General features: G+C 38.6%; 8 protein-coding genes across 8 annotated transcripts in view; 5 read left to right on the plus strand and 3 right to left on the minus strand.

The window, feature by feature from the left end:
* The first annotated feature begins 4,787 nt into the window (after positions 1-4,787).
* On the plus strand, positions 4,788-7,054 carry LOC140923616 (uncharacterized). Its single transcript, XM_073373689.1, has 2 exons — positions 4,788-4,844; positions 5,696-7,054. Exons 1-2 carry the CDS (start codon positions 4,788-4,790, stop codon positions 6,566-6,568), a joined length of 930 nt encoding a protein of 309 aa, XP_073229790.1. The 3' UTR covers positions 6,569-7,054.
* An 871-nt stretch (positions 7,055-7,925) lies between these two features.
* Positions 7,926-11,411, plus strand: LOC140922867 (uncharacterized). Its single transcript, XM_073372900.1, has 3 exons — positions 7,926-8,160; positions 9,429-9,854; positions 10,630-11,411. Exons 1-3 carry the CDS (start codon positions 7,941-7,943, stop codon positions 10,731-10,733), a joined length of 750 nt encoding a protein of 249 aa, XP_073229001.1. The 5' UTR covers positions 7,926-7,940; the 3' UTR covers positions 10,734-11,411.
* Positions 11,412-19,103: 7,692 nt separating this feature from the next.
* Positions 19,104-29,060, plus strand: LOC140923617 (uncharacterized). Its single transcript, XM_073373690.1, has 14 exons — positions 19,104-19,164; positions 19,962-20,045; positions 21,669-21,977; positions 22,588-22,758; positions 23,515-23,681; positions 23,786-23,956; positions 24,057-24,227; positions 24,328-24,498; positions 24,599-24,769; positions 25,328-25,498; positions 25,856-26,003; positions 26,414-26,635; positions 27,559-28,248; positions 28,834-29,060. Exons 2-14 carry the CDS (start codon positions 19,976-19,978, stop codon positions 28,983-28,985), a joined length of 2,784 nt encoding a protein of 927 aa, XP_073229791.1. The 5' UTR covers positions 19,104-19,164; positions 19,962-19,975; the 3' UTR covers positions 28,986-29,060.
* Positions 29,061-33,188: 4,128 nt separating this feature from the next.
* On the plus strand, positions 33,189-36,537 carry LOC140923175 (hepatic lectin-like). The gene is made up of 3 exons (XM_073373255.1): positions 33,189-33,559; positions 34,842-34,908; positions 35,856-36,537. Exons 2-3 carry the CDS (start codon positions 34,854-34,856, stop codon positions 36,356-36,358), a joined length of 558 nt encoding a protein of 185 aa, XP_073229356.1. The 5' UTR covers positions 33,189-33,559; positions 34,842-34,853; the 3' UTR covers positions 36,359-36,537.
* Positions 36,538-39,099: 2,562 nt separating this feature from the next.
* Positions 39,100-49,832, plus strand: LOC140923618 (uncharacterized). The gene is made up of 11 exons (XM_073373691.1): positions 39,100-39,491; positions 40,732-40,751; positions 43,141-43,449; positions 44,452-44,628; positions 44,838-45,023; positions 45,509-45,679; positions 46,144-46,314; positions 46,935-47,297; positions 47,645-47,926; positions 48,743-49,006; positions 49,657-49,832. The coding sequence occupies exons 1-11, from the start codon at positions 39,100-39,102 to the stop codon at positions 49,830-49,832; spliced, it is 2,511 nt and encodes an 836-aa protein (XP_073229792.1).
* A 1,771-nt stretch (positions 49,833-51,603) lies between these two features.
* On the minus strand, positions 51,604-56,947 carry LOC140923619 (acid-sensing ion channel 1-like). Its single transcript, XM_073373692.1, has 7 exons — positions 56,402-56,947; positions 55,358-55,612; positions 54,871-55,024; positions 54,503-54,568; positions 54,019-54,205; positions 52,274-52,365; positions 51,604-51,902 (listed from the first exon to the last, which is right to left on the minus strand). The coding sequence occupies exons 1-7, from the start codon at positions 56,945-56,947 to the stop codon at positions 51,772-51,774; spliced, it is 1,431 nt and encodes a 476-aa protein (XP_073229793.1). The 3' UTR covers positions 51,604-51,771.
* A 2,513-nt stretch (positions 56,948-59,460) lies between these two features.
* On the minus strand, positions 59,461-62,625 carry LOC140923620 (uncharacterized). The gene is made up of 2 exons (XM_073373693.1): positions 61,957-62,625; positions 59,461-59,989 (listed from the first exon to the last, which is right to left on the minus strand). Exons 1-2 carry the CDS (start codon positions 62,100-62,102, stop codon positions 59,461-59,463), a joined length of 675 nt encoding a protein of 224 aa, XP_073229794.1. The 5' UTR covers positions 62,103-62,625.
* Positions 62,626-63,464: 839 nt separating this feature from the next.
* The window catches only part of LOC140923213 (uncharacterized), a 29,717-nt gene continuing 23,124 nt past the window's right edge, over positions 63,465-70,057 (minus strand). Inside the window, exons 29-35 of the mRNA XM_073373291.1 lie at positions 69,535-69,747; positions 68,993-69,054; positions 67,772-67,818; positions 66,830-66,907; positions 66,632-66,753; positions 64,502-64,799; positions 63,465-63,848 (exon numbers count right to left, since the gene is read on the minus strand). Of these exons, the coding sequence (XP_073229392.1) occupies positions 63,665-63,848; positions 64,502-64,799; positions 66,632-66,753; positions 66,830-66,907; positions 67,772-67,818; positions 68,993-69,054; positions 69,535-69,747 (1,004 nt within the window). The 3' untranslated portion in view covers positions 63,465-63,664. The remainder of the gene's footprint in view (positions 63,849-64,501; positions 64,800-66,631; positions 66,754-66,829; positions 66,908-67,771; positions 67,819-68,992; positions 69,055-69,534; positions 69,748-70,057) is intronic.

Below are 70,057 nucleotides of genomic sequence, written 5' to 3' on the forward strand. Positions count from 1 at the left end.
TTGTTTTCAGTTCCCTTTGTCGAGTCATGATGCACCATCATGCGTCCATAACACGACGATTATGTATATGTTTTGGTCATTATTCTTGCAACGTATTTCTTTGACTGAATTCATACTTTGTTTTAATTTATAATTATCCCAGTGGTGAGCTGGAATTGGCCATTCGAAAAATGATCGTGACTCTTATCTTTTCACTTTGTTTGATCAGTCAGTGCAGTACAAACGGCTTTTTGACATTCATTTACTTTTATTGATCAGAAACCCCAATACGGTATGGTTTTCGTGCCGCAAAAGTTTGACGACTCACGACTTCTGCCCACAGTCGTCATTGCGTGGCAAGTTAGAAATAACAAAATTAATTAATTGGTTAAAAACAAAGCAATAACAATTAATCAAGTATTCCCACATCAAACTGCCCCCGCTACAGAAATTAGATTACAACGATGATGATGTTTAGAGAGAAAGATTCGTGACTGCATTTTATACATGATAAATTATACCCATTAATCACCAAATCTTAATCCATTTTGCGTTCAGTCGCCTTTTGAATCTAATGAATTTTCTCTCGTTGATCACATAGCCGTGGAAGGTCATTTTCACATATTTTTCCCTCCAGGTTTTTAGAAGTAGTTTCAATAGCTTCAAGCTGTGAGCCAAGTATCTGCAAAGCTCACTGCCTAATACTGGAATACGGGCAAACAGTCAATTGAACATTGTATGCCTGGTAAAGCACGGTATTGACTGGAAAGTGTTGCTTGCAAAGGGGCATTAAAAAGCCGCACATTTTACCAAAGTGGAATGCAGAGATTCAAAAGGTGTTGAGGTGTTTGAAAGAAAGACCGAGGTTGGGCGCATTTTAAGCGGCTTCCTCGAAATCGTCTTGTGGGCTGTTGAAGTTAATACTCCGGCGGTCATGCACCTGTAGTTTTTTGGTTTTAGCCAGTTCTCCCTTTTTTACACCCAGGCTATAAATTTAAACCAGTAAATAAAAAAGACCCACAGAAAATCTAGGGCTCACTACTGTGTTATAGCATGAGCCAGCTATGACCACGGTAACTGTTTTTTTTTTTTTTTTTTTTAAGTTTTATATTGCTGGTCTCGCATTATTTCATTTTCTTCTTTACCGTCACTTAAATGCATCAGCCGAGCCTGCAGGAAACTGACCGCAGCATAGCCGGATTAGCGTGCTAAATGAAATCAAGTCTATACTGAAAAGATTAAATAAGATCGAGAAATCTACCGCGCATTCGATTCATGAAATACCCCAGTTGTGGTCGCAGAGGTTTGTTCTTTGAAACCACGAGTAGCTTGATCTATTTTGAAATCAGTACTACAGTTCCTAATTATAAAGGGGTCGTGTTGTAATCAGCTTTTTCTGTAACAAAAGATCGTTGTATTCAAAGATCAAAATCTCCATCCAACATCATCTAACGCTTCGGGTTGTCGAGCATTAAGCTCCAGATTATACCAAGTGCTGGCTGTACGGGGAAATCATTTTGGGAGCGGACGATAGCGACATAAATCTTGTTAACTTCGTCGACAGCGTACATTCCTTTACGCCATCAGTTTGTAAGCTCAGAAATATCAGCTAATCAGCTAAGAAAAAATCCTCTTACTTGCGGGTTATCTATCATGCCATTTTGGTTTTTAATTATTCAAAAACCCGGAGTTTAGGTATCGAGTGGCTCTCTGTTCACTAAAGGTTAAAAGCCCCCGAAGCTTCAACCGTAAAATCTACTTTGAATGTTGATTAAACGTTTTTATTGCATTTTGCTTCCTCACCCAACCGTCACAGTCCCTCAGTGTCGGCTTAAAACTGACCCCCTACCTTCCAAAGAAAACGGTTTTCTTAAACATATTCGTGACCACCCCGGATATGCTGATGAAATCGGCTAAGAACAGATCGTGTTCTGAAACACGCGATGGCGTGACCTTTACAAAAGTGAAGGAAACCCCGTGACGTTTTGAAGTTAAAATATTTCCATAACCTGTTGTCATAAACCGTCGAGAGGTTTAATTGAAACTACATAATCTTCAAGTTCGCCGGCTGGCTGTTAAAAAGTTAAACAAGAGCTATTTTCAAAGGTCGCGTGTTTTCAGCGGACTTTAAAGCATCAACTGGGCTTATGATGAAAGAGCCGCTGTTTTCAAATTTATTCTCATGGTTATGTTTGTTTTGGGTGACAGTTCTTTGTACAAGTAAGTGAAGTCTTTAATTCATAACGCACGTTCTTCGCTCTTTTAAGGAATTCTACGGTTTGTGAACAGATTGTAGCTGTTTATGTTTTGATACTGATTTAGTCATGACAGAATATTCTATGCAGCCGACCAAGTTGTACATCGTCTGAATTCTTAATCATATAAAGCCGGCATTCAATTTAAGTGAAAAAATATTTCCGACGTGGGTACATATAAAAATGAAAACTGAATCTCTTAGTCCAATGTGTTTTTAAAAGACAACAAAATGTGGGATCTCGCAAGATTCAGCAATCCGCCAATGTTCAGTATACAGTATGCTAATTTCTACGACCTCTTCTAATCGGTATAATTGAGTAATTGTTCAATATTATTCCGTTCCGCCTGTTAACGCACTTCTGATAAGATGTTTCTTCCTTTATTGTTCTCTTTCTTTTTAGAACTTACGCAATCGCTTCAGTTTTACACGGTTTTGTACTATTTACTTCGTTGGCACGTGCTGTCCATCTTAATTTGCTTCAGTTTTGGACATCAAGCGTGTTATTCCAAAGAGGATTACTGCAATTGCTATGCTAGATATAACGTATGGTGCACGAGTTGTGCAACAGTATTTTTTGCCAAGTCTGCCAACAATTGTAGGTACAGCTTTATGATTATATGTACAAGTTCTCCTTAAATTCTGAGCAACATTGGACCGTTTTTCTCTCACCTTATTTATTGTTAGAATTGGGCTCACGCCAAAATTAATTAGTTTTTTTTTCCTAGTCATGTTCTAGAGCATGGCACAATTGAAATTGCCTTTTGTTGTCCCGGAAGTCGTTTGCATTGGAGCACAAAAGATTTGCCTTCTAAAATGTAAACAAGGCGGGGCGTTTGTTATGTAGTTCAAGTATTTGTCGTTTTGTTTCTTAGTGTTTCATTTTCCGACTGACCTTCTTTGCATGCTAATGTCATAAGAGACAATAAAACAAAAGTGCAGTAAGCGCCTTACGAAAAAAAAAAAAAAGAAAGAAAAGAAAAGAAAAGAAAAGAAAAAAAAAACAAGGAAAAAAAAGAACCTTTGGTTGAACAACCTCTGGGCTAAAGGTATAGTTAAGGCATCAGTATGACCCTCAGGAAGCGGGTTCACATACACCGTATAAAACTAATCGAAAAACAACGATCCTTCGAGAAAAAATTATGTTAACGGATCGCAGTTTTTAACCCAACTGGTTAACAGCTGCATTTCAAAAAAAATAACAGTTAGAAGCGAAATAAGTTCATTTCACGTTATGTTCGGAGATTCAACCGAAATATCCCACAACAAATTCATTGCGTTCTCAGTCTATAATTCATTTCTACGTAATGTATATGTTGTAGTTAATCTTTTATGTCCGGTAATTTTTGTTTTTCTTTTGTTTTTGGGTGTGGTCATCGTGCTGATGAAGTTAAAACAAAAGAAAATAAAAATTACCTGAGATAAAGAATTAACCACAACATATATATTATCATTCTTTTCGTTAATTTATTAGGATTGTGTTGGGAAATGGTTCCGGCAATAACACTTGCTTGGTTTTCAAACACCTCAAACTTTTAAGTAAAGTGAAGTAAATTAACAACTTATTGCTAATCTTTGAACAGTGAAAAGCAATAACTTCAGCTTTTAAGTACTTTTGCTTAGCTTTTGCAATTTTTTCCACTAATTTGACCGCGACGAAGGATTTGATGGCCTCCGAATAAGAGAAGTTGTGCCCCAGTTGCGCAGAAGCGTCGCGTTGGCCACGTGCATATACTTCTCATTGCACGTGACGTCCAGCTCGTGCTTTCTAGGTTGATTCCGACGGTACTGGCTTCGTGTTACTTGACGATCCAAAATGACGTTGAAATGCCAAATACAGACCATCCACTATAAAAAGTCGTTAATTTTATGAACTTAAGTACCATGAAACGTTTGACTGTATCTTGAAACAAGAATGACAAAAAATCAATGAAAAGCCCGGAATTTGAGAAAGCGGATAATTCAGATTACTGATACCCAATCCAAGCGAGAGATAAAACCGATTTTCTTGTTATAAGCTTGCCTTCTGTTAATTAAAATCCATTTTGCAAAAAAGTTTACGGTTTGGTATAATCTCTCTTTGGAATTCCTTTAATTCGATCACGACGTACTAGTTTAGAGGATAATATTTTTTCATTGTTTCATAGGATTCGGACAAATCAGCCTATGTCCGTTTTGGCAACATAACCCCCAGTGTCGTGTGAATTCAATATCCTTAGGAACTCGTAAAACAATTAACTCGCAGTATCCGGTATTCACTTTAGCTTTTGAACTTGAGAGCCTTATCGCTCACGTGGCTAAGAGTTTTGCAAATTATTGAAACAAAAGAAAGTTTTCAAATATAAAGAAAAAAGTTCAGCTCCCATGCACAGGATTAGCTAAAGGGACCAGCATGGCCGTTGTTGCTTTGTTTTGGCACACCAATGTGGTGAACGTGACGTCGTGTGCAAATACACAATAAAAACGTAACGCAACTTACCGTGAAGCGGACAAATGCTACGTGTTCTAGCATGTCTTAGCAAAGCACGTGAGAAAATGCTTGCCAATGTTCTATATGAAACGTGATCTGGGACAGGGAAAAGCCAGAGCGGCTAAGCACTTAACTGCAGAGGTAAATTAAAATCCCTGATTAATAAATTGCCAGTACCTGTGTTCAAATGAGAACACGCTGGCTTCTTATGAAATGATGTCTGAAGCGTTATCTCATTTAGTTTAGATAAAAATAATTTTAAAATGGTCAATCCTAAGTTGATCAGATTCATAGGCTTTTCCCTGCCGGCGCAGTAACCCAATTATTAAATAGCCGAGAATAGATGTTGAAAATATGAACAGGTACCAGTAGAATATTTTGACGGCAAACTTGGCTATTTAAAATAGGCATTGTTGTCGTATCAGATTCCGTTTACATGGCAGACCAAGGCAGTTTTGGCAGAAATAGCGTCAAAGATCTCCTTGCGTGCGCCCGCGAAGAACATTTCTAAGGGACCGGTCATTATTTATCACCTGGGGGGGGTCGGAGGATTTTGGGGGGGATCACTTGATTTTTAGGAGAACAGAGGGGGGGATCAGTCGTAACTGAGAGCCCAAAAGGGGGGGATCACTGAAAATTTTGGAAGGATTCAGAGGGGGGACCACTCAAATCTGCTTGAACAATGCCAGTTTGAAAGCATACAACATAAATGTGCCCATTCTGCTGGGAGATGATAGCATTTGCAATCTCAATTTGTTCTAACACAACTTTATTTAAAAAACGGAAGTCTGTCACACTGGCGAATGTGTGCATATCAATTTATATCGAGAAAGCTTTGTTTTAACGCTTTTATATTTTTCCTTTTATAACGTGCTCATGACTTAGCTAATATTCATCTTTAAACATGACAGGTGAATTCTAAATTGTGAACTATATAAACTTCTGATAACTGAAACATTGTAAAAAGCGTGTTTGTTTGTTTTTTTTCTGAGTTAAATACGTACCGAAATGCTTCAGAAAACAGTAAGGCCGAAATACCCGGTGCGGCATATCTTAGTAAAATAGAGAGTTTTATTGAGGACCACTACGTCCGAGGAGAGCTCTTTTTTGAATTTTGTCGGGATGCCTGCAATAAGCAAAGCGATGCAAGCTCCACACTCTGTTCCTGGTGTACCAACAACAGATGGGTGGGACCAGTAACAGAAAGAATCCCTCAGCCTGTGCCAGACAAGCAAAATCCCGGGCACTTTATGGATGTGTACGAAACGCCGACAACAGGTCGTGCTCCAGACGATTATCAACCGAGGAAATGTCTGAAGGACTTGTACGAACAAAACGCCATCTCTGCGGGCAATCCAAATACCATCGCTGCTTTCTGTGCAACCTATAGTGTCGAGGAAAAGCATGTCATTGAATACCTAGGCCATCTAAATGATATCAACATCAGGAAGGATATTGGAACAAGAGAGGCTAAGGAGAAAAAAAGGTTAGAAGAGGAACTAACATACAAGGACTACCAGTGGGGCATACTTATTGAGAATGGCAAAGTTGAAAAGCTGAAGGTGAGACAGCTCGACCTGTACCTTAAGGAACATGGCCTGACCACTGTTGGTATAAAGCTGGACAAGATAAAGGCAATTCGCTACCATTACTATCGACAGAGAAGTCCAGGCAACGGGAATGAGTTGTCCAGCAGTGAGGAAGAGAGTGAAGAATCAGATACGGAGTTAGATGATGACGAGGATAGAGAAGATGATCTTGTCATTGCTGATCTCGATGAACAGTCAACTGTTCGTAAGCCAGTTTTAACTTTTGTACCAGATGACCAAATAGCTGAAGTTACTGTACAAGCAAACACTGGATGAAAAAAAAAAAAAGGAAAACAAAAAGAAAACAAACAAAAAAACGAACAAAAAAAAATTATAAAAATGTGAGCAAAGCTACAAAGGCTGATCTATTACACTATAGATGAAAGTAAAAAAGGAGACAGGAACAGTGGCCGATCCTAGCCCTTCCAGATGGCCGAATTGTCGCTAAATATGACCTGCTGATAGGGACTTGGCGGACTGCTATTTGGCACTCTAAAAAAAGTAACTTTGCAGTTTCAAGCACTGATTGCAGTTTCAAGCACTTTGCAGTTTTAAGCAAGATTGCTTGTATGTCAACTGAATTCAGATGTCTGGATCCAGACTAGAAAAAGACACGGATCAAGAGACACTTTTAAAAAAAGACTGCGCGATAACGGCTTTATTATGCTGTAAGTACATCATAGTTAGAAATACTACCTGTATATGAACGTTTAAAACACTAAATATACACGTCGAAAGGTGAATATGGGTACAAAGACATGGGGGGGGGGGATCACGAAAGTTATATATAGTTATGAGGGGGGATCACTTCAATAAAATAACATTTAAAGGGGGGATCGGCTAAATTTCATCGTGTTTAGCCCAAAATCCTCCGACCCACCCCAGGCGATAAATAATGACCGGTCCCTAAGTGTAAAGAGTGTTTATCTAAATGTATTTTTTTATTGACTTTGAAAAAGATATTAGACAATCCATATTATTGTTATTACAACCAACTAGAGAGAACTTCTACCTTTTACGATAGCTAATGAAAAGAAAAAAAAGTTAAATAAATAAGATACGTTATATGACAAAGGGATATCTAGGAGCTAAAATAAGCATTAATGTTTTCGTGCTAACTCCTAGCTATAAAATGATACTTTTTTAGCTCATTTTTTTTAACCCAGAGGTGACAGGTGACGGTCAAACCAACTTCGTGTTTCGTTTACTCATTTTCTCTTCTTTTCATTTCTTCAATTTATTCTTGAATTTGCTTTCTACTGAAATCGGTTAAAAATCAAGTAATAGCTAGGTCCTTAAATAACTTTTTTGAGAAAAGAAGGCACTGCATAACGTTTCGTCTACCGCACTGATTCTTCAGTTTTTGTCTCATTATCCCACTCAACCCCTGGCTATTTTGCTCAGTTCTACTTAGGAAAGTTGCCCTAATCGGTTAATTCGGAATTTATATATATTTAATGCGCTGAAAATAGACAATTTTGTTATTTTAATATATAAAAATAAGTTGCGACCGCGGGGAAAACATGTGAAACAGCCCGTGTGCTTAAATTAACTCTTGTGTTAAGTGCGTGAGAGCAAAAAGGTTAATTTAAGTTCAGAGAACGTATATACGATCTGATGAGTGTCAGGAGCTTATTGCAGACACAATATGCCGAACGTTATGAATTATGCGCATGCCCGGATGATGTTTTTGAAAAGTTTATATGTAAACAAGCTTGACAAGGAAAAGCATTCTTTGCATCGCGTCCAACGAAAAGCAATGCAAATAGAAGTACTAAGTTTGTACTTGAGTTTCTTTATGGAGATATGTGGAACGCTGGGCCGGACGTTAATATTTCTTCAAGTGATGCTGTTGTGTGCGAGTTCATGTAAGTCATGTATTAAGTACTGACCGAAATTAATTTTCAGAGTCCTTAATTTATCAAGTTTTAGAGATATGCCAGCGAAACACCCGGCTTTCACACCCTTTCATCAATTTTTGCTGTGTTGATATTTTGCATTAACAAAATTCAATTTATCTAACAAAAATGCGCTTTGCGAGAGAACAAAAGATCTTGGCTTCTGTTTGTCATGGATATGCTGATAACAGGCAAGTGCTACTTCAATAAATAATGACGACCATAAAATATTTTTCAAGCATATATTTTTTTTAATCACCAAACTTGTAATAATAAACCGAAGAAGGTTAGCCTAGTCTGTGTTTAGCCATGGGATTATACAGTCACCCTGTGCTGTGAATGCAACACAATAACTAAAAATAAGCTCTTTTAAATTAGTTTTTGGCACTAATACGTTCAAGGGTTCAAGGTCACTTGATTTCATTTGCTAGTTGAATATTTTTGTCACGTGCGAGGTCTATGTTTTATCAAATATCGTGCACCATGAAGAGCCGCTAAATTGACTGGAACATTGCACAGCGGGTTCGAAATGAACCTGGCGTAATAAAGATACATAATATTAATAGCTACTGCTAACGTAACCAAACCGGTGAGACTGCTTGTAGTCCCTCGGGTTTGCCTCGCTCGCTCGCTCGCATGCCGTTTATCACGTAACATGTTCGCCCGCGCCCCTTAGGGACAACTGCGAGTCATAAACTGGTCCGTTTCTACGAAAATTTAGGAAGCCTTTTCAAGATGTTGTCGTTTTTAAAAAATGGGACTCTTGTCCATCTATTTGTCTATTTTGTGATAGCACTTGATTATAGGAGCAGTAAGTTGCATCTTAACCCTGGGATCTTAACTGAGTAGCCTGAGAAAACAGCCGACGATTGGCGACGCTACCACTGGTTTCCCCGCCAAATGACGCCTAAGAAACGAGCGCAGATATTCCATACTGATAACACGTCACTACCCAGATATGGGTAGTGCTTCTGATTGGTCGTGCCGGGTGGGAAATTTGATTCAACCAATCAGAAGCACTACCCACATCTGGGTAGTGACGCGTCATCTCTGCGATCGTTTCTCAGACGTCATTAGGCAGGGAAACCAGTGGTAGCGTCGCCAAATATCGGCTGTTTTCTTAGGCCTCAGTGATTTGACAATGTTCAGTTTTTATCTTAATTTGAACGTCCCCAAGCGGATTAAATTAAAACTACCACTCATTAATGCTCACTGATATTGTATTTACTTTCTTTTAGCGGGTAATCCTTCCCCGACTTTAATATCAGGAGAAAAGCGCATAAGTTTGCAATGTCTACATAATTATATGCTTCTGGATATGGATTTGCAGGATATACCTGGACTCGAACCAGCCTCACTTCATTTGCGGCACTTCTCGTGTAAACCTTATCAAGTTCTGGACACACGAGCTATATTTCGCGTACCCTTTCAAGGTTGCGGGACAACTCGAGAGAGCAATTCGGACTACATCGTTTATGAAAATGTCGTGGATAACTCCAAGGAATCCAACGCTACACGCTTGTTGATCAGACACGCGCAAGAACTTCGTTATCCTTTCTCTTGCCGTTATCGTCAAAAGTATTTCCTAATATTGCAAGAAGGGCAGTCGGGCAAACGGGAAAATGAAATCAACAAGGGGAACGGAAACAGTACAAAAGAAAAAGGTAAATGTTATAGTTATAAACTGAATTCATGTTCTATATTGAATTAGTTAATAGAATCTTTACTTGCATAGTATCTACCAACCCCATACTGAAGAAAACTTGTTTATTTCACCGCAAAAAAACGAAGACAAGAGTACAGAAATACACAGACGCAATCTGGTGAGGAAGTCCAAAAAGAAACCATAAGGCTTATAGGTCTTTGGTTCCCCCAGAGTATAAGAGTATAAGTTTACAAGCCGGGCTCGCGCCATATATGTAACTTCCTATGTCTCGCGCGATAAATGTAAGTGTATAAACGTTATCGGTTATCTCTCGTATTTAGTGCCATATATCTTGTTCTAACTACCCGCCTGGATTAGCTATTGCTACTTGCTGGTAGATACTTCTTCTTATCTAATTCATGCTAAAATAAAGTTGTTGTTGTTTTTGGTCCCTCACCGAGAATTTGCCTTGCGTTGCCTTGCGTCTAGACTAGCGCAAACAGCAAGTGAATTTATTTTGAAACAATGAGACGCAATCCGTATCAGTAACATTAAAAGTACAGGGAGATTAACAGTCAGTGCGAGCATCAAATGCCTCGAAAACTTTGTCGTATTATGGTGGTGATCTTAGTATGAGGTTAAAAAAGACTGAAAATGAAAAGAAACAAACAAATAACAGCGACCGAGCTGTTTGTCTGTTTTTCACACAATGACTGTTTCCCACAAGTTACTGGGGAAAAACACTTTAGTCTTGTGTGTATAAATATATTAATCCTTTGTATTATATTTCCTAGTTTTCCCCGAAGAGGTTAAGAGGCGAACGAGCAGTGTGTCGCATGTTTTGCTACAAAAATATCTGGGGATTTTTCTCTTTGGAATGCATCTTCTATTTTCTTAATGATGAAGTTTGCAGTGGGTTTGGGACTCATCAGCGGAAGTGGACAATTTGTCTTCGATTTTTCAGATTCGTAGAAAAAGAATAGAAAAGTTGTAATTAAAGTACTGTTTTTTGACGTTAAACGATTCTAGAAGGAAGAAGAATTCAATATCGTCTGCAACGGCTTGCCCGCCTTTTGCTGACGTACAGAAAAGAGCCGTTCTGTAGGCTGACTCGATACCAGCTCGAAAGTTTTCAACAGGAGTTATATTACTTTTAGACAGTTATCATCATCATCATCATCATCATCATCATCATCATCATCATCATCATCATCATCATCATCATCATCACATCATCATCATCATTATCATCATCGTCATCGTCATCGCGCACATTAATATTAATAATAAACAAAAAAAAGCATTCAAAAGAGACAGATTTGCTAGTCATATACGAACTACATTTGTAAATAAGAAAAAGGAGAATATCTCACCGGAACAAGGGCAAGATATGAAAAGCATTCTATTTCACGAGATCGATGGATCCTGCAATCGCCGGAGTACTGTACAAACCAAGAAAAATTAATACAGCAAAGCACTGAACTGATAACTTATTGAAATTTTACTGCTAGCTTTTGAAAATTAAAATAGTAATAATAAATTAAGGGAAATACTGATAAACGCCATTTTACCAAGATGTTGTCGTTGTTGTTTTTTTCTTGAACAGTCAGTGACACTCAGCTGAAATTTGCTGACTGCAGTTTAGCCTGCGAATACGAGGAGGAAAGTCCTGGCGAAACGTCCCTGGTGGCGAGGAGCTAGGAGAAACGGCCGTATTCGCAGGCTAACTACAGTTTGAGCCGGTAACAGTTTAAAATGTAAATGTAGTAAGAATGACCCGAGTTGCCTTTCATATAGAGAAAAGTTTTCCCGCAAAAGAGGGTCACCTTCACAGACGAATCATCTGTAGCCAGCACAAATATAAGAAAAATGTGCCCCCCCCCCACCCCTCCCCCTGTCCCCTTGTCCAAGCCAAGAGATGACATCAGAGCTTGCGTCAGTATGCTCTGACTGTGTGGCCTTGACTAAGTTGACCCAGCATGTCGAACCAAAGTGTTTCAAGAAAGTTGAAACAGTTAGGCGGGTCACCCCTCGAACCGAGCTAATCTTTTAACGGTTCGCCAAGTTTTGTAAGGAATAAAGAAGAAGTTAAACTGGGTACCAGAGGTTTTTTTCTCGCGTGCGACGAAGAGCTTCGTCGCACGCTCAGCAGACCGGCGCCTTCCCAACTAAGCTAACCAGGCGGCTGTAAAACCCTCATATCCCCTTCTTTTTGCGATGAAAAAGTGTTCTTTCTTTTTTCACTCACTGGATTAACTATATTACAATTAATTTGACATTATTTTATCGGATCAATTATAAGTGAAACAAAAAATCCCGGTCTGAATAGGTAAGCGCCCTCATGGAAAGCCAAACAAAAGAGGATCGAGACCAATTTAAAATGCGCAAACGAAAATGAGCTGTCTTAAGTCAGTGTGTTCTGTTTCATTGTAAATCTAAAGATTTTGTTATAAAGTCTGACTGTATTGTTCGCTTGTTCCGCTCTAGAATGGAAAGAAAAAATGAAGAGGACAGAAACAAATTTAAAATGAGCACACTTATACACAGCAAATGAGCTGTCTTAAGTTTAAAAAGATTTTGTCATAAAGCCTGGCTTTGATATGCTCACGCTCGTACTTTGCATAGTTTCCCAGTGGTGAACATTTTAAGACAATAACATGCAGTTTGAGTTATGATAACTCAAACTGCATATTATTGTCTTAAAATGTTCACCACTGGGAAACTATCTTTCCGATTTATGCGTGCTATTTTAGTGACGACTGTCGCTTTGCTTTGTTTTTTATGGAACTTGCAGTGTCACTGAGAATTTCAGGGAAGAAGGGAAGATATAACATCGTCTTATCGATGAGAGTATTTTTTTTGTCCAATAGCGACGTAGTCGAGGGTTGGAGGAAGCCTGGAGTCCATTTTGTTTCTTGTCAGGTTCATAACCAGTACGATTATATGCAGCAGAAATTGTGGGAATTAAAGAAACTTGCCAATTGGATCAAATTTAAATTACTTAAAGCGCAAGAGAACATGACCACCAAGTGCGGCCATGTTGGTCAAGAACAAAAGTATTTATGTCCCTTGGGAACTTCTCATGTAAATTGTTCGAGAAAAAATTCTATTTTATTGACCCCCAACATGGCCGTCTTGTCACTTGGTTAAAAACCAAGAATTTTCCATTTCGACTAGCTTTTCCCTTGATGTTGCGATGCCTTGTTGTCATTCATTTAAACTACTGAGCAGCCTTTCGTACATTTTCTTTCTTTCTTTTTCTTTTTTCTTTCATTTGTTATTTCTTGTATCGTAGGAAGAATCCATGAAAACGCTGACCGGGGCCGAAGAAAGACAAAAGGCCAGAAAAAGGCTTTTGAAAGAATATTGCCTCAAGCACCCATCCAGTAAGAGGTTAACCCCAGCCGATTTATTCCATTTCGCTGTTGTTAAAAAATTGAGAGTGATCTATAGCGTAACACCTAAGGAGGCGTCTAAAACATTGGTTCGCGTGTTGGAGCAAGCTCTCGGTGACCCAGGCCCACATAAAAAGCGCTGGAACCTCTTCAAACGCTTATAAGTAACTATACAGAGGATGATTTATCGGAGCGTTTGAAAAGATTTTTCAAATTGGTTTTTGTTCGTGAACTATTGGACCGTTTGCTCTCTGCGTACAAGGACCGGCTCTTAAAACATACTCCTCGATACTTGGATATTAAAGGTAGTCATTGCCTCTTGTCCTCGTGACACTGAGGAACAAGAAAACAATAGCGTAGCTTTTCCAGAATTTATTCATTATTATACAGACAATGAAACACGTCGAGACCCACATTGGCAACGATATGAAAAGCTGTGCCATCCGTGCTCAATTGATTACGATTTTATTGGTCACTTTGAGACTCTGTAGAAGACGCCGCTCTCCTGCTTAAAATGACAGGACTGGAAAACCGCGCAACATTTCCTCCGATTCGCAACTCAACGGACTCAAATGAATTATTAAAGTACTTCTCCGAAGTTCCTGCTAAGGATATAATTGGCATTGGGAAATTTATCGCAGTGACTTTGAAATATTTGGTTACGATTACCTCGTTCCTGTGAAGGAACTTCTCTAGCCTGAGTATCAGGCGTTTCTGGGGGAACAGGGGAAAGATCTTAGCAAGGCCTGATACTCAGGTTAGAACTTCTAGACCACTATTAGTACATCTTTCCTTGTCCAGTAAAATATATTGGTCTTTTCTGTAGTTTTTTGGTTTTGTGTTGTATTTTTGTATTTTTGTTTGTTTGTTTGTTGTTTGCTTTGTTTTGTTTTCGTTTGTTTTTATAAAATAAATTAGATTGTATAGTGACGGATCCAGGATTTCGTTTACGCGTCTCAGTTTGTGCAAACCATTTGTAAATCATAGTTATGATACCAGAGATATGGTTTTAATAGGCTTCATTGGAATCATGTAGCTGTGATTAACAGAACTGTCATTAAATCACAGTTATGATTCCAGAGATGACTTCATAAGTCCTGTTGGAATCATAGTACTAGTGATGATTGATAATCATGCATTGGAATCATATAATTATGATGTTTTGGGTACACTTGTCAAAACATGTAACGATCTGTTATGATGTATGTAGGACTAATACATCACTAGATGAATCATCACATATGATTCTATGGCTTGAATTCCCGTATCAGTATATAACAGACCCCTTAACCGTTACAGGGGCTGTGTTGAATAGCTTTAAGGATTATTAAGGGAATAATCTAACAGTGCAAGTATTTTCTCAAATCCACACTTTTTTTGTTGAATTCACGAAAAGATTGTTTTGGAGAGGGTTTTAACAAGAAAAGCGGTATTTGATTCACGGAACCATCTCCTTAGGCACCATTAAAATTCAACTGGATTGATGAATTACTAAACAGAAATTGTATTAAATTGATACAAACATCTTCTGAGTTAATTACCTAATTCATTAATTTTTTTTGTTCCAGATCTCTACTCTTTGTTTCATTTTGTTAATACTTATAGATTTTTACGTCCCATCTGTGTGGGCGTTTACAAAGATGATGATCTTCTTTGCATTTATTTGTTCGTTCCGCTGTTCAAATATATAAAATTCGATACATTTTATCAATCTTTCCCCGGTATATTAATTTGTTCATCCTGTAGAATGATCAAATATGTGAAGTTCACATATTCATCATTTTATAATATTTTTGTTTTCAGCTTGAAGCAAGACAAGCCGCTCACTCGAGATTTTTTCTTCAGTGATTTTGAATTGGTCGTAGTAACATTTCCTACCTTATATTACTGGAGGTGAAGCTGGTCGATGCCCTGTCCAATTCATGATATTTACCAGAAGCTTCCATTTAGAGACGTCCGTTCTAGTGATTTAAAAATATGGGGAGGTGCCGTTGAGAACTAATCAGGTTCGATCATTTTGATATAGACGGAATAATAAAGCGTTTTCACTCACGTGGCCAGCGCCTATTCAAATTTATTGGAACAAAAGAGAGCGTTTGCGTAAGAAGAGTTCAACTCCCACAGGATTGGTTTGGGATACCAATATGGCCGCCGTTTCATGGTTTTGGGACCGTCCAATATGGCCGCCGTGACGTCATGTGAAAACACTCTATACGCTTAATATATAGAAGAGAAGAGTGACGTCATGTTACCCTAGTAGCGAAAATTTTGGATCTCAACAGTAAGGAGCTTACGAAACTACGACGGCGAGGGCAACGGGAACGTCAAAAAAGCAGTACGTTTAATGAGCAAAACAGCAACTCTACACGTGCATCACGCTTTTTGTACATTTCTTTGTCGTCCCTGCGAAACTGCAGCGCGAAATGACCAAATTTTGATTTGACTTGAGGACGGAAACGGCAAAGCGATAAATTTTACTCTCTCTCTCTCTCTCTGAACTCGGACGCAGCCCCCTCTCTTCAGTTCCGACCTAACTTCCCTACTTTCAAATAACTGGGTGACTTGGTTTAATGGCAAGAAAGTTTCAAAGAACGCGAAGTCTATTTTTCAGCGACGTTTTCATTGGCGTCACCGTTGTCGGATGGTAAGGTCCCTAATGTTTCTCGACAGAGACGGTCATTTGCATTGTCGAAAGAGGGAAGAAAAGAATGGGCCAACGGTTTCTTCCTGGATGCAATCGTGAACAGGAAAGTTATACATGTCAATTTTGCGTTTATTTCTGCAATATTTGCGGAACCACGCTTTGTTGAGATCCAGAAATAGTGCTACCAAGGCAACAGTACGTGACGTAACGGTGTGCTTCGTTGAGGGTTAATTAAGACGACCCCCTCAAGTTGAAGGGACAATATCACAAAATTTGCGCGAAAATGTGTCTTCCCACCTTTTGAATACCACAAATATATATTCTAGTTTTAAGAGAATATTTAATCCTCATAACTATTGTACGGAGTTTTACGAATAGTCTTTCACGCACTAGTCTTTATTTTAGCCTTAAGACAAGTTTCGTTTATTCAATTTATTATTTATTATTTATTCAGGTTTGAATAAACGAAACTTGTCTTAAGGCTAAAATAAAGACTAGTGCGTGAAAGACTATTCGTAAAACTCCGTACAATAGTTATGAGGATTATTTCCAAGTCTTTCGAGGTTTCAGCAAGAAAAGTTACCCAGAGAGAATATTTAGGCATTGAAAAATTAAGCATATACATGATGGTAGATTTAATAACTATGCCTGCAAAAATCACCACTAAAAAGTAAATTATGGTTAGTGCTCCCTGATGTAATGTTTTTTAATCTTCTTCATAAAGTTAAGTTGGTAAGTAAAGATTTTGGCACAGAATTGACCTTTAAACCGCGTTGTGACAATTAGATGTTTCGAGTAGCCATCGGGCTTGTGACGAGTTGTTGAAGTGGTTACTATGAGATACTTGGCTATTTAGAGGAAGGGAGGATTAAAAAAAAAACCGTTAACACGGTATTTTCGAGTGCATTGACTTAGTCTTAGTAACTTGGCACGTTGCTAAAATTCGGGGTGAACATGTGTGGCATCTTATTTTTTCTCTATTCCTCATTTTTGTTATTTGCGGAACAGTCTAAGCTCTTAGGCGACGATTTCCTTATTTTAGATCAGGATTTCAACTTTTCTCTTCACTGAGAATATTGTTTTCATAACACAGTAGAGCTATGAATATCAGATGACTACTGTATTCTAATAGCGTAGACAGTACAAGACTACTGGCAATTAGAAGTAAAAAAAGTATGGTACGAAACGTCTGTAAAACCTACGCAAAGACATGATGATATGGTTCGGATCACGTTTTTTTCTCTTTCATCCTTAATGTATCATTTTCAATTTCGTTCCCTTCCAATACTTTGTTGAAACATTTCATGATTTTTAGCATTTTAGTCTTTATAATTTTCCTCTAGTCTCACAATATTTAACACCCTCTTCGCTTTTAGCGGGTAAGTTAAATTAAATTTGTTAACTGATTTGAAAACGAAATAAAATAATTACAACGGTGAACACATTGCCTTGAAGTTGCTAATATTTCTGGTGACAACCAACGGAAGTTCCTCTTTCCACACGTTAAAGGACCCTTAAAAAGTCATGTATTTCTATCACGTCTTCAGTCCAAAAAACACTCTGGTAGAGATATTTACATCACCCTTGGTATGTAACTAAATCTTCTTATCTTAAAATCATATATTTGGCAGAAATAAATCTATTTTTCCACATCTCTGTACGTCGGCGTATTATTTACTAACCATTATTTTACAGATGTCCGCGAATTTTTTAATTGCTGGAAACGGAGAATATTGGGACATTATGCCCTCTTGGTGTGTTGCTAAAACAATTAATATTCTGCATCAGTATTTGCTTTAAGGCAGTCGCACGTATACTTGATGACCTTACAATGTGGCAACCGGTGTGGATCCGCGCCTGCACTTATTTGTACCTGTGATTCTGTCCTTTTTTTAAATTCTTTTTCGGGGGCCGGGGGAAGCTTCGGGGGTCCCCTCTATAATTTTAAAACCGCTCATACGGCCACCAAAATACAAAATAATGTATTTATCATTTCAAACATCTGAGTTTAACTTTGTTGACATAATGGCTCAATATCATGCCATTATGACGTCACATCACTGGATTTAATGAAATGAAACAAGTCTCATCAATGTTTCCCTAAAAGTACCCATAGTGCGAAAATTACTTCAATAGAAAGGTGGCTTATAAAATCATGGAGATGGCTAGCACATTGATAGTCTTCAACCATAGCAGTGACGTCACGATGACGTCAATTTATTATTAAAGAAGGAACTGGAATTATCAGTCACCTTGGACCTACCATTTTGAATTAATTAATTAATTAAGCCTCCCACCATAACAGTGACGTCACGATGACGTCAATCTATTATTAAAGAAGGAACTGGAATCATCCGCCATCTTGGACCTTCCATTTTGAATCAATTAAGGTGGCTTTTAGTAGTTTTCAGCATTTGACTCTTTAATTTTGCTTAAAACTCGCGTGTATATAAATCGAGGTAATTGTATCTATAAAAAAATTCATCTCGGAAAGTAATGAAAATTACGAGACAATTAAGGGCACTGTTGAAGATTGAACCCAACATGTGCCTTTTGGTCATCTTGATTGAATGTCTTTCTCAAATTAGTCAATAAAAAGCCTGGAATACTTAAACATTTAAAATAATGCTAAATAAAATTGTAATATGACAATTCAATAATGAAATGTAGAAATCAGAGTACAGCATTTTTATCGAAAAATTGCAAATTTTCTTGATATCTTCTTCATTTTCAGTAGCATTTTGTGTATGGGTACAGTGACTAAAATATAAGTGAATGACTTAAAAAAGGATTGACCTTACACAGGAATATCCTTGAGCCCCCTTAAGTAGTCCTCAGCCGCATTGTGACAAGTAGAGGATGTGGTTACTATGAGATACTATGAAGTGGCCGGTCAAATATATCAAACCTATTCACTTTCATTTACTGATTTTAAATATGTCTAAAAACACATTTTGTAATCAACAGAATAAAAATGTCAGAACATGTTACAAAACCGTTCACAGGATTAATTTCAAGCTCATATTGAAAGCACAGCCTTAGTTGAGAACTTGCCCAGGAACGATCATGAGACAACGAGAAACTGTGCGGAAGAAATGTCGAGTATTGCAAAAATTTTGGGCAGACAAGTTCCTCATTATTTTGTCATTTTCCTCTTTACAAGTAATCTTTGAAAGTCTATTGTTGAAAAATACAATACAGTATTGTTTCCAAAACACTATAAAAGAAACTAAAATGTTGAATCAAATATTTATAGTCGCCAGCTCAGAAAGGGAACAAGTATACACAAGGTAGGTCTACATATTCACAAATGAAAGTCGCTTTTTTAAAACCGCTTTTATTCTAACTCTTTGGGAAAGGTTTAAAACATATAACAAGCTGAAGCTGTGGCATTAAGATCAAGATTTGTCATAAGTGTATATTACCCTCATCTTCATCCATGGTCAGAAAGGGGAACCCCGACGTAAATCTTTTTTCTTTTAATTCCTAAAACTAGGATAAAATTTGTAAAGTTTAAGATAGAAAACGACTATTTCAGCCACAAACTGATAGTTTTCCCCAGTCTTAATCGAGAATTAAAGAAGAAGAAAATGTTAGGTTCGGATCACGCTTTTTCACTTTCATCCGTAAGGTATCATTTTCAATTTCGTTCCCTTCCAACACTTTGTGGAAACTTTTCATGACTTTTACCATTAGAGTCTTGGTTAGTAGTTTTCCTCCAGTCTCACGATATTTAACCTCTTCTTCTCTTTTAGCTGGTAAGTTAAATTAATTTTGTTACCTGATTCGAAAACGAAATAAAATAATTAAAATGGTGATCACACATTCTTGAAGTTGCTAAAATTTCTAGTGACAACCAAAGGAAGTTCCTCTTTCCACACGTTAAAGGACCCTTAAAAATTCATGTGTTTCTATCACGTCTTCAGTCCAAAAAACACCTTTGATGAGACATTTACATAACCCTCGGTATGAAGCTACCCCTCAATCTCCTTATGGTAAAATTATATATTTGGCAGAAATAAATCTATTTTTCCACATCTGTGTACTTCAGCGTATTGTTTACTAACCATTATTTACATTTCTGCAGGTCTCACATAACATATGGCTGGTGCCGCGTTTATTAGGCTAGGCTTGATAATCTCGTCAATTCTCTCTATATGCGATGCTAAAGGTACTATTATTTTACTGACTATTAGAATGTCAATAATTATAAAAAAGAGAGGTCGAAGGATAGAGAAAAAAAAAGTAAATCATACTTTAAAATACTCAAAAATATTTTCAACAAGCAGACAAAATGAAATCAAAGCAGATGTATTGACACTTAAATGGTTGTTGAATGAAATATATTTTTGCGTAATAACTTTGGGTGGGAATTGACGAAGAAAAATGTAACCCCAATACTCAAGTATAAACGGAAAGGCATCAGATTAGAGTTTTATTAGAAACCACTTTCACCTCGCACCCACTGAATGTAGTCAGTTATTGAAATGTTGATTTAGTGCTTTCAGAGGAAGAACAACACAACGTTAGGCTAAACCCTACGGATGTTCAACGAGTGGTAATTGGCTGGGTGGGTGACCCCTTTCGCCTTCCTCATTGGCACTCATGTGGCCTGCCTCTTCGGATTATCGCCCATTAGGGCGCTGTACTTGATCCATGTCTTGGTAATTCTTGTCTTCCACGAGTGTAAGCGTAGAGTCAGTATTCGGGCTTTGTATTCGAGCATTGTGATGAATATTGGCGTTCGGTAATAACTCTCAGTGTGAATTAAAAAAAGTCAACCCAATATATCGGAGGAAAACCCTCAGATTAGCTTAATATTTCTTAAACAATCAATTGGTTATTATTCGGCGGCATTGCGGAAAACAAAAAACAGGATTCTAACAATACGCAAATGGGGCATGTACTTGGTGTATAACAAAAGACTCAAAAAAAGTAAAAAAGAAAATAATAGATATATATTTTTTCTTTCATTGTATTACAAAAGAGAGAGCCTCTGTACAAATATATGCCAATTGTGGGTATTGATTCTGCTCGTAATGAGAACAATGCAAAACTGATATTGTAACTATAGGAGCGAGAGTTTTATGATCGAGAACCCCTGTAAGAATGTAGCATCACAATGAAATCGTTTCGGTTTAAACCCTGAAGTACAAAGTAGGCGGACAAACTATTTTCTAAACGCAAAACCGACCGAATGAGACTGCTAACAGCTTGAAATGATGTACAGCCATTTAGAAATACAAAATAAATTCTCTTCTGACAGAGACAGTCAACACTCCGATTGGCTGAGAGGCGTGTTTGGTAAACTTTATGAAAGCAATGTGCTTTATAATTTACTATGCACAAGCTAATCTCACGCAAGCAGGGATTTTAAAAAAAAGGTTTTGAGTTGAAAACTCGAGATTTTTACCTCATTTACCCACTTCTTCGACGGCTGCAACGTGAGAATTCTTTTAACAAACATGCTGTATAACGGCGAGTGCTATGTCACAAAGTAAAAAACTCCATTACTCCTCCAAAAAGAAAATCTGGATCTAATTCTTTTGCCCAGCTTATTTTCTAGTAACACTGCATTGCAAAATATCCAGATTATAAAGAGAGCCATTCGCGACCGTTTCATTTACAGCGAGATTGTTTTTTTTTATCTAACATAATTTTTGTCGAACGTGTTCAAATCATCACTAAGGTAACGAAACGTTACAAAAAAGGAAGTCCATCTATATATCTAGGAGGTTTTTTTATAACTTTTCGCTATCTTGTGTTGAAATATGATGTAATTATCTTTATTTAGTTGCAGTTTCTTCGCTCGGCTGCTATGAAGAGCAGTTTTATAGCCCCTTGTTCAAAAAGGTGTACCTAGATTATAGAAGTCAAATAGACTGGAACAAATATCCCGACATGAGTCACGTGATCCAAGCTTGCGCTCAGGCTGCAGTGGCAAGGCAGTACACATACTTTGCTATAACAAACTATGGTGTGTGTGTTTGGGGTTCTGACGGGCTTAAAGTAACCAGTACAAGGGAACTAGACTCATGGTGTTTTGCCGGCCTTGGAGGACTGTGCTTAGTGTCCGTATACAAGATTAAAAGCTCAGCTGCAGGTACTGCTTATAGCGTTTACTTTCTCTACTGCCAACAGTGTCTCACGATCTTTTATTTTTTTAAATCAGTTTTTGATTTCTGGTAGGCGAAACGTTTTAATGTAGACTTCTTTTACCTACCATGATGCATTTATATTTATTTCCAGTGTCCTACTATGGGATCAGGCAGTGTTAGCCGGCTCGTTCGCAATCGTGAAAACAACTGTGAAAAGTCCTGTTTACCTTTTGTGACTTAGAAATAAATTTCGATAAATTCGTAAATAATCACAAATATTGCTCACACGCTCGCGAGAACAAAGAAGAAACGTGACTTTTCACAGTCTATTCTTTCAGTAATCAAGGCATATCATTCCATAACCCTGATATAGTATTAATGAACAAACTTAATTTCTCAAAGTTTCCAACTGATTATAGCTCTCTGGCTTTTGTTACGAACGAAGAACTCCTGTATATTTTTGTGAGAATTGCGCGCGTCAAAAGTCTCAAAAAGCGTTTAGCTACAGAAAGGAATATATCTTTAAAAGGAAAGGAAGGGGATCGAAATAAACTACAAAAAAAACCAAGAGGAACATTCTACTCACATTTAAACCTTTAAATTGTATTTTGCTAGTCAATGGCGGTTGGTCTGAATGGGGATCCTGGACAAGCTGTAGTCACACATGTGGTGGTGGATCACAAACACGCATGCGCACTTGCACCAATCCACCTCCCTCTGGGGGTGGTGCAGACTGTCAAGGTGGTAATTCCCAGTCCCAATCCTGCAACACGGATGAATGCACAGGTTAGATTTACCAACAAGTATACCACTAAAGATAAATGTTAAGTTCAGGGCTCGGACCTTTATCAATTTTGAAGTTACCGTTTCGATATAGTTAGGACTCCCCCGAAATTCTAGAATAGACGTATTTTTGGGGAAGCCCCAAAGTGTACCTTGAATGGTTTGTTTACATTTAATATTCATATTCTTTCCAAGCTCTTTTCGAATGGAATGAGGGGAAGTAGGAGATAGAGGGAGTGTAAGATTCGAGAGTCAAAATTTCAAGAGTTGCAAATTATTTAAAGCATTTTCGGCAACCAAGTTAGGGCTTTTTTTCCCCAGACTATATCCGACATGAAAATGTATTTCGCAGTCTTTATCAATTTCGATGAGTGTCCCTGTGCATGTTTCCACTCATTTGATATAAATATACCCATACAAAAGGAGAACATGATTGAGTGTTGTGTTATGGTCGCAAGTTCGATTCCCGGGGCCGTACCATTACTCAGGGTCTTGAAATAACTGAGAAATAAAGGTACTCCCATTGCACTGCAAGCGACTTGACCTTCGAGTGGCTCGGATGACCACGTAAAATGGCGGTCCCGTCCCCAGTAAAAGACGAAAAGATAGTGTCCCCGGTTAGTATTGTCGTATACATTGACACTCAAATAATTAAGGCGCATTTTTTTATGTTTATTCATACAACCCGAGTACAAGTTACTCTTTTTTATTTGTTTGTTTTTTGTTTGTTTGTTTATTACTGTTGTTGATGTTTTATAGTTGATGGCAATTGGTCTGAGTGGGGTGTCTGGGGTAGCTGTAGTCAGACCTGTGGCGGTGGATCACAAACGCGTATACGTACTTGCACTAATCCACCCTCATCTGGAGGTGGTGCTGGATGTTCAGGAAGCAGTTCCCAGTCCCAATCTTGCAACAAACACCAATGCGTGGGTAAGCAATGCGCAATGACATAGCCTGTGTAACAGGCTTCGGTCAGTTTTTTTTTCTTTTTTTTGTTTTTTTGTTTATTTTTGTTGTTGTTGTTTTATAGTTGATGGCAATTGGTCTGAGTGGAGTGTCTGGGGTAGCTGTAGTCAGACCTGTGGCGGTGGATCACAAACGCGCATGCGTACTTGCACTAATCCACCACCATCTGGAGGTGGTGCTGGATGTTCAGGAAGCAGTTCCCAGTCCCAATCTTGCAACACACGCCAATGCGCGGGTAAGCAATGCGCAATGACATAGCCTGTGTAACAGGCACCGGTCAGGTTTTTTTTCTTTTTTTTTCTTTTTTGTTTATTTTTGTTGTTGTTGTTTTATAGTTGATGGCAATTGGTCTGAGTGGAGTGTCTGGGGTAGCTGTAGTCAGACCTGTGGCGGTGGATCACAAACGCGCATGCGTACTTGCACTAATCCACCACCATCTGGAGGTGGTGCTGGATGTTCAGGAAGCAGTTCCCAGTCCCAATCTTGCAACACACGCCAATGCGCGGGTAAGCAATGCGCAATGACATAGCCTGTGTAACAGGCACCGCTCAGTTTTTTTTTCTTTTTTTTGCTTTTTTGTTTATTTTTGTTGTTGTTGTTTTATAGTTGATGGCAATTGGTCTGAGTGGAGTGTCTGGGGTAGCTGTAGTCAGACCTGTGGCGGTGGATCACAAACGCGCATGCGTACTTGCACTAATCCACCACCATCTGGAGGTGGTGCTGGATGTTCAGGAAGCAGTTCCCAGTCCCAATCTTGCAACACACGCCAATGCGCGGGTAAGCAATGCGCAATGACATAGCCTGTGTAACAGGCACCGGTCAGGTTTTTTTTCTTTTTTTTGTTTTTTTGTTTATTTTTGTTGTTGTTGTTTTATAGTTGATGGCAATTGGTCTGAGTGGGGTGTCTGGGGTAGCTGTAGTCAAACCTGTGGCGGTGGATCACAAACGCGTATACGTACTTGCACTAATCCACCCTCATCTGGAGGTGGTGCTGGATGTTCAGGAAGCAGTTCCCAGTCCCAATCTTGCAACACACACCGATGCGTGGGTAAGCAATGCGCAGTTATATAACCGGTCAGTTTTTTTTTTTATAGAGCCCACTAATTCGTGCGGGAGTCCTCGATATTTCTCTTTTTATTTCGTCGAAAAAAGGACCTGCGCCTGCTGGGCATGTTAACATCATGTAGCATTTAGAAGACAAATACGTGGCACATTTTCTAACAATAGTAACGTCAGCGGTTTGAATGCGCTACTTCAAACGTTAATCCAAAGGCTTCGAAAGAAACGTTGTTGAAAGAGGCATTGAAATTAACTTTTAACTGAGAACAACAAAAAAATTAAAATTAAAATAAGCAAGAAGCGAATAGCAACCCTCTTAAAAATTCCAATAAATCACATCTGAAACTAATCAAAAAATATTTTGAATTAATTTTTCAGATCAATAAAAAAGGCTATTTGTTTTCATTCTTGTTCTTTTCTTGTTCTTTTCCTTTTTCTTCTTCTTCTTCTTCTTCTTCTTCTTCTTCTTCTTCTTCTTCTTTTTCTTCTTTTTCTTCTTCTTCTCATTTTTATTATTTATTGTTGTTTTTTTCTTCTATATGTCAAGTTAATGGTGGATGGTCAGTCTGGGGAAGCTGGAGTGGCTGCTCTGTCACTTGCGGTGGAGGGTCACAAAGACGCATGCGCAGTTGTACAAATCCGCCCCCGACTGGAGGTGGAGCCGACTGTCAAGGAATCAGTTCCCAATCGCAATCCTGCAACAGCATGGTTTGCCCAGGTGAGTAATGTATTCCATTTAAAGTGGCCAATATCGTGACTAAGGTGCAATTCTAATTTGAATTGGAAGAAAAAAAGAGAAAGCGCAAAAATAAACAAACAAATTTCTGAGAAATTCAGCATTTTATAGCAGTTTTCTTTCCCTTTCCTTTCCGTTTTCTTTTTCTTTCTTTTTTTTTTTTTTTTACATTTTTATTTCTTTTGTGGAGAGTGAGGGAAGGGGGAAGGGGAGGATTGTTGGGAAAGTTGGAGTGAAGTGTATTCTGAACAGGAGATTTAAAACGCGCATGGCAGTCGTCTTATAGCGCGTGACCTTCTAACACGATTGCGACATAACAAAAAGTTATTTTGATTTTAGTCAACGGCGGATGGTCGCTCTGGGGAGTTTGGGGCTCTTGTAGTCAGACTTGTGGTGGTGGATCACAATCACGCATGCGTAGCTGTACCAATCCTCCTCCATCCGGAGGCGGTGCCAAATGCCAAGGCTCTAGTTCCCAGTCTCAATCGTGCAATACTAATCGATGTCCAGGTAATTAAAGCACCATTAAGGTATCATAATAGAGCGTTCTCACTCACGTGGCCAGTAGATTTGTAAATGTATTGGTACAAGAGAAAGTTTTTACATAAGTTAAAGGTTTAACTCCCACACGACTGGTTTGAAACACCAATATTGCCGCCATTTCACACACTTTTTTTGCAACACCAATATGGCTGACGTGACGTCACGTGAAAATGCTCTATAATTTGGTTATTGCGAAATATCAACAACCAATCGGTTGCCATTTTGAAGGCAGCCTACTAAAAAACATGAGAAAAAATTCTGACTAATAGAAAGTCAAAAAGCTTATTTGCCTTATTGATTTGACTTTTGATCAAACTTCCTTTCCTCCCCCCACCTTTTTTTTTAATTTTTCAGGCTGTCAAGAGGGAAGCTCTGTACATGATCAGTGTGGTCAGCGGTGCACTTGCATTGGTGGTCAATTAGTGAACTGCGTCCGAATTAGAAAAGAATTTACTGCCATGACGTTTGAGGAACGAAAACGTTATATAAAAACCATCAAGACAGCATCCACCGATCCGAGATGGAAGACGGAATATGATAACCTTCTCAACTCTCACCGCATCTTGTTCCTCTCAGGTCTGTGCACGCCACATATGCCTCTTGTTACCGTTTAACCATCTTATTAACAAAACTCGTTATTTGTGCCTTAAAGGCCATGTCCATACCAAACTGGATAGCCCTTCAGGGGAGGATCCAGGATTTTTTTCTAGGAGGAGGTGCACTCGTCTCTTGCTCTACTTCTTTTTTTTTTTGCAGGATACCAGTTGTATTAGAAAACCACAGGTCATCTCAAGGGGGGGGGGGGGGGGGGGTGCGCACCCCCTGCACCCTCCCCCTAGATCCGCCTCTGGCTCTTGCGCCAAAACACAAACCGTACTAAAAAGGGTTTTGCTTACTCGTAAGAACGGTTATTTCAGCACGATTTTTGTAACGGAGCAAAGCTGCCCGCCGCGTCAATATCTAAATTATATTAGAGCGTTTTATATATCGGATGGTTTTCTGTACCGCACACTGGTGCAGCGTGACCAGATATTCGGACCATGAATGAAGCCCATCTAGACGGCAGAATATTTGAGGCGACGTATATAACCCTTCGATATTTAACCTTAATACATACGGTTACCTTAACCCTTCCTGTTCTTTGATTGTTCGTTCCTTTTTGGTTTGTTTGTTTGTTTGTTTGTTTTTGGTGTGTGTGTTATAATATTTCGCATAAATTAAACTTTTAATAGATAGCAGGTGAAGGTATGTAATATAAGTTTTAAAGGATGCCACGCCTCTACACCTATCACGTCACCTATCATGATACTGCTTTTGGTATTATTTCATTCGTTTTGAGTACCGAAAAAGACAGGGGAAAATCGCATTTTTTGTTTGATAAAGGCTCACACTCATACAAGTTACAACGTAACGTATTATCGTGCATTCAAGCTCTCAAAAACGTTAGTTGTACATGTATATGGCATACGTTTTAGTTGTTCTTTTCTATGCTTCCATAGGAATCCACCAACGAGATCATTTCCTTACTTGGCATCGCTGGTTCATTCTTCAATACGAAAATCTTCTCCGTCAAGTCGACTGTAATTTTACAATTGCTTACTGGGACTGGAGTGCTGTATCCAGTAATCCGTTCAGCACGGCAAATAAAAGTGACCTATGGCACAGCGCAGACACTGGTTTCGGTGGGGATGGAGGTGGAATGTCGTTTTGTGTTCAGACTGGTCCTTTCAGAGAGAATGAATGGAGTATTGTGCCACTTCCGGCGGGAAGTCCTCCGGAGCCGGGTCCTCGCTGTTTGGTCCGGATGTTTAATGGAAATCCCCCGGATACAGTAGCTGTAGAGAGAGTATTGAAAACGGAAGTGGCTAACTTCACCGATTTCGAACTCATGCTACGAATAAATCTCCATGATTTAGTTCATTGTTTGATTGATGGAACAATGTGTTCCATTGATTCCGCTGCAGCTCCAGAGTTCTTCCTTCATCATGGTTTTATTGATAAGATATGGGATGACTGGCAGAAAAAGAGTGAAGCTCACAAGAATGTCTTCTTTTCGACAATCAATCAAATCATGCCGGGTACCCAACTTCTACCTCGAGCGGTCATCGATCTTTCTTCTCAGCCAGGAGGCGTAATCGTCGAATATCTAGCACCCCGCGCTTCTACCAGTGCTGTTAACCTTCTAAGAGGTAGGATTAGTGAATTTTTTAATTTCTCGGTACTGCCATAGATTTCCGATGTTAGAGTCGAACTATTCACAAAACGGTCCTGTAGGTCAACTATGAAGTACCGAGCAAATGATTAACCCTACCCTCCCTGTAATTTGAGGGGAGGCTTTGGAGACCTCCCTCTATAACTTTAAAACCACTTATGTTACGGCCAGCAAAGTAACACAGCAAAAGGAACTCATTGTTTCCGACACCTATAAAGTATAACTTGATTGACGCATTCGACGTCATAATGACGTCATAATGTTAAATTTATCGGATGAACCCGAATTTCATCAATTTTTCCCCTTAAAGTAGCAATAAAGCGAAAGTGGTTAAAAAAAATTTTGCTTCATGCAGGGTTACATTTACTCAGTAACACTCTCATTGTTCACGAGCAGTTTTCTTCCGTGTATAATTGTTCAAAGAATTTATGTTTTAACCCTTTCATTTATTTTTTTACTCTTCAATTACTTATGTCATCAAACGCTATTGTTACCAACAAATCATCTCTCATACAGATCTAGCACTGTCTCACTGATCACATATTGGTACCATTATACCTAGGCTTTAGATTGAGTAAACTGAAAAGACTACGCAGACGCAGACGCAGACGATTCTCACAGCTGAGGGACAAGATTTTCAAGGTTTTCCATCTCAAGAAATCTGAGATTAGAAAAGCAAAAGAATTCGAGAAGATGCTACAACCAAAGAATTAACAGCGCTTCATTTATCCAGTGAGAAGTGATGAGGTTGAGGGTGATATTGAAGATGACGACAATGAAAATAAATATAAACAAAGAGTTTATGGAAGGGTTTACGTTACTACTTTATGCAGTTTGCTTTCACGACACAAAACGCGCACAGACTTATATCATTATGACAAATAAAATAAATCAGTTGCTCGAAATACTGAGATGAGCATTGTTTTGGGGTATACAAAGGCGAAGATCCAAGTATGCAGTTCATTTAAACCGCCCCTTCTAATCCAGTCTTCGATTCGGTATTCCAATCTGTGAATTTCGTACTCCATACACTGGATTCCAGATTTCCTGTCAGTGGAATTCTTACCGTGAGTGGAATTTTGGATTCCATGAGCTGAAACCCTATTCCGAGACCAAGGAATCAGGATTCCACACGCTATTTTTTTTTTGTTTTTAGAATACGGAATCCGAATACCTTTACATGGGCCGAATATAAAAGTGAAACATTTTCCTCCTCACTTAGGAAGGTGCTGTGAAATGTCATGATCCCAGCAAGTCAATTCCTTACAAATGAATTTTACTTCCAACCTGATTACGATTTTGTTACAAATTCAGTAAGAAATTTTTTCCTAGCGACCAGTAAACACCGACAAGCCAGATGTTGTCTCTTACTTAGCATTTATTGGTGTAGCTACTTCATTTACCGTTAAAATTTCATCTTTCAATCGAAACTGTCGCGAAACAAGACGCATTTTGAATCCCGTCTCGTCCTTGGGCCCCAGTTCAAGTCCCGCTCTGACCGCTTGCTGGATTTGTTCACGGTAGTCCCGAGTTCAAATCCTCCGCCACGCTTGTAAATAGCCGGCTGGTTTGCCTGCAGCCAGTTGGGATTCTTAACCCTGTTAAGTTTGATTTGAATTATTTATTTGCTCGGCCCCACTAGCATAAGTGCTACAAGTACTACCGAGGGTAAATAAAGGAATTATTATTATTATTAAAGATATGCAGAGAGGCTTGATGTGAATACGCGGCTGCCAATTAAAAAGTATTATGGTATACTTAATTATCATCACAAACACATTCTAGAAGATAGCAAAAATTATACTGACTCAGCTACAATTCCAGAATAACTATTGCGAATTTTGCAGCAAAAGAAAAATTTATTTGAGGTCGTTGAAACCACCGTCGAAACCGTCGAAATAAACTCAAACTAAAACGTATTTGAAATCGTTGGCATAGCTTACCTTCAAGTTCACGCGACGAGGTTAACGTTTCTTTCGCTGAAAGAAAGCAACGGCGAATTGACAGACCAGAAACGAATGCTCCCGCCGATAAAAATGGTCAGAAACAACTTTCATTCCCCATTGGCCATATTATCCTCAATTTCCCTCCGGTTTTTTCCATAAGTTGTAACAAGACCTGACTGAAATATTTTAAGACCTTTGAACCGCGTGCACTTTCCCTTTTTCCAATAGACCCTTTTCACTTCATTGTTTTGTTGTCCAGTGTGTATCATGTGACGGTACCTAAGGGAATAATTGCAGATATTGGCTTGCACGTACGCATATTTTTATTCATCGCAAAAAAAACAAACCAAATCTCCTGAGAAAATAAATTGATCTGCGCCAGCATTAATTAACATACTAAAAAAATACCGAATTCTACAGGACAAATTTTCCCTCTTCAGTCTCGCTCATAATAAGTGTACACATTTTTGCGCTGTTCTTAATTCTATTTATTTTGTTTTTTACATAACGCTATTTTAAGAAAGCAATTTCTAGGACCGGGTTTAAATAGATCAAATTGGGGCAGAGGATGTTAGTCATCCTTAGGTAATTTAAGGATCAATAGATGTTCCCAAAAGTAAACGGCAAGGATCAGGGGTACCCAAAGTCAATTTTTGGAAAATATCTCTTCCGAAGACGATTTGAGGTCTAGAATTTTCGGAACCCTTTTTGTAAAATTTCTTGCTTGCCTGCTTCTCCTAGGATTTTCGAACATTTAAAAAATGGTATAATTGCCCATTTTTAACGGATTTTTACCCTAAAATGGTCGCCTAGAATTTCTAGCTGAAATTTTCGAAAAAGTAAGTTTTGATCCCTATAACTTTCGCATCACTAGACTTTCAGCTAGGAATCCGAACAGATGAAAAATTTTTTTAGGGGATAAAAATATGCCCATATCTACCGTTTAAATGCTAAAATACGTACAACAATGCTATGTTTAAGTGGTTTTGAACTATATTCTCGATGGGTGCCCCTGAAGGATCAGTGTAGTGTTTTTCCACATGTAAGGGAATCCAAGACAGTCTTAGATTCTTGATTTCACGCCGTGGATTCTGGATTTTTAGACAGTGGAACTTGAATTCCAGATTCCAATCCTTAGTGGGATCCGGATTCCTTGAGCTGTATTCCCCATTCCCAAAGCCCAAGGTTCTAGATTCCACAAGCAAATATTTCCGGGATTCCGGAAACTGCATGACGAAGTGTTTCTCAGTTTTCTCAAGAAGCAAGAACACGTTAAGGTATCAGCCACCCTTCAGGACAGTCCGCGCGGATCGCTGTAGCGTTAGTTGTTTTTACAAAAATCCCTATAAACCATATATTTTTTAAAAGCTTAATAATTCCAGATTATGGATTTGAACTAACAAAAACGATTTACTTAAATATGTTTCGAAATTGGAACGCTTTGTGTAAAATACACGTCTCTATAAATCATGTTCCACTCCCGCCGGAAATAAACGGAAGAAAACAATTAACACTGCATTCGCTTCTCAACACGTTCCACTAAAATACCGTGTCTCAGATTTTTGACAAGTGCGTTTGTTTTTCTTTTATTAGCAAATGAAGTTGGGGAAGGCAATTAGTCAACACTCTCTGTGTAAAAAAAGCTCTAGCTTTAAAATGAAAAGGAGTATTAAAATTCGCAGACACGGTTTTGTAGAAGAGATATATGGCATCACTCTGGCCAAATTTTAGCCAAATTGATTGAAAGGCTGCCGACTTGGAGTTCAAAACGTACAAGTCGATCAGCAAAATTTGCGTTCGGAGATAAAATAGAAAATACATTTTTGGCGGCATCATACCTGGAATGAGATTATAACACCTAAATGTTTATTCTGATTGATATCAGAGAGGGATCAATTTTCTCTAACAATAGGACTTTGACAGGTAACATGTAACAGGAACAAACTTTTTATTGCTATCAACATCTTCAAGTGAACAGTTTAATTCTCCGTTGGAAAACTTCCACTCTTTTACACCACGAGAAGCACGGTTTAATTCTTTCTCGAGCGCCAGGCCAAGGAAACTAAAAAACTTTGAAGCCGCCGAATGCCCACCACCGATTGCTCGAAGGCCAAGAACTGAGGCCCGGTTTATTTCAAACGCTCTGCTCTTCTCGGAAGAATTAAAAACAGAATTTGTCTTGTGCGACGGCCAGCTTTCATTCTGGCACTGGATTCTCCAGGTAGAACCAAGTCCATGCTTAGTCGCTACATTTTCCATGACTTGGACTCTTCCCTGGCAAAATCGACAAGATACAGACTCGTCCAGTTTCTCAAGCAGCTTTTCGCTCAATACGATAGCTCGACCGCTTATTGTTTTCCACGTTCCATCAGCAGATGGGGTCGATGAGCTTAACTGGCTTTCTTCATCTGGTTCTTCAAGCTGGATTTTGGAGCGGCTTGCACTCTCACAAACTGCAGCATTTTCGCTTTTCTGAATATCCAACTCCTCGAGCCACTTCTCTTGCTGATAAAATGAGCCTTAGTCGTTCTCTGCCAATTTTGCGGCCCATTCTTTGTCAAACTCGCTCCTCGATTTCTTTCTTCGCTCTTTTTTCGACCTTTTCTTTTTTTTTGGCGGCATTTTCACCGAAACAAACGCTAAATATCCACGGAGAATACTAAAGGCTATAAACAACGCGAAGACAATTCGCACGTGTTGTGTCGAAGCACGCACTCGGTATCACGTTACTAGTTCACAGGCAAGTTAATTGATATATGACACTGGTATGACAGATCTTGTTAACGATCAATTAAGATAATTAACGAGAAAAAATCTTTTACCCCCGATATCTTTCGACAGAAATAATATTTTCTTCTGGTTTTTTTTTTATAAAGAAAGCTCTCAAGCATATCTATTTGAAAACGTTGAAACCTCAAATATGGAAAAATGGCAATTTTAAGGGTGGCTGATACCTTAAGGCAGGTAAATAAGTCCTACTTTAAAGTAAACGTGTTTATGAAGTCCTCTTGGTCATGCTTAGCTTATTTACTTGAAGTTGCATATTGTGACCTCATCTAATGAAACTACAACAGTTTTTTCACCCTTCGATCTCAGGAGAAACCGGTGGCCATAGGTATGGTTCAATCAGCTGTGGGACGGTTTCTGTGGTTCTTTGTTGGTTCTACTGGTGGCATCTGCCATTCAATTGACCATTAATCCTAAGTGACTACGCGCTTACAATTGCTGTAATTTAAAATTAAACAGAAAATGACAGGTTACATTTGTAGACAGTTGTGTGCGCTTGGTCTGGGTATCCCGCTAAAAGAACTAAAAGAACTTTGTTCTTGATATTTCATTAAGGTGAGTCACTATTTTTAAAGGCAAGGTATGTGTGTTGTTTATACCTTTCCTCTCTGCGTACTGTTTTCCTTGTCTTTCTCCTGATTCTAAATACAATCAGTCAAGTTTTTTTTTTCGATAACTGCACATCCGTGAATCACATTAAGTGACCGATCAGGAGTTAATGAATCAATTTAATACGAAGTAGCCAATGTAAAGTCAAGAATCGACGGATCATTTTGAAGGCATCAATGATTTCACAAAACTCCTTCAAAAATAAAAAGCGAAATAAAAGGTCAGGAAAAGAAATCGATGCCTCTTATCATTTTACTGTTAAAAACAAATCGATATTTTTGCTCGCCGCAACAACTGGGTCGTCAACCGTACCCCAAGGCTATACCACTTTTAAAGGAGATTTTCACTTCACATGTATTTGTTTTTGTGCGAAAGAAAAAGCAGCTGTAAAAATACCATAACGAGCAAATATTTGATTATTACACGTTCCATAACTCAAGCGGAACATTATTGAATAAATGTAAATTTCAGGGAAAACAAAGATGGTTGCAATTAATATTTTTATATACCGTTGCATGTTGTGTTCCTTTGCGAGATATCCCACAGATTTCGCCACATGTAAGGGAATTTAAAGTCTTGGATACTGGATTCCACGCCATGGATTCCCGATTTCAGATACATGATTCCACACTATTTGATCCCGGATTCCAATCGCTACAGTGGGATTCCGGATTCTTTGATCTTTTTCTGGATACCAAAGTCCAGGATTCCGGATTCCACAAGGAAAAACTTGCCAGACTCCGGAATCCGACTCCCTTACATGGGGCGACAGGTTTCTTTTTCTTGAAGTAACATACTAGAAATTATAAATACTTAATTTAAAAGTCCCCTCTGGAAATAACTGAAAATAGCCCAATATTCGATAACTGAATCACAAATTTCAGTTGACAATATATAGTGGGCGATTTAATTTATTCAATTTTAGAAATGTAAATTTTCTGCAAATGCATCAACGGTTTACCTCATAAATTACATGTACATCAGTATAAATTTCAAATTTGCAGGCTTTTTTGTTTTTACAATTCCTGATTCCCAATTACGTGCCTATAGTGTGAAAATAGAGATTTTCTCTGCAAAAAGAATACTATACGAGGGTAATACATAAATGTCTCTTCGAGTCTTGGTCTTTGAGCCAAATCCCTGTGAGTGTAAGAATCTAACAAGGCCTAAAAGCGGAGCTACCGCATAAGACTGTGTGAATTGAAAGTTATTATCTGTTTACTTTTAGTTCTGTTGCAGAATGAAAATAACTGGAATACTTTTGACATTGCTCTTGGGAAAATGCTCAGCACTGGGTAAGAAAGAATCAGCAGGACGCATGTAGTAAAAGACATAATAAAACTAAGCCAATTTTGCCGTTGTCGTATTCATTGGTACTTGTACCTTTATGATTTAACATTATCATTTTGCACTATCATCATCATCATCATCATCATCATCATCATCATCATCATCCTTATCATTATTATTATTAATGTTATTGCTATCATAATTTATATTAATTCTATGTGACCATTTAATAATTATTTACTTAGGCCCATTATATGAATAATTATGATAATAGCCACTGAGATAGGCACAATTGTTGAGCTCATGCGAAAACCGAATGCAATAATTGTTTTACAATTCATTCAAAATTAACAACCTTACATCCTAGACGTTCGTCAGAAAATTTGGCTTGTTTTCGGCACATTTACCGAATATGTACAGTTGCTTTCTTGCAGATACTTCTCAAAAGGCCTGATGACTTCAATCGAGCGATTTTTTTTTGCGTGTTTTTGTATTTTTCCCGTTTAGTTTAAATCAGTGATTCGGCTATTTCCTCTTCGAATTACCGTGGATTATTTCGAAACGAATTTGAGTTCATTAATGCTAAAAAAACTCGTGTCTCCTTCCCGTTTGCTGCAAACAACGTCTTGATTAGATATTGCTCGCATCTCCCACATGAACACAGCATCACCTGGATGTGAAAAATTCACCATTTTCACATTACCCATAATATAACTTATTCAACTCTCCAGTAAGACTTTGCATAACCATTTTATTCAATTTACTCTTGGGATGACTGTTAAAAAGGAGAAAATGGTAACTATGATGGTTACGTAAAATTCTTGGGGGCAAACAAGGTGTATTATGGGCAATGTAAAAATGGTCAATTTGCCGGAAGTCAATCAAAACGGAGAACTGTTTTGAACAATTAACAATATTAATTAATCGACAGTGATTTCTGTCTTCATTTCAGTTTGCGACGAAGGATGGAAATTATATGACAGCAACGGAAGCGGCATGGAATGCCACCCAACCTATCAACCTAAAGGGTACAGGAAATGCCTCAAAATGTTCACAGCAAAGAAATCATGGGAGAAAGCCGAGGAATCGTGTGAAGAAAAGGAAGGTAATTTGGTCAAGATCGAATCTAAAGAAGAAAACACTTTTCTTCTACAAGAATTTCTAATAGTTCCAGAAGGCGAACAAAATATTGAAGCATGGACTGGACTAACGGACAAGGAAGAGGAGGGAAAATTTGTCTGGACGGATGGCCAGACTCCTAGTTCAGCTTGTACAAAATGGGCGGACGAGCAGCCAAATGACGAAGACGGAGAACAAGACTGCGCTGAGATAGCCAATGGAGTGTTCTGGCCAGGAGGTGAACCACAGATTGGCTTGTGGAATGATTTCCAGTGCCACAGTGAACTCAACTATATTTGCGAGAAGGGACGCGAAGAATATGATTTGTCTTCATAAGAAGGAAAAAGCTTAAATACTGTGCCCAAGCCATTATTTTTGGATAAGCAATTTAGAATATATATATTTTTATTTTCTTAGAGCTATAAAAATTGTAAGTTGCAGTGAGAAGTAAAAAAACGCACAAAGCCGTGCAGATCTTCAAGTAAAGCCATTGAATAAATTAACTGTTTCACCTGTTTATCAATTTCTTTATTGTAAGGTACATCAGCAATGAAGAGGCCGATGATAAATGACATGATAACTGCTTTTGTTGATGTTCATAAGGGACAAGTAAAAGAAGACTGAAAAGCGAAATTCTGCGGCATAATAAAATGGGAAGCCTATCCTAGTAGGAAGGATTAGCGCAGTTAGTTAGTGCGCGGACTTCTGGCGGGAGGTCCCGAGTTCACCCCAGGTTGGACCACACAAATCCTTCTTTCGACTTCTTTCCTTTCTGTGTGGCTTTAAGTAGCTTTAGGTAACCGTAAAATGGAGCACTGATGGAGAGGTGGGCGGGGGGGGAACTGAGTGGACCGTCGGTCTTAAGTTTGTTAGTCAGATGACCATTTCGAGATACCGAGGTAAAATAAGGACTCTTTATCTTTTCTTTGCTTTTGTTCTACCTAGAACAAATTTGCTTGAGAGCAAAACTTTATTTTCTGATTTCAAAATTGCTGTAGCTCATGAATGTGAAAGTAAAAATTCCCTGCCCCCAGGAAGCACAATTCGCGACTAAACCTGTTGGTTTTAACGATTGCCAATGCAGATGCAAGCTAGATTGCCAACAAAAGCAATTATAAAATAATAATGAAATGATAATGATAATAATAATAATAATAATAATAATAATAATAATAATAATCATAATAATAATGATGATAATAATAATAATAATAATCATAATAATATTAATAACATTAATAATAATCATGATAAGGATAATGATAATAAGTTTGTCGCCAAACATGTTAAATACCCTCTAAACTTTTTGGAAACTTTTTGGGCAAAAAAAGTCGTGAAAAAATCGGTTTCCCTCATTCAGCTACTGAAAACAAAATGTTCTTGCTCAAAACAATCAGAAAATTCACTGAATGAGGACGGCAACCATGTAAACAGGTGCTTGTATTGCGACAGTTTGCTCCGATTGGTTCACGAGTAGGGGTGGAAAAAAGGGGGAAGAAAATGACTTAAACGTAAAAGTTCGATTCACCTGCAAATAGGAAAAAACTGAATGGCCGACAGACTTTAAAGAAATCCATACCTTTCTGAGCGCCTCAGGTAGGACGATATATGATCAATAGATCGAATGTCAGCAAGCATAAATATGTGAGATGATAAGCCCACTCACAGGTGGTTCATACATGGTAAAAGAAGGCTTCTGTTCTTGTGCGTGTCGCTTAATAACAGTATTAGGTAATTTCAGAGTTCGATCGCTTAATGGCAGTCCGTAAATATGTGATTCTTGAGACACTATTGCAAAAAATTCATTTTCGCGTGGTTTAAACTTGTAGAAGTGGTTAGGTTAAAGCATATTTATTTTGTTATTGCTCTGTAATGATTACTTTTTGTTTTAATTGTCATAAGCTGTTGCGTGTCTCGCCTATATTAGTTGGGCTGGAATTAATATGACGCTCAGATTTAGTGATAAAGAATAGCAGAAAAAGCTGCTTCGTTTTACAATAAAACCATATAAGATAATCCAAGACAGTCTTGGATTCTGAATTCCGCACTGTGGATCATGATTCTGGATTCCAGGTACCTTAGTATGGGTTCGTTTTCAGTGGAACTTGGAATCCGGATTCCAATCGCTAGCGATTCTGGATTCCTTGTGCTAAATTCCGGATTCTACTAGCAAAAATTTCCCGAATTACCTTACACCAGGAGGTGAAAAATATTTCTTGATTACCCTTTGGACTGGGAGCTACAAAGTGTATGAGACCAAAAAGACGTTACAGATAGCACCCACTGACGGCTCTGAAGTTTTCTTCCCCTCTTTCGGAGAAAAACGTTGCAGGAATTAATCAATGGAAAATAGTTGCCCATTTCCGTAGCACATTTCTTAAGTTAAAAGTGAAAATTAGAGACAAAAACGGTTGAAGTCTAGACGGGCCTAAGAACTCACATCTCAAAGTGAGTTGAAACTCAGTTTGAGCATGTACACGTGGACCCACATTCTAAATAAACGATCAATTTATTTCAATTCAGGTTAAATGAAGTCACTGGAAATGATGTCACCGGTTTTATTTATTACACTTCTCTCTCTTTCTGGGACTTTTGCAGGTTTGTAATATGTACGCAAATTAAGGGATTTGTGTCAGGAGAATTCACCCTAATTTTCGTGTTAATTGTGATAGAATTACAGAGCATTACACTATACTTACTAGTCTCAATCCCCGAAAGATTTTTAACAGCCCTAACAATCATGCAGCCATTTTAGGGAACTTTAAATGTGACGGCAACGAGAACGTGAAAAAAAAAAGAGAGAGAGAGAAAAAAACAACAAAAACAACAGCAGTACGATTAAATTAGCAAACCAACAACTTTGCCCGCGTGTACATCACGCTTTTTGGCACTGACACTTCTTTGACGTCGCTGCAAGACTACAAAGGGGAAATTCGCTACTTTTACTAATATCACTGAAAAGATCCCAACACTTTTGACCTCCATTGTAGTTTGATTTGATTAATCTTTGGATACTTCATTAACAATTTTATTATAATGTTTTTGCATTATTAGCTTGCGACAAAGGATGGCTCTCGATGCCCGGTGGAGAGAAATGTTACAGAAAATTTTCAAAATACCAGACTTGGGAAAAAGCCCGGATAAACTGTGAAAAGCACAATGCCGTTTTGTTGAAGATCGAGTCTAAAAAGGAAAACGACTTTATTTTGGAGAATTTCGTCGCTAAGAAACGCACGGACTTCTTTGCGAGTTCATGGATTGGGCTTCGGTTTGCGACTAAAACTGGACGATTTCTATGGAGCGATGACTCGAAAGCTGAATTTTTTAACTGGGGAGCTGACCAAGAAATAATAGATAGATTTACAAAGGAAGGGCACACTTGTGGCTCGATCGTAAATGGAGTGTTATGGTTTGGAGCCCCATCTCTCAAAGGGAAATGGCTAGTTACTGAATGCGATTTTGAGATGCCGTATGTTTGCCAAAAGAAGAAGCAAGGTTTAGGAGCATAGATCAGTGGGCGCGTACCTCTACTGTAAAATCCAAATGATTATAAATTGCTAAGAAAACAAATATGCCTCTATTCTAAACACTTGAGGGAACTTTTCTTGAATTCTTTAATAAACCGTATTCACGATACCCGTCATCTTTGCACGCACTTTAGGATGGACGGGATCAAAGTCTTGGGGTAATTCAGAGGGGAAGTAACTGATAAAATTTGCCAATACGACAATACGAGTAATCATGGCAACCTCGTTCCCACGGTTTTCTCCTACCCGTGGGAACGAGGTTGTATCCGCCGTCGATTTTGCCTACTCTATCAAAACGAAAAGGCGATTTAGTAGTCATACATAATGTACAGTTCGAGTTTGGACGAGATTTACGACATTATAGTTTGCTTTGCCTGAGAAAATCTACGGTAAAAATAATCATTTCCACCCAAAATGTGCCATCATCGTCTTCTAGATGAAACGTTCTTCAATTTCTGTTCTGTAGAATAAACAACTGACTCCACCTCAATTTCTTCATGCAATGGCAATTTTTTTTACTTGTTTGCTCCCTGGGAAACCCCGTGACATTGCTTTTATCCCTTCACGTGATATGAAATAAATAAAATGACTTATAAATTATACAGCGCATTTTTGATACATAATTAAGTTATTTAAACAATTGTGAACAATGACAATATGTGATATATAATAGGTGTACGTATAGATTAAAAGTGATTAGGAAGCATTCCGTTTAAAATATAAATTCCGTGTTACAAGAGAGATGAAGTCGCGGTAACACCAACAACAAAAAAATTGGCACGCGAGCGGCAGACCAGTGTGTCACTGCTGTTGTTAGGGGAAATTATTTGAATTTAAAATGTAGAAGCAGAAGAAAACGCCAAGGACTCCACTCATTTAGTGTTACACTAAAGGGCTTACGGCAATTTTAATAACTCTATTTGGTCCATTTAACATTTCTCATGCTTTCGGGACCCCCAACATCGTGAGTGTGATTCATTATAAACGAGTACGTACCATGATATCAACTTAAATGTATTGCGTACAGTTTTCTCAGTGTGTGAAAGGTATATTTGCTTAAAACGATTGTGAAACTAGCCACACTGGAGTGCAAGGGGTGTTTAAATGGAGGGAGGAAAATCCTGGCACCAAAAAGATTCTAGAAGGCGGATCATCCTAGCGCCATATATTTTCTGTATTCAGTTTACATGCAAAACGACGCGGTACTTCTCCTTAGCGCTAGGATCTTCCAGTTGCTTTCACTCGGAAGAACTGATCCTAGTATTAGGGACAAATCACACAAAATAGCGGTGGGTCAGTTCCGCGAGTAATCTTTAATTCCTTCCCTACTGTTAACTACACGGAATCGAAATTTCTGCATGTAAAATAAACGTTTTTCCGCCTTCTAAGATTTTCCTGTTGCTAAGACCTTCCTCCGTCGACGTAAACAGCACCTAACATTAGAATGGACAAGGGAAAGATACCATGGACTTCGTTAACAATTCATATTCAAACAGCTTTAAACGGAATACCTATATAGTCTGACCGCATCACAAATTTCCTTTAATTAGCCACCGTTTAATTTGATCAAAGGGATACCATTATAACTCTTTGCGTGAGCAACAAGAGACACTAGGATATTTTTCACGTCAACGTTCAAATTTGAACAACTCTTTTAAATTAAGGGGGGGAGGGGGGTAAAAATAGCAAGATAGAATCTTTAACATACACGTAAATCCATGTTTTGACTCTTCGCATAATATTGTACTCGCATTGATAATTTTCTTTTAAACGGAGGAAGAGATATAAACCAAAACGGTAAGCACGAAATTATCTTCATTAGGACTGAGGATCATTACAGCACTACAGGTTGGTTTATTTAATTTACGCCTAAGTTATATGGGTAAAGCTTTAGTTTAATTTGGTAGAAACAATATAAATTCTCCTATTTCAGTTCTTTTTAGCTTAATTTCAGGATAAAAGATATTTGTACTTCACGAGGCCTGGGATAAGTTCATTTATACTTCATGAAGAAGATTAGTGATTTGAGTTACTGTCATTCATTAACAGTTCTATACAAATTTGACGTCTTGGCTTTTAGGGATAGGAAATGTAGGCAGAAATTAAACTGTTTTAACCAATTCGAAAATTAAATTAATGTCCCTCAAAGTTAAATTGCTCAGTTTTTTGAGCAACGACTTAAAAGAAACCAGCTGTTTGTTCTGCCAGTCATGACTTTTCTAAGACATAAAATGCAGCATCTCTTTAATTCTTATTAACACGCCATCTCTTTTCCCTAGCAGAGTTTGGATCTATTCTCAAAATGGAATTTATTTTTATTCTAAAGACGCTATTTTTCTTCATAACTTTCTTCACAAGCGGCCAAGAAGTTGTCTCCCAAAGACAAGGTAAAATATCGTTAAAAATATTAGGTGTAATCGGGCAATATCTTCATTGGTTTCATTGTACAAATTGACAGAATAATCTTACTGTAAATGCGTGATTTTAAGTGTCTATCAACCATAAAATCACACAATTAACATTTTGATTTTGCTTCAATAATCTCTTCAGCTATGAAACCGTCTTTAGAACAAAGTTATTTGATTTTTAGGTAACCTTAACAAACCATCCTTGGGTGGTGACGAAAGTTTTGAAATTTCACCTTTAAGAACTCAGAAACCCTCAGTCAACGAGTTTATAAAACTGAAAAGAAAACTGAGACATGTTTCATGGCATCTTTAGAGCATAATACAGAGGACAAAATCTGTACAGTATCATTACTGGTGGGGAAAGCCCCATAGAACTTTATTTGCTCAAAAGGCATATATAATGGCTGGGCACTGATGGTAGTTTAATGAGGATATTTAGGGTGTTATCTAATTTCGTCGGTGTTTACTGAACTTCGATATTTTTCTCTGATGACTTACACTGAAAGGCGATGTGTGGACCTCAAGTTGCCTAAATTGATAATTCGGAATTTCTTAACGGTTTCATGTAGTAGATTTGAATTCTTCAGCTTTTAAGTTCGTGAATAATGAGGGATTTGTCGCGGTTCACTAGAATTCATGGTTAAGGCAGCAACAAATTAAAGAAAGATGATGTCAAAAGTGCCATCCCCCTGCTTCACAAGTGTTTTTAACAAGGCGGCCGGGGAGGGGGGACGGGGGTGGGAATGCTACTACGCAATATTATCGGATGATATTTGGTTTACTAATCCAACTCAAGGTGACTTTTTTTCATGGAATGCTTCCTGCAAACAATATAGGCTCTATCAATCAACAAAGCAGATATATATGCAAAGTGATACAGGGAAAAAATATCCACCTTTTTTCGCATCAAAATATACTAAGGAACAAGAAATAAATAGGAATTCTTAGTATATATTTTTAGGAAATATCTTAAACACTGAGAATCACTCAAATTTCTGTAAAACTATTTATTGTGTTGTACGTTTTTAGCCCTCAAAAAGGAAGAGAAATTGAATGAATTTGTGCCATGTTTTTTTTAAGTCTTTGCTAATATGAGGCGTCTGTACACTGCAAACAGGATTTCATTTATAGTCTCACAGTGACTTTTCGAGTTAAGCCCGTTGCATTTTGGTTCATTCAACAGGCCGGGCGTCATTAACAGCATTGGGGTGTTACAGAGACAGTTTTGGTAGGCATCGCATATTTTCAAATTTATTCCTGCGAGTAAACGTCAGAAGAAGGTGGCCAAATGTGGACCACATCACACAAGCATGTGCAAGAGCAGCCGTTGCTAAGGGATATAGAATATTTTCCATTCAGAATTTTGTCGAGTGTCGTTGGGGACCCACAGCTGAGCGTGACTATGCTAGATACGGATATGGATGGTATTGCTACAGTGGGCTGGGGTGGTATGATTCTGGAAGTGTCTACAGTATTCAAAGCCCAACTGCAGGTTAGTTTCTGGTTGCAGTTAAAGGCCCGGGGAGTATTCAACAAATGTCTGTAGGGGGAGGCTCCGCCCAGTCCAGCCCCTTACTCTTTTATATACCATTTTTCATGAAAAAAGGTACCCCGTTCGTTTACCTACTTTTAACAAAATGGTACACATACCTTTTCACATACCTTGTTTAGAACTTTGCATCGCTTTTAACTACTGTCAGAAGTACACTGTCCTCTAAATAGGAATCAATCACGAAAACAGAACAATTTTTCGACTTTATAAAGCCATAAAATTCATCTGTTGGCCCTTTTGGGCCCTTTCACAGACCCAAATGACAGATTTCCCTTCCCTTTTATATACTTCAACTAGTGAAATCCCTTTCCTTTCATATACCTGAAGCCTGAAAAAGGTACCCCCTTCGGACGATGCCTCCCTTTAAACGCTAATTCCACATTTCCCAAAATGCACTTTATTTGCCCCCAGAATTTTGCAGAGAAATTGAAAACAATGCCTATGCAAAATTTTGGGGTGCAAATCAGGTACATTTTAGGAAACGTGAAAGTGGCGTGTAAGGCCATCATAGGGAGTACCCCAACCCCCCCCCCCCCCCCCATGGGGATTTAAATGGGGCTGTGTTACGATTGTTATGAAAATTCTATCAGTAGGAACTGCCACCAAAATGAGTGAAACATAAATTAAAATAATTTCTAAAAACATTCAAAGAACGTATAAATAAGACAACGAATACGAAAGTAGGCACCGATAGATAAACTTCAAGATTAAAACCGATTGAAATTGTGGATTTTTGGAACCTAGCTCGTTAACCTTGTTTTAAAAAGAACGGGCTGAAATCTAACATTTCTCCTTGCTACAGTCGTACGTTTTAACATTATGGGTTGTGGTAGTCTTCATGATGACTTTTTTTTTCTAAGTAACGTCTATTGATTTAGATCACGTTGAGTGAAATACGACCTGTTAACCTATATATATATATGGCAATTTGTTTTGCATCAGTCAATGGGCAATGGACGAACTGGTCTCAATGGAGTCGATGTAGTAGAACTTGCAATGGTGGAACTCGTTCGCGCAGGCGTAGCTGCACCAATCCACCGCCGTCGAACGGTGGCGCCCCATGCTCTGGCCCTGGATCCCAGTCTCAGTTTTGCGGAAGAATCCCTTGTCAATTTATAGGTGTGTGGATTTTGACTCTGCAATTATTTCACTTGCACTTTTTTTTCTTGGCTAATTTTACAACGTACGGTGGCAATATTGATTCTGTCTTCTTTACGAATAGATATTGGAGACGCGATGTTGGCAATCAGTCTCTATCTCAAATTATCTTCAATACTGTTATTTGTTATTTATTCTTTCATTTATCAATTTATTTGTTTTTATACTACAATCAGTTGGGGGAGTCTTATCACATTGGTCCTCTTGGAGCCCATGCAGCAAGTCTTGTGGCGGAGGAACCCGAACGCGTACACGTAGCTGTATGAACCGTCCATTTTTTAGTTTCGTCCGTCCAGTTTGCAGTGGACATTTGTCCGAGGATCAGCAATGTAACAACAACAGATGCGTGGTGCCAGGTAACAAGTGTAATGTCAATCGTAAATAAAAAAAAAGTGAGTGTAACATCAAGCAGTTTTGGTAGGGTACGCTTTTCGTCTCTTTGACTCTAAAGGGGGGAGTATGTTACATTTAACGATTATTCTTTGAAATCGAGGTGAATAGTGGCTAAATATTTAACGAGCCGCGAAGCGGCGGGATAAATATTCCTAAAACCACTATTCACCGAGATTGAAAAGTATAATTGTTTCAGTATATACACGCGAAGTGATCTCAACAGTAATACTAATGACTTGATTATGATTAACATAATGATGCAGGTTATAGTCGGCTAAGTATAAGATATTAAAAATTCTACTAAGGACAAACAGCAAACAGTTAGGCTAGGAGAATGGGTAGGTGCATTAACAGTTTCTAAGATTTATACTGATCAACTTAATACGGGATTATGAATTTGGATTTTGATTATAGCTGCCACAGACTGTTAATTTCAATTTTTGTACAGTAAACGGAGGTTGGTCTCAATGGCAAACCTGGGAGCCTTGCTCTAGAACTTGTGGTACTGGATCGCAGGCAAGAAGTAGAACGTGTACAAGTCCTCCTGCCAATAACGGAGGTGCAAGTTGTCCTGGTCAAAATGTCCAGACTAGAAAATGCGGTTCCGACAACTGCCCAGGTTTGTTTAAATGAGTGATTTTGTTTCCTACATGAGTGTGTTACCCCAAAAGTGGCAAAATTGGCTGTAGTCAGCTTTTTCAAGCTCTAACGAAAATGCAAGTAGTAATCCCACTTTCTAACCAATTGAATACACTGAAAATAAGAATGATTCCCCCACCTTCCCCTTCCCCCAACATTGTAAAAGTAGTGAAAAAACATATATCAAGTTAAACCACCCTTTTCAGTGGCTGTTGCATTGAAATGGCTAGACCCTTTGCTCGCAGTTTAAACATCACGGTCAAAATTCACCTATATGAGACGGGTACCTCCCAAAAACGGACAACGTGAGATAGTCTCTGCAGTTTTTCAGTCATTTTCTACGCCTCTCTTTAAAGCGGAATAGTTCATGGAAGGGACAAATGATGTCTGTCCCTAAGATGTTCACATGCTGTTTTAAGCAAACTGAGACATTTTTTGTATTAGTGAATGGTCGATGGTCGGCTTGGCTTTCCTGGGGTGCATGCAGTAGAACTTGTGGAGGAGGAGCGCAGCGAAGATCGAGAACTTGTACCGATCCACCGCCAAGAAATGGGGGTGCCGCTTGTTCTGGTGGGAGATTTCAAACACGACGATGCAATTCAAATGGCTGTCCAGGTACATTCTTAATGGTAAACACAGTTCAAGAGAGTATGATGCTCCATACTAACTTTAGCACAAAGCGCTTATCATCTCAGTTCATCAAACACTTTTGTAGCTTGAGGAAAGAGTCGACATTTCGCGACGCCATCACTGGTTTCCCTGTCACATGACGTCCAACAAACGGACGCAGCAATTCCATACGGATGACGCGTCACTACCCACATGTGGGGAGTGGTTCTGTTTGGCTGAAGCAAATTTCCCACGCGGATCTACCAATCAGAAGCACTACCCAGATCTGGGTAGTAACCCGTCATCAGTGGGGAATTTCTTCGCTAACCGTATCTTGGACGACATCACGCAAGGAAATCCAGTCCTGCCGCGTCGGGAAATGTTGGCTGTTTTCTCGCGCTAACACTTTCTTGTTTAAACTGGTTCTGATAACGTGCCTAAAGTAAGTTTAAGCGCATGGATTATGGGCTCATCTGATTTTCATTCATTTTTTATCTGTGATCTATGAACGGTGAAATTCAAGATTCCATACGTACAGTAATTGTATTTATTCGGTCCCAAGTCATCAAAAGTTCAACGAATATTAAGTGTATTGTGATGACACAATTCTTTGATATCTCCACAAGGCTGCGTGGAAGGAAGCACGGCATTAGACAGATGTGGTCAGCGTTGCAGATGCTCAGGTGGCCGGCTTATCCACTGCACTCGAATACGGCGAGAGTTTACAACCATGACGACGGGCGATCGGGAAAAGTACATCAGCGCAGTTGTCACTGCATCAACTGACTCCAGGTACAAAGCGGACTATGACCGACTTATTACACTACACAAAACCATATTTAATTCAGGCATTCACGGAAGAGACCATTTTTTACCATGGCATCGTTGGTTTGTCCTACAGTACGAAAACATTCTCCGCCGTGTTGACTGTCAAGTAACGGTACCTTTCTGGGACTGGAGCTTGGTCCCACGGACATGGCGAAATACAGGTGTGTGTTATTGTTTTCAAAATAATTTCATTTACTCTAAAATTTCTGAAAGGTTTTTGTTTCTGTGGATGGTTCCATAAACAAAAAGCGCAATCGAGAGCGTTAACAGAAACTTACACTTAACAGTAGCTTCCGAAATTGTTTCCGCGACAACGAAAAAGACCAGGACCTTTTTTTTTAAAGAATTCAACTTCTGATTACACGAAAAAGCCTTTTTGTAATGTGTGTGTGCAAGTTTACCTTTTCATTTCCATTCCTGAAGAAAACATATTCGTTAAAATCGAGAAAACGTACTGTCACGACAAAGCTATTTTTCTATGTAACCCTTCAACGTAGCACTTTTGCAGGTCCATCTTCCATTTGGTTCGGTGGGAGCAGTGGTTTTGGTGGAAATGGAGGACAGGCAGCCACGCGATGTGTGAGAGATGGTCCCTTTAGGCGAGGAGTGTGGAATGTGGTGCCATCTGCCGATCAAAAAGGATGTCTTCGTCGCCAGTTTAATCAAAGTGAAAATGCCCCCAATTCCATCGCAGTGGCAGCGATGCTGAGATTTGGGCCTTCATCCTTTTTTGACTTTGAACTAACCTTGCGACTTTTTCTACATGATCCCATTCACTGTCTTATTGGAGGTACATACATTTCTTCAACGTGTAGATACAATCACGGTTGCATCTCTTGGAAACTAAATGCCTAATACCTTATTGGTACTTAATTTCGCGGTTCTCTAATTTTGCAGTTTTCGTGACTGAAAAAAAATGGCGAAATTTAAAACGCGGGAATAGAAATCCTCAGCAAATTTAAACATGTGACATTGAATACCCATATAGGAAATTCAAACCACATACACACAAAAATAATGTTGAGAACGTTATATGTATTGCGAAAATTAATGCCCTATTTTAAAATTTGCCTATTGTAATCGCGAAAAGAAAACCGCGCCAAGTGCTCTCGCCAAAATCGCGAAATTAAGCACTTGCGACGATAACTACCAAAAATATGTTGTGGCTGGCTTGATTAGGAAATGACTTGAAAAAAAAAAAGGAAAAAAAATTCTTAGAATACCCACAGCACTAAACTCCCAAATTCACACGAAATTAGCTGACTGAGTGTTACCTTGTCCACCCTTGCTTCGAGTTCTCTTTCTCCTCAAGTAATTTTGAGGGAAATCCATTTGGTTTGAGGAAAAATGACAAAAATCCTCAGGGTCCAGGGAAATTCCTACTTGCCTCTTGTTTTTTTGCGTGCTAAATCTTGTCTTCATGAATATTCTTTTAGAAACGTTTCTTGTTTTCCTGCGTGTTTGTGTTCTACCATTTGTGTCCTTCGACATAATTTGCTCTCCTAGGCCGTTTTTTTTTTGCCATTCCAATTCAGTTTTACATAACTTTCGTTTCTTTAGTTCGTATGGGAAAAAAAATAATAATGTTGTTGTTGTTGCCCATTAGGTCATATGTGTACTTTCGATTCAGCGGTCGCCCCAGAGTTTGCCCTTCATCACAGTTTCGTTGACAAGATCTGGATGGACTGGCAAAGGCAAAGTAATGCTCATTTGAACGCTCACTTTCCTGGCGTAGCCAACAACATGACTGGTACAGGAAATCTTCATCCTAGAGATGTACTGGATAATTCTCGATTGCCCGGGGGCGTCAGGGTGGAGTATCAAACCTCACGGAGACCACAGTTCCTAGGTGCTCTACGGCACACAGGAGGTATGACCTGCATTGACTCAACCAACTATTTGGCCATCTGGCCATCAACACCAAAAACAATAACAACATAATTTTAAGGGTGTTTCAAACTGGTCCGGACCCCCACCATATTTATTCGCATTTTATACATTTCCAATAATACACCTTGTTTCCCCCCCTCCGACCCCCCCCCCCCCCCCAAAAAAAAAAAAAAAAATTACATAATAATTGTCTTTAATTTCTCTTACGACGACTTACAATGCCCAGGAGAAATGAAAAACAACGCCTATACGCCACCTGCACATCTCCCATAATGCATCTAATTTGCCCCCAAAATTTTGCATAAGCATTGTTTTCAATTTCTCTTAGGATGGCTGTAATACCCAGGAGAAATGAACAACAAAGGTTATGCTAAATTTTGGGGGGCAACTAAGGTGCATTATGGGAGATGTACAAATGGCGTATTCAAACAGTTTGGGGGCAAACATGGTTTATAATCGGAACTTTCACGTTCTGATCGTGTAATGACGGCAAAGAAACGTACAAAAAAGCGTGATGCACGTGCAAAGTTGTTGTTTTTTTCGAATCTAACCTATTGCCTTTTCACCGTTCCCGTCGTCGTTACTTAAGCTCCCTAATTAAAGCTGACAACGGTCTCTCGTTCATTTCAGGGCAGACCAGAAACGCAATGAACAAATTACCTATCGGGAGCTTTTCAGCACTAAGCGAGAAAGCCATTACGCTTTTTAACGTATCAAAGGCTGAAGTAGAAAGAGCCAGACGTTTGGGTACAAGACTTCTTTCTCATCATCTACTCAGTAGTGGAGACGCTTCGAGAGACAATTAGAAATCTGTTACCTCGCGAGCCAATTATTATTGTTATTGTTATTAATTATTATTTTTATTATTACTATCATGATTATTACTATTATCAATTTTTGTCCGCCAGAATATCTTGCCTTACACATCAGTGCAAATATTTCGATCAAATTCGTAATTTGCGCATATTAATATTTACGCTTTATCAATATATTTCATATTGCCATGACGAGGAATTTTGGTCAAATAATGTAGTCTGTCGTGTTTTCTCTTGAAAGCAACGCCGTTTGGCCTTCCTGTCGTTGTTGTTTGTATAAAAGAGTGACGTTAAAAGTAGAAATAAGACTGGGTAGATCGCAGAGATTAAAACCGCAAATCAATACGTAATATACAGCCTTCGCGCTTGAAAGGCAGTAAGGGTACGTTAACTAATTATACAGCCTTCGCGCTTGAAAGACAGTAAAGGTACGTTAACTAATTATAACGATAACACAACAATTCTTAGTAAAGAATTGGTCATCCTACCTTACACTCCTCAATGGCTCATCATTAATTCATCCGTCTCTACAGTTAACACGTGCAGGTCTCGATGTCGAGCCTGGGACCGATCTTCTAGAGCTTGTTGCGTTGATCGCAGACGAGAACTATAACTTGCACGTGTCTTCCTCCCAGTAATCGGGGTGCACACTGTCGTGGGCTGAGTTTTCGCACGTCAGAATGTGGCTCCAAATAATTTTTCAAGTTTCAGCTCTATAAGTGTTGAGTTTTTCTGTCCTTCGATAGGGAGCTTAAGCAACGACGACGGTGACGTCAACGAGGACGGCAAAAAAGCAATAGGTTTAGATTGACAAAATAACACCTTTGCACGTGCATCGCGTATTTTTGTGTGCATTTCTTTGCCGTCGTTGCACGACTACAACGTGAAAATGCCTATTTTCACGTATTGTCGAGGACGGGAACACAAAATAACAATTTTCTTTTTCTTTTCCTGAACTTTGATACAATCCTTTAGAATTAAACGAGATAGAATAAGCGCGATAAAGTTTGAATCAGCGCAAATTCACTTTTTAGGTGACGTTTTCGTGGCCGTCGTCGTTGCTTAAGCTGCCTATTACCTCGCGCACTGATTGGACGAAATAACCTTTCGTTGCTAAAGAGTACACAATATTTTACACTTAGTAGCTTCTTCCTGATAAGAAACCAGAATTACGTTTCATAGGATTCGAATAAGAGTTTTAAGAACATGTTAAGTCAAGCTTATTAGGATTATAAGGAAATATGTTCGTGATTTGGAGTAAGCGCCTGAAGATTAGGATTGAGCTATGCTTTAGACGAGGATAATGATAAAGACTGAAATTCCAGTAAGAAGAGAATTAGAACTTAAGCTTGCGCAAGACAAAGAATCAGATTCAGTTAAAGGTTAGGATCAGGATTACGCTGAGTTTTAGAATTAGGGTTAAAATAAGGATTATAAGGTTATTCTCGGTGTAAAAACCTGTAAAACTCGCAAGTGACGTAAACAAAGGTGACAAAGAAATCACTGCAATAGAACCTAGTAAAACCACAGATGCGAAACAAAGAAAAAGTTCACAAGTTCTTACACCGAGGTAAAACCTGGTTGTGCAACGATAAAGGTAAGAATTAGAATCAAGCAGAAATTATCAGTTTGGATTTTGATTAAAGAGGCTACTGTAATTGCAAATTTTTTCATAGTTATAACGGAGGCTGGTTTCTTTAGTAAGCATGGGCTCTTGTTCTACTACCTGTGGTGTTAGATGATATACAAAGTCCTTTAATTTTCATTCCTTGAGAAAATATTCCAAGAGATCTATCTTAACAGGTGCTTTTTAGTTTTCTCTAAAGTAGTGTAGATGAACTTCCAATGCCTTATGATCCCTCTTTTCTTTCACAGATCACCACTTTTACTGACATTTATAATTCTTCATTCTCTGCCCCAGAAAAAGGATTTATAGACTCGCTTTAATTTTTTGCCCACGTTTGCTATTCCCAAGGCAAATTAACAAAACAAGGTCCAGAAATTCTACGATGGTCAGTAAACTGCATCCAAGGAAAAGACCCATATTTCCTCCAATGTCAGCTGTTGGGATAAACAGTAACAATTAAAAATGGTAATAGGAGTGGGTGGAGTCCAATTCAGTATGTAATCATACGAGTGACTAACAAATTCACATTTTCTATTAGCAATGAATGTTAAGCCACGCATGCAAGTCAGTACTGATTTGGGCTGGAAAGTGAGATTTAAGCCACTGTCCATGGAATTTTACTGCGCATCCTGTCCATTAATAGGAACCTGGGCCGGGATTAAAAATAATTCAGCCCCTGAAATGGGATTTCTCGCTCCCACCCATCCCAATTTAGAAGCTTCATTACTGTCGAGCGTAACAACTCTACTTATAATAGCATGTTATAATCACAAAAGCTGACGGTTGGTTCAATCATATTACTTACATCCGAAGGCATGGATGTCGTAGGAAGGCTTTTCCTTTGTTACTTCTGTGACCACAGACTGGTAAAATATATTCAGCTGAAGTAAACGCTTCCTTCAAGGAAAAGTACGATCATCGAAATTTTTCAGCAAAATACGAGTGAAACTTACTAACATAGGTACATTGTAACTGAACTAGCAAAAAACTTAAGAATCCTTGTCGGTTGAAACACAAAGCAAACAAACAACCAAAAAGAACGTTTGAGCGCCTTGGCCTACGAGCAAGTTCTTCCGGGCGCTCCTTTTCCTCCCTGCCCCTAGAGCGCCTTAGAGCTTCCTCGCAGGCTAATGCTCTACAACTGAAAAGCCTCCTCAATTATTAAAGGATGTAATATCACTGGTTGACGAATTATTCCTTAATTTTGGCGCGAAATTTCAGCGTTAATTTGTCATTTCACATATGAAATGACAAAATTACCATGGCAACCTTCCGTACGTCTCAGTGCAAAGATGGCGACGAAGTTTTAAAATTTTACGAATGAAGATGACAGGGCATTAAAAGACGCTTTGTAAAACCTAAACACACGAAAGAACACATCAAGAAGGATTAGTTTGTCGAGACATTCTGAACTCAAGCCAAATTCAAGCTCTAAACTTTTGAGAGAGTGGAGTTCTCTCCGATCGATGCGATAAAACCAGGATAAACATGTCAAAAATCCACGATTGCAATCGTAATTCGTCACCTATGATATTAAGGGTAATCAAATAGTATACTCGTGAAATTAGAGAATAATTTCAATTGCGTTTTGTCGAAATTCTAATAATTTCCCGAGCTTTTGGGCTCTTGAAATTATTAGGATTTCGCCAAAACGCAACTGAAATCAGCGCCGTAGCTAGTATGAGGCCAACCGAGGCACTCGCCTCGGTAAAATTTTGACGAATTTCGCCGATCATTTTTATTTTACATAAGCGATCATCGGATATTTTTAACGCATCATGATATTACAAAGAATTCAGCAATTCAGTCAATATACTATGAAAAAATTACCATATCATCGATCTCAAGGGGCTACGTACGTTAACTCAAATTTTTTTTGAACTAATACTGATCAAAACCATTGGCGAGGTTAACGGTCACCCAGTAGCTTGTTTCTGATTATTGCTTTTTAAATTCCACTTAAATTAACTCGAAAAAAAGTTACCGAAAGGCCCAGAAAACGCTGCAAATCGCATTTCCGAGAGACTAAAGTTCAAAATTTCTCGAGGGGGGGGGGGGGGGGGCATGCCCCCGAACCCCCCTAGCAACTCCCGCCTGCCTCGGTTGGCCGTTTGGTCTGGCTACGGCACTGGAAATTATTCTCTAATTTCACGAGTATACCATTTGATAACACATACTAGTCAACTTGACATCGGTGATTCCTTTTTTACAGACCGGTTTTCGTTTAATCGTCTGGTAAGAGTGGAAATGTATTCCGCCTCCTTTAGAATTTTAAGAATACGTATAGAGAAAGTTGCAGGGTTAGACGACGTAAATTGTCAAAGCCAAAGTTGTTTACATGACATAGTGAAGGCACTATTTCAACCGGGAAATTTTGGGGTCTCTCACTTTGTATTCATCAGTAAACAATAAAACAGGCGGTCATGCTGCATATTTTGAGGTTATTACATCAGGAAGCAAATTTTCATAGGCAGAGTCTAGATCATAGCCAGATTTGAATAGGTTATTTTTTTTAAGAGGACCCAGTCAATCGACACTTCTGCCACTCACCTCAATTCTGTTTCAATCTCATCATAAAACTCGGCACTTGCATTAACAGCTGCAGTGGCATTTGCTTGTCTAACAAGCATTGGAAGGACATGTCGGGAAGGGAAACTAGCGCTTGACAGTTGCTGATTAAAAGTTACAGTCTCACATTTTGTGGGACAACCACAAGCTGATTCGACGGTAGAGTTTACTACGAAAAGAACACGTATATTACAAAAAATAGATAACAACAACAACAAACAAAAACATACACAGAAAAGGAGATTCTATACAGTTTATATGTTTCTTTCTCGAGAGTTAGAAATATACTGGCCATTTAGTAAGCCATCAAAGTCCATCACACCTTAATAGCAATGATAGAGAATTATCCAAAATTGATGAAAAATTAATTCCAATTAACTGAATTAAAAAGTTAGATTAATGGATACCTCAAATGGTTGGGAAATTTGGCAAAATGATTTTAAGTGAGCTGAGGTGGGCCACTAACCTTCAGCAGAAAGCACACAGCTGACAAATTTCCGAGGCCCACAATAGCGAAGGGACTTGTACTCATCTTAAAAAAAAATAAGACAATTGTCAACACTAGGACGTTGTTTTATGCCCTTCGGCTTCAGGAGATATATATGATCCTCCTTAATCTTTACTATTCTTTATACAGATATGTTGCACATGATTACCCTTATTGATCTTTTCCTGGAGTACCAATGCATTCAGAATTTCAGAATTAGGTCAATCGAACGCTTATCTAGCCTCATTCAATAATTGTCTCTCATTTACGGCCAATAAATACAATACAACGTCACGTTACATTAAAGAGAAAAGTAAGAGATCCAGTTATAATCAATAGTTGCTCACCAAGATGGACCATGCCCAGGACTTTGCACTGACATCTGCTGATAATAAGCCTTGTCCAGCACTCCACAAGGCATGCGCTTCGAGAATAGTTGCTCGTGCCAGCCAGCTTCCGTTCACCACACTTTGGCGTATACGGAGGAGGAAGACGGATAGTCTAGAACAAAAACGGACCAAAAAAAAAAAAACGAATGAACGAAAGCTCTCAACACCATTTATTGAAAAACACGAAAACAACAACGACTAAAACATCTAGCACAGGGCGCAGAGGAGTTATTTGTGTTGCAACTTATTTTACAGTTTATAGCCCGAACCATCTTTGTTTACTGTAGAATCGAATATGAATAGATCAAGCCGTCATACGATCGTGTTACAATCCTGGTAGAATATTATCCAATGCTCCGGAAAACCGCAGAAGGTAATGACTGCGGACAAATAATAGCGATTAACTTCCCGCCTCGCTCGGTAACCTGATTCATATTGCCCATACCTTATACCGCTGGACTCTAATCGTGCTGCTAAATCCTGGAGAGATATCCATTCCATAATTCTCCACATCTGGCCAGTCATTTTGATCGTGAATCACAACGCGAAAACCGGTTCCTTCAAGCATGTTAAATGGCCCATAATACTGCTCAGGTTGTGCGTTGAGTTGAAGAAAAAGACCCTTGTCCCTTCCTGCATTTCTCTGGTAACGTAAGGCGTAACCAGGCTTTCCAGAGTTGAACGTGTAGCAGAGACCACGCTGAAAAAAAAAAAACATTGCGTCACATTATATTCAAGCGAGAGAGCATAGGGGTGGCGCAGTGGTTAGAAAACTACTGTGCCACCATAGCCTTACTTTCACTTGCTCATACAGATTCTTGGTTGGACCAAGTTTTCAAGTCTCAATCAACGTCCATCCTTACCATCCGTTTCAACATACGAGAGGAAACAGTTCCAAAACCTAAGTATACTCTTAAAAAATAAAAGTGGACTATTATTTTTGGAATTCAGTTCATGCTAAGACGCGTTTTAACTTCTTAAAAGGGTAGCAATTAACGTGACATTCCCACCATCAAAGAGGGGAAGGCACAAATTGCGTCCAATTTCCTTGTTTACTGACAAGAAAAATATCAATTTCAGTATGGCGGTGTATTGTTTAGACAGTTGCTTTTGTTCTTTTGTACTTGTACGCCAGGGAGAGGGGAGGGGGCTTCACAACGAAAAGTTTCGGATAAATTATATTCCGAATCTCTTAGCTAGCTATCACAAAGCGCCAAAACAGAAGCCATATTATGTTACAGGCTGGGAGTTTAGTGTGAATAAATAGACCGGAATCAGCGATTTATTAAGATATACCTGGATAAATGTTGCAGGTCAAAATTAAAATAAGAGTTACATTTTGTAACCTAGGTAGATTCTCTCTTTCCTTTGTCTCCTAGCCCTAACTGATGAATAATTGGGGCTAGGAGTTAAAAGAAAGAAAGCATCAACCTAGGTCAAAAATTTCAACCTGAATATATTTTTGACCGGTAACGTATACCTGTCTTACCCTTATAGACGTGAAGACGTAGAAGTCCTCCGGTTTACAAAGTTTTCCCTGCGAAAAGCACGCTATCAGCATATCTGAAATGTTATGTCCTGCTCGTCTAACCTCTTTGTCCAGATTCAAATTAAAAGAATCATTTGTGTTATTATGAAAACCGTTGTACAGCAAGGATTCAATCTCATCCAAGAACTTCTGGGCCTCTGTACCCATTATTTTATCTTTTCGCAGCATGTTCTGGTTGCAAATTGTCACTGCTGGAAATAAAGTCGCATCTTCACGTTGTTGCTCCTTTATAGTCATGGAGTCATGTTCCAGAAGTTTGTTCAATCCATTGAGGCACTGAAAAGCTAGTATTACCAATGCCAGAATGATCAATGTCGCCCACAAAATGCGCCTGACAACAGAGCAGGACTCAAGAACGAAGTGAAATCCATGTAGAGTAGTGTAGCCAGCGAACTCGTTGACCAGTTCGGATGTTTTATTTTCTTTGTTGGTTTTTGATTCTGTAGCGTTATCTTCTATTCGGAGTTCTTCCCGTGTCATTTCCATGACTTGTCTTAGTTCTGATGACAACCTTGTCTCCAGCGTAAGGACCTCGCGCTAACTAAAACCACTCAAACCAGGAGATGAAAGAACCTTTACCTCTCTTATTAGCGTTCCCTTTTAGCACAATTAACAAATAAGGCCAAAAAAGGAGACGCTGTATGCGAGATGTAAATTCAAAATTCCCAGCTCTGAGATCGCTTTAGACTTCATAATTTGTGCACTGCTCTAGATGGATATTTGCCAGCTTAAAATTAAAAAATGTGAATTTGTAATTACTCCCTGGAGTTTATTATTGTTCCTGATTGCTTGTTTGCTAGCTTTCTAAATTAATTTTGCTAAAAAACAAGAGAAGGACAAAAAATTTGGCCACCCAAAACAGAAACATGTATACGGTGTATAAATAAGGAAAAAAATCAAAATAAGATCAATTTAAATGAAGTACGGTAAAATTGTTTAACCCTTCGAAAAGCCAAAGTTACAATTATAAAACCATTTTAATGATTTTTACGGATCTTATAAACTTAACTATTTGCTAAAATTTACGTAATATTTAAGTTCCTTACACAGGCTATTTAAAATTAGATACAAACATAATGCATCAGGTTTTGCGCAATTAAAAAATGCAGAAAAGGAAAAGATTTAAGGAAAGAAAAAAAAAGGAAAAGGTCTTTAAAACGGCGTTTAAAGCTGATTCATAGTTTATTTCATGACTATTTGTATTCGCTTCCATTTTCACTCCAAAAACTAATTAACATTTAAATTAAACGAGATCGCAGGGAAAATAACATTTACATTTAAAGCTACTTAGTAATAGGGTTAAAGTCGGTTGCCAGCTCCTACTAGATCATATTTTACGATTACATAATACATATTATTTACGATTACAGCAAAGCAATTAATAAAACCTGGCAAAACGACGTCCACTTTTAATTAAAACTTTAATCACAAATATACTATTTCTATAACAATGGAGCTTCTTCCGTCTTAAAAAATGTAAATGCGAAGTTTCCATACATAAGATAATATCGACGATTAGTTCACGTTGAAAAAAACAATGAAAGTAACTTCAAATGTTAGCGTTTGCGTGACCAATTCCAAACTTTAATAAGGCTGCCGCCTTTTTTTGCTTTCGTGGAGTTTAATCGGATTACACTACTCGCTCGAATTGCATTAAGACTTGTACCTTAGCTAATTTTCTTGCTGCAGAGTCTACGATATATTATGTGCAGTTAGGTTTATACTGTCAGCAGTTTTCGCTTCTCATTATTATTTAATCTATCCATTGTTTTAGGTTATTCCCTGCTAAAGGAAACAAGTGTTACTTATGTATACTTTAAAATACAATTTTGGCACATATTTCTTATTTCGTAGATCTGCTGTGTTTAACCATGTCATTCCTGACATGGTTCCTAAGGAAAAAAGTATCCATTTTCATTTCCTAAACAATAATAATAACAAGAAAACAGCAGTACCATGTAAAACGCTGCTGAAGAGTTCTCATTGCATGAAGGGTAAAACAAGACTTAAAATTTAAAAGTACCTTATTGCCTCCATAATTAATTACTTGATAAGAAACAATCTCCCACCCTACATGCACGAAACTGAGTATAATTAAACTTATTATCCCTGCGTTTGGCCCTTATTTTAGCCATGTGATATTAAAATTAATTCAAATATCTTTAAAAATGGAGAAAAGGTACGTGACTAAGAGAATTTAAAAATTAATTCTTTCTTTCGCTGGGAGCCAGCGTAAACTCTTTCAAACTGGAGTGATGTGGGCCGACTTTTTTTTCTATAACAGTTAAGCCTTGCGGATGCAATTTGCAATCGTTGTAGTTTCTCTTGCTCGTGGGGTAGGGGAGGATAGGCCACGAAGGATGCTGTTTCAGTAAATCTGGAATACAGCTCAAGGAATCCGGAAACCAAGTTCCACGGACAAAGAATCTGAGACCTAGCACCTGGAATCCGGAATCCACGGCGTGGAATCCAGAATCCAATACTGTCTTGGATTCCCCTACATGGCGCGATATTTATTAATTGACACAGCTGTGGGTGACTGTCATACGAAATCTTTGCTAATGGCGACGTTTCGTTAAAATTCGTATTTAGAGGTGTATACTGCCCCCGAACCCTTGACTTATTATTTGCTTCGAAATTGTTCAAGTTGCCCTTTTCGGTTTGCGCATCAAAAGGTTCGGATCGGAATTCATGGTTTAAATATGGTCCTTCACTAGAAGTTTCAAAGAAGACACTTAAACATGTCTTGATAAGATAGCTTTTTTATTGAACATTACTGTATTCTCCCATCACCAACGAGCCCTGGAAACAAGACTCATAATATATTTGCATATAAACTGTGAGATCATCAATTTATTTTAGGTGCGCAGGTGCTGGTTTGAATAAAAATTAGCTGGCATTACGACCTTTTCATGTAAACTTAATAGTGGGCTACAAAAATTTAATGTTTATTTGTCTTTCTTTACTTTTACAGTTGACAAATAGCTATGATCCGGGCATCAGCGGACATAGACCTTCCAGAAGTCCCCACGGGACAAGACAGAATCTGAGTCATCGTCATCACATAGCCACATGCCGACAAACCAGTGATGCTGATTTGGGATATAAGCCACGTAGTTTAATAGGCGCAGCTGTCCATTATCCCTTGAATGACCCCATTTACCGCCATTTGCCCAATCAGCACAGCGTGAAGCTAGTTCGGAAGTATCTCCTTCGAGGCGAACGTAAGAATTGCACGACGCTGGTAAGGTGTTAATTTGAGTACTGAAGTAACTTACCACCGCTTCTCCTTTGCCGTCGATAGTTGTTTTCACATGGAATGTCCTCCTGCCCTTTTTACTGCAATGAAATCGCAGCTCATTAAATCGCAAACGCGCTCTTAACTGATTCATTGCGTTCGCCTCGATCCCCATATGGTTGTTGTCATAGTGACTGATTCCTCGGTAAGTAGATTCGGCCTGCCAGCTTGGCAGGGAAGAAGGGTCTTCAATAACAAAGTTTGCAACCATAAGCCAACCACCTAAAATAATAATAATAAAAAAAGGACATTACATAAATTATTATAAATTGTACTCACTTCCTGTCGTCTCATTAGCAAGAAGCCTACAGTTAAGTTTGGAAATTAACATATATCCTACAAGTTAGTTAGTTATGTGTTTGCAGATAATAAACAATTATTGGATGTGGTTTCTATGATATCTAGAATAATAAAGGTCGAGGTAAGTGTTATCAGCCAGGCCGAAAGCCGAGGCTGATAACACTTACCGAGACCTTGATTATTTACGATATAACCAAAAACCGAATCTAATAATTTTTTTTATTATACAATGCATTGTTTTGAAGAAAATAACCACAAACACTCCCTCGCAAGGAACATAAACTGATGCAACAGATAACTAACTAATCTGTGGGTTGCGCTGATTTCCAAAATCAGCTGTAGGCTCTTAGCCAAAGAGAAGGCAGATGGTGAGTTCAATGAATAATACAGTCAAACCTCCTTCATACGGACATAAAAGGGACAGAACCAATTGTCGGCTTTACAGACTTGTCCGTATTATAGAGGAAGGGAATGTATGAGTATTGGCATTTCTGGGACCAAACGAACTGTCCGTAATAGAGAGGTGTCCGTATTATAGAGGTTTCCGTTAGGAGAGGTTAGACTGTAATTGGACTTATCTGTAGGTTGCGCATGATTTTCATGAGCGATGTCAAAATACTTGTTCCGTGGGACGGTGTGTTTGCAGTTATTTTCTTCAAAACTTCACATTCGGTTTTTGTAGTATACTGGATAATCAAGGAGTCATAACACTTACCGAAACCTTGGTTATTCGTTATTACGGATATCACAAAACCACAACCGTTTTTTTTTTTCGTATATACCTTTTCATAAAGACCACATTTTTCTGACATAAACGTAGTCATTTTCTTACCTGACACCACGCTAATAGATCGTTTTCACTGTCACGCAACAAAAAAATAAATTGGAAACCGTCCTGTGGAAGAAACCAAGAAAATGAAATGTTCTAAAAGACTAATATATAAACAATTTCGCCAAGTCTCAGGTCTTTGTGGCCCATAGTTTCTGAGTTATTTGGCGAAACGTTTCACGCACCTTTGTAGAGCTTTGTATATGGAGACGCCATATTGGTGCACCGTTTCGGTGCACCAATATATATGGCCGCTGGAAATCAACAAAAACATCTGGAGTTTACTTTTTCTATGAAAACTCTTTCTTTTCACTCGAGAACTGGCGTGCGTTCGCATAAACATATCTTCTAATACTTGAAGTGGTTATATTGCTGAAAGTCAAGAGGAGAGACTTTTTTTTCAACAAGACAGCATTCCTATTTTGGTGTCACGCACTGTGAAAACTCGAAGTTCAAATTGCTGTATTTTCGAAATGAAACATGCTACGGAAATGGAAACTTGTACAAAGATTTACTTTTTATCTTCAACCTGGTGTAAATAAGAATTCGTAAAACCTCGCTATTTCGACTTAACAATTTGATGACGTCACAGTGAAAACCATCTATACAACCACCCGTCAATAGGACCAGAAGTTCGTGGCTCAACAATGGTAGAATTAACGGCGTTCCACAAAAAAAAGGATACAAACAAACAAACAAACATCAACTGCAACAAAAACTGAGGCCAAAAAGAAGAACGGAAACTTCACTAAAATAAAGGGGACAACGAGAAGACCTTATTCTCAATAATAAAATGGCGATTGTATTTTTGTGGGTGGAATAACGTGATTTAAAATGGGAAACAAGTCGTGCTAATTATTCTATACTTTTTACCCAAACCTTCCATGAACATATATTTCTTTACCAAGTTTCGATGCTCTGGTCTAACCCTTTAGTCATCGAAGTCAAGAAAATATAGACTTTACAATAATAACAATAATAAAAAAAAAAACAGAAAAGAACAAAACAATCAAACATAAATACCAACAAGTACTAGATAGGGTAAGGAAACAAATTATCACAGACCCACCTCCATCGGTGTTCATATCACAAAACACCTTAAATGGATTGTCATTCCCTTCTGGGTCGATCCAGTATTCTCCATTTCCCATTGAATCTCCTACCTCCAAAATATGTTGGCAAGACTTAGCAGCATTTACGGAAGATCCGAACATAGCTAAGATTGAACGCAAATATTAGGCAAAGAAAATGAAGACATCTAGTACCAGAAAGTTGGAGAAAAAAGAAAAACGTACCACGATCTGGATTCTCAGCGAAAATGAAGCTCTCGTCGAACTTCAGTTTTTCGGGTTTGGAACGCCGCGTTTGATTATTAAACTGGCAAATCTTGTCAGCAAGCTTGTAGTTCAAACTCTGGCAAGAAGGCTCGATATTACACGCGCTGTAACAGGCGGCGAGTCGAGGTACTGTAAACGACTTGTACACATGATCAAAAAGGACCAGGCCGTGCTCTGTGCGACTCGTGACTTTACACTGATGCCCGTGAGTTCGTAGTATCGATACCAAGATGATAGCGACTTGGTTAAAATTCGACACCAGCTCCATCGAGCAAACTTTATAGATCTCAATTTGACTATACTAAAATGAATAAGTGGTCGAAAGCTTATGTCATTCAGATAGCCAAAATAATACATTATTTATAACACTAGTAACATATCAATAGCTGTCTTAAATAAGACAAGCTCTCTGCAAACTCATTGAAGTACAACATTTAATTTAAATGAAGAGATGGACTTTTTCCAGCCCTGGACTTATTAATGTCAACCAACATTGTGCAATTACCAAAACAGTATAATTGATTACATTAATGACTAAATTGCACTTTAAGAGATTGAAGCGTAAGCTCGTTGGTAGTTAAAAATTGTCGTCCAACCCAAAGTAAAGCACTCAAAAATAAGGACAGCAATTGATCTACCAACTAATGGATCAACACTGTTTAAATGAATATCATTTTGTCTACTTTTTGTAAAAAAAAAACAAAACAAATGTAAATAACATCTACAATGCATCTTCCTTTAAAATGGGGTGTAAGTTAAGTAAGTAGGGTTGACAACTGAGCATGAATTACTAGCAAAACATTGCGCATATTATCCGTATTCTGTTAATTCCGTAGCAAAACATGCACCTGGCGTTTTCGACTTAGAATGGCGTATTTTATAAACAGACACAGCTAAGCCATTGACAAAGTACAACTGTTTAATTATTTGTGCATCTTCCTCAAGGTCAGTTTAATTTATTCGACAATGATGAAGAAAGGGACATCTATACAATAGGCATCCTGCCTACCTAATGAGCAAACATTTCAATACAAAGAATCGCGTATTCATTTATTTTTTGGTTTGCCTAATTGGGTTGCATTTATTTCGTTTCCTTTCGTTCTTCGTTTACCCCATAATTCAGGGGTCTCAACAAAAACAAACAAACAAACGGACAAAAAAAACAGAAATGAACAGATAAACAAGGAAAAAAAAAAAGAAGGATGAAGGAAGAGTAAGAGATAGGTAAGTCATCATGGACAGGAAAAAGCAATGAATCTGACTAAAAGGCTACCATGAACTTTAATTTAAATACATATATACATAGAAATTGGTTTTACATTCGCCTACCTTCACTTCACTTATGTCCCAACACAATATGTAACTAAGATATCAATTATAAAATTCTCTAGAAATATACCTGACAAGAATTGCATTTTTACGGACAGACTGCTATCCAGTCACGTTTCAAAACTAGTCTCTACGTGAAAGCTTCGATTTGAGAGAGTCCTGGGAATAGTCGCGCTGGTGTGACGTCGTCGTACACGTGACTTAGGAAAACGCAGAAATAAAAGAGTTTCTTCCAACGTGGTGGCCTCGACCTGAGACTGTCTAACATCCGGTTGCACCACTAACACATATCGACTAAAAAGAGACAAAGCAAATAACGTCTGAACGTGGGTGCCGCGCTGTCAGGATCCCCCAAATTAAAATTTTTTAATACAGGTGGGCGGGGGCAGGGGAGGGGCAAAGCTTTCCATGCCTGCCTCCATACGCAGGTGTTCCTTTTAAAAGGCTTAAGGGAGGGGGGGGGGAGGACTTTTCCTTACCTGCCCCCACACGCAGCTGCTGCGCCGTTTAAAAGGTTCTCCGCTCGACTCTCCTCTATTGCCGACCATATTATCTACTTTTAAAAAAAGCACTTTATTTGAGTTTTAATGAATTTAGCACGAAAGCACTATTTGGGGACACTATTTTTAAGTCTCCTACAGGAGACGGAACCGCGACCGAGCCACGCGAAGGTCTAGTCATTTGCAGGGCAAAGCCAGTACCATCATTTCTCAGTCATTTTAAGACCCTGAGTGTTGGTTCAGTCCCGGGAATTTAACCCGCGACCTACCGCTCTGCAGTCAAGCGCTTCACCAACTGAGATAATCCAGCCACAGTTAAACTTTTCATATTTTCTGGAGAACCCTGCTTTTATGTATCGTTTAAACGCAGTTGCGCTGGTGATGGCTGTAGGTTTAACGATCGGGAAACACTCTCAAGCCCTGAACACGAGGTTGGGAAACACATACCTGCATTTGCTCGGGATCGAGGCTGACGGAGGAGGCTTTGGCAAGACATTAGCAATATCAGACACGTGATGTTCACCTGATTTTAAGGTTTTAATATTTCGAGCAAGTGGAGTCATCCCCAGGCCACCTGATTGAGGGTTCAGTCTGAGACGATAAGGCTGTTCGTTTGTCAACTCTTGTTCTTTTATAAGTCGCGTTTGAGGCTGATCCCGCTGGGGGAGGGGTGAGGCAGTGCGTGTTGTAGCAGCAGGGGGTGGTGTAATGAATTCGATCACGCTCTCAGATTTAGACAACGTGTCTGGAAAGAAAGACGTAGGTGATTTCTTCAATGTTGGTTGAAAACAACTCAGAAAATGAACATCAAGAGTAAACTAAGACGTTCAACACATATAACTGCATCTTAATCTCGGCCCTCCTCCGAGCAGGTCGACTAAAACGTCAGCGGTCTCCACCCCCCTAACCCGCCTATCGCCCCTGCGCCCCCTACGGATAAGGGGGTGGAGAGGGCTGAAATTTCAGACTGCCAAGCATGTTGTCGAGTCGGAGTTTAAAGCCGGATTTTACTTTCGTGCGTTCATCTACTGTCTTCATCTGGTCTTAAATTACCACCCATCACATCCCTAGCCCGACAATTAAATCTTTAGTGCGTCACGACTGTTATTCAATATTGCATTATTTACTATATTTACTAAAACGTGTCTTCGAGCATTAGAATTCGTTCCAAAAATAATGACAACAGTTGAATTATTTAAGTCTGTATCAAGGCTTTGAAACTGTTTCCTGTTGTCTGCTATTACAGATGATAGGGATGGGCTTGAAATGAAACTTGTAAAAACTAGGCCAGATTTTTTTTTTTTTGTTTTTTTGTTCGTTTTGTTTTTGTTTTTATTTTATTGTTTGTTTGTTTTTTCAAGTTTTAATGACAGCGCATACGTACGTAAGTCACCAAAAAAATATTATTAGTAAAAGCTACCTTCATGATATCTTCTTCATACCTTTACTAGACTGCAAAACAGTCCGAATTTTTGCATTTTCAAGTACGCACGAGCTGTCAAACAGGAGGTCTGGAACGAGGCTCGCGCGCTTCGCGCGCGTACGACTCTTACGCCACGCTTTACCGATTTCTTTACTGATTTTGAGAAAAAACCGACTGTTTTGCAGTCTATACCTTTACGGGAGCATTTCGTGTCTGTTTAAAGTAGCTTATTTATAACTTAAGTACGGAATTTACCTAAAACGGCAGTAACCTTGTGAGATAGCCTTAACCTTTTAAGTCCCAATAACCACAGACAAATTCTCCAGACTTTTCTCCACACATTTTCTTAACGAATTAGCTGACAGAATTTGATAGAAGATCAAAGAATGTTCACCTTGGTGATCACTTCATCAATTCTCATAACCTTTACTCTTGATGATTTAAGGAAATTGATAGGAATTGTGTTATTGTTTTCTGCGACCAATGAGGAAACACCTTACGAACAGCTCCTACATTACTGACGTCATCATTACTGAACCTCTCTGTAACGGCGGTCGTCGGTCAACGTTCGCGGGTAACAGTGCGCTGTTCAGTGCTCTCTGAAGTTATAGATATTGCAGTGTTAATTGCCCGCTCAGAGATTTTGGCGGGAAATTGATGTTGGTCATTATAGGAACTTAAATAGTTTACAAATTTGAGCTACCAGATAACATAATTAGGCTTTTTAGTAGTAGCAATTGCTGTGATGATCTACGCAACAGCATTAAGTTTGAGGTTCCCCGCTTTAACCTAGGGGTGGGCAGGAATTCATTAAGATATAGGGGAGCTTTGTTCTGGAACTCCATTCCAAACAATTTAAAAAGAGCACCAAGTCTAACATTTTTAAAAAGCTTCTTAAGAAAAATAGACCCTTGTTCGACAATATAAATTTTAACAAGATGAAACAGTATTTTAATTGTTGTCAACTTTTAGTCTTTTATCTTACGACCGTATATTTATTCTTTTTATATACCTACTTTCTGTATATTTTTTAATTTTATTTGTATATCATCAATAGATCGTTTATCAGCAGAACCATATCAGCTTTAGCTGCCTTTTAATTTAACCTGCTTTACCAAATAAACTATGAATGAATGAATGAATGAATGACTGACCTTGCGAACACTCCGAGTGGTGTGAGACTTTCCATTTCTCTTTTTGTTTACTTTCAAGTGCTTGTCTTCGCTCTGTAGCAGTTTTCTGACGTTCCAGGCGTTGTTTCTTTAACCGAATAGCCCTAAACAGGAGCAGCAGAAAAACAGTTGTTGAAAGTCATCAACTCTTTCCACTTAACACTGTGAAATTAAGCTCACCTCTCTAGTGCCTTGCTTTGCCAGTTTCCACTGTAGTCGCTTGTTTCCACTGTGGGAATTTCTCGTGTGTCTGTTACCCTGAAAAAAAAAGAAATAAAAGACCATTACGGCTAGCAGAGCATTTCACAACCACGGCAGATAACGCATCGCCGAAGCCTTTTTCCCTTTCGTTAACGCTCATTTCCATTTTGAACGGTCGAAGCCACCATTGGTAACCAGGCCGTTAGTCATGATAGATGTAACATAATCCCTGGATTAAGTCACAATAAATTTGAAAGAATCACGTTGAAGTCCAAGTTGAATTTACGTTAAAAGTTACGGAAAGGGCTAGGGTCACCTGTTATTGATGTAACAGTTAAGAAAGACAGTTTGCTATTTTATGTGCTAGAATTTTTCGCACCTTCGGCGGTTGTTGTGGTACTGTAGGGGTAAGGGAGAGAGATTGGATACGAAGGGTCCGGGTTCGACCTTGGGTTGCGATTTTCTTTCTTTTTAATAGAAACGCTCTCAATAACAGGTCAAAAATTTTCTAAGTGTCTTAAAAATGGCAGCGACCGTTAACGAAAGAGACAACTGCATCGGCGAAGGAAGTCATGAGGTACTACTAAATGTATTAAGAAGCCAACTACTTCTCATGGCTTCACTTCTTTATCGTGCTGACGGATAGTGGTGAGAAGAAGGGACAAGGGCATAAGTAAATCACGAAGACCGTTAAAGGGTTTCAAAGCTGATGATGAAGTAGCTTGCGACCACAGACGTACTTCCGGTCGTTGCTGCTCTCCCTCCGAATTTTTCGGAAATACGTTTGCGGTCGCAGGCTAATGATGAAGTCGCTTGTTTAATATCGGTTCGTTAGCTTGGAACGCAACCTTGTTTTGTGTTTGTACACACAACATTAACTCAGGCGATTTAGCATAGAAATTTATAAGAATTAGAATGTACCTCTCATTTTCGGAGTAGCTTTTCGAAACAAGTCTCTTTAGATAGTCCTGCGATGAAAAATAAATAAATAAATAAATAAAACTAAGCTTCGGATAAATTCATGCGTCAATCGAAGACTATAACAGGGTCCACAGTTATCATCACCTTATCTCCATACAGTGAAACTTAAATTTATCGGACCCCATTGAGGGCACAGAAGGATCAAAACCCAAAGGGGAACCTGCGGATGGCCGCAGGAGTAACATAATAGGCCAGTTATTTAAACGGAGTTTATCCAGTGTTTAACAAAACCACGCTCTCAGCCATTTTCAGTTTCCCGAACGCTTTTATGTAAACACCATTTATCTTGAACAGTTTAATGATGGCATATGGCGTACACCAAGGTTGTCAAAATGCGCCGGCAACCGGCCCTTTCACCAGATAAATGAAGGTTTTTGCCGCCAGTAAATTATTGGAAAAAAGCGAAAAAAAATGGATGATAAAAAGAGTTCAAAAAGAAAAAGAGAAAAAGAAATAGTTTTAATCATGCCCCGCATGTTCTTTTTTGTGAAGCACTGTACCTACCCGGGAAACACTATCCCTAGTGATATGTGTTGACCTACCCTGGAAACACATATCCCTAGCGATATATGTTCCCCTACCTAGGAAACACATATCCCTAGTGATAAGTGTTACCACACCTGGTAAACACATACCCCTAATGATATGTGTTCCCCTACCTGAGAAACACATATCCCTAGTGATATGTGTTCCCCTACATGGGAAACACATATCCCTAGTCATATGAGTTCCCTTACCTAGGAAACACATATCCCTAGCGATATGTGTTCCCCCACTAGGGAAACACATATCCCTAGTGATATATGTTCCCCTACCTAGGAAACACATATCCCTAGCGATATGTGTTTCCCCACTAGGGAAACACATATCCGTAGTGATATATGTTCCCCCACTAGGGAAAAAAATATCCCTAGTGAAGAAACATGCTATTTATGGACCCGGTCTGAGATTCGTTTCCGTTTTACATGAGAACGGTACAATCTCGGACCGGTACGAAAATAGCTCATGTCGGGTCAGCGACCGACACGAAGTCCCATGTAAACGCATGAAAAGAAATGTATGGAGCGTGATACGAACTCATACCGGTCCGAGTTCGTCCCGGTCTCATGTAATTACCCCTTTAGACTTCGTTTGAATAATTGACTCAATGGTTTTACTAACCTCGTCCGATCCTTGAAGCCCAACACTAGAACGCATGGCACGGTAAGCGTCAAAAAAATCCTCTTCAAATAAAAAAAGTAAACAAACAAAATAGCAAACTTTGAAAAATAGTTTTGTATCAAAATATGTTGGTTTCTAGGGGTTTAAATAGATGGTTTCTAATTTTCAACCCAACAATTCAACTTGTGCTTTCCATTATCCCAAATCGGACAGCGACGGCGGCGATTATTCCAATCAAATTACCTTTCTAAATGTATGCAAGCTCTCCTAGAGTTGAATTACTAAGAACCATATCCAAGTTTACAAAGACAAAGAAACTTTCGTCGTTGTTTGTTTACGTCCTCCATCGAACGTGAAAATAGGCATTTTCACGTGGTAGTCGTGCAGCAACGGCAAAGAAATGTACAGAAAAAGCTTGCTGCACATGTTAAGGTTTTGTTTTGCTTATTAAATCTACTGTTTTTTTGACACCTCGTTGCCGTCGCCGATGTCGGATCTTACATGTGAGGACCAAAATAAAAAGCTCCTGCCTTCGTACTTACCATCCTCGTCGGAAGACACCTGTCTCCATTTTCTTGCTTTGACGGATGCAGCGTCCTTTTGGTCAGGTGTATGCTTTGACTTTTGTTTAGTTGATGGGCTACGTTCGTAAGGAAACACAGAAAATTCTTCCTTGCTCGATTCATTGCTTCGAATGGTGTCAGCGGTTTTTGGTCTTTTCTCAGACTCTAAGGTATTCCGATGAAGAGCGTCATCTTTGATAGCCGAAAAAAAAACATGGAAAAGAAAGCATCTAAAAACACAGGTATGGCGATACAGGAAGAAAAAAAAATACGAAAAGACATACAAACAATCTTAATTACAATAACATTGTGATAGAAAAAAGGGAATTGGAAAAAGCTAAGTAGGAATAAATTAGGCAAGATCACAAGATTTAGGGATCTGGTCTGACGGGTTTAAAGACAAAAACATTTTTGCAGTTTTCAGTATACCCTTCTCCTGATGTCAAAATGAAGGAAGTAAAAACCCGGGTCGGGAAAAAAAGTTTAGTTTTTTTTTTCCTTT

This window comes from Porites lutea, chromosome 13 (genome assembly GCF_958299795.1).
Source record: "Porites lutea chromosome 13, jaPorLute2.1, whole genome shotgun sequence".
NCBI classification, from domain to species: Eukaryota; Metazoa; Cnidaria; class Anthozoa; order Scleractinia; family Poritidae; genus Porites; species Porites lutea.

Excerpts from the sequence above, each read along its gene's own strand:
- LOC140923616 (XM_073373689.1), top strand. The coding sequence starts at position 4,788 with ATGAAACGTGATCTGGGACAGGGAAAAGCCAGAGCGGCTAAGCACTTA. Across the intron at positions 4,845-5,695 it reads CTAAGCACTTAACTGCAGAG|TTAAATACGTACCGAAATGC; the intron begins GTAAATTAAAAT and ends TTTTTTTCTGAG.
- LOC140922867 (XM_073372900.1), top strand. The coding sequence starts at position 7,941 with ATGCCGAACGTTATGAATTATGCGCATGCCCGGATGATGTTTTTGAAA. Across the intron at positions 8,161-9,428 it reads GCTGTTGTGTGCGAGTTCAT|CGGGTAATCCTTCCCCGACT; the intron begins GTAAGTCATGTA and ends ACTTTCTTTTAG. Across the intron at positions 9,855-10,629 it reads AAACAGTACAAAAGAAAAAG|TTTTCCCCGAAGAGGTTAAG; the intron begins GTAAATGTTATA and ends TATATTTCCTAG.
- LOC140923617 (XM_073373690.1), top strand. The coding sequence starts at position 19,976 with ATGGCTGGTGCCGCGTTTATTAGGCTAGGCTTGATAATCTCGTCAATT. Across the intron at positions 21,978-22,587 it reads GATTAAAAGCTCAGCTGCAG|TCAATGGCGGTTGGTCTGAA; the intron begins GTACTGCTTATA and ends GTATTTTGCTAG. Across the intron at positions 24,770-25,327 it reads CAACACACACCGATGCGTGG|TTAATGGTGGATGGTCAGTC; the intron begins GTAAGCAATGCG and ends CTATATGTCAAG.
- LOC140923175 (XM_073373255.1), top strand. The coding sequence starts at position 34,854 with ATGAAAATAACTGGAATACTTTTGACATTGCTCTTGGGAAAATGCTCA. Across the intron at positions 34,909-35,855 it reads GGGAAAATGCTCAGCACTGG|TTTGCGACGAAGGATGGAAA; the intron begins GTAAGAAAGAAT and ends TCTTCATTTCAG.
- LOC140923618 (XM_073373691.1), top strand. The coding sequence starts at position 39,100 with ATGCCCGGTGGAGAGAAATGTTACAGAAAATTTTCAAAATACCAGACT. Across the intron at positions 39,492-40,731 it reads GAATGCGATTTTGAGATGCC|TTTACATGCAAAACGACGCG; the intron begins GTATGTTTGCCA and ends TTCTGTATTCAG. Across the intron at positions 44,629-44,837 it reads AATCCCTTGTCAATTTATAG|AATCAGTTGGGGGAGTCTTA; the intron begins GTGTGTGGATTT and ends TTTTTATACTAC.
- LOC140923619 (XM_073373692.1), bottom strand. The coding sequence starts at position 56,947 with ATGGAAATGACACGGGAAGAACTCCGAATAGAAGATAACGCTACAGAA. Across the intron at positions 55,613-56,401 it reads ACGTCTTCACGTCTATAAGG|CGTGGTCTCTGCTACACGTT; the intron begins GTAAGACAGGTA and ends TTTTTTTTTCAG. Across the intron at positions 54,206-54,502 it reads CTGTGTGCTTTCTGCTGAAG|TAAACTCTACCGTCGAATCA; the intron begins GTTAGTGGCCCA and ends TTCTTTTCGTAG.
- LOC140923620 (XM_073373693.1), bottom strand. The coding sequence starts at position 62,102 with ATGTTCGGATCTTCCGTAAATGCTGCTAAGTCTTGCCAACATATTTTG. Across the intron at positions 59,990-61,956 it reads GATATGAACACCGATGGAGG|TATTTTAGGTGGTTGGCTTA; the intron begins TGGGTCTGTGAT and ends TTTTATTATTAT.